Here is a 72089-nt window from a genome sequence, read left to right on the forward strand (position 1 = left end):
TTCGCAGCCTCCGAGCAGATCCCGGAGAAGGTTCCTAGGGTGAAGCCCTGCACCGAAAGGTAAGAGTCCGAAGACTCGTCTGGTTGTTGGTTTTACTAACCAGTTACTATAACCATATGCACCCTCAGATTTGCAGCAGATACGTCTCCAACATATCTATAAATTTTTATTGTTCCATGCTGTTATATTATCAATCTTGGATGTTTTATAATCATTTTAGATAATTTTTTGGTATTAACCTATTGACATAGTGCCAAGTGCCAGCAGCTGTTTTCTGCATGTCTTTTACATCGCAGGAAATCAATACCAAACATTGTCCAAATGCAGCAAAACTTTTTGGAGATTTTTTTGGACCAGAAGACAACCAATGGGCCAAAGAAGCACCTGGGGGGTGCTCCGAGGGGAGCACAACCCACTAGGGCGTGCTAGGAGGCCAAGGCGTGCCCTGGTGGGTTGTGCCCACCTCGGGTACCTCATGAACCGCCTCTTTTCTCTATAAATACCCCAATATTCCAGAAACCCTAGGAGAGTCGACGGAAATCAATTCCGACCGCCGCAGAGTCCAGAACCACCAGATCCAATCTAGACACCATCATGGAGGGGTTCACCACTTCCATTGGTGCTTCTCCGATGATGCGTGAGTAGTTCTTTGTAGACCTTCGGGTCCGTAGTTAGTAGCCAGATGGCTTCCTCTCTCTCATTTGATTCTCAATACAATGGCCTCTTGGAGATGCATATGATGTAACTCTTTTTTGCGATGTGTTTGATGGGATCAGATGAACTTTGAGCTTATGATAAGATCTATCTCTACATAGGTATATCTTGTCTACATCATGTCATTGTTATTATTGCATTACTCCGTTTCCCCATGACCTTAATACACTAGATGCATGCTAGATAGTGGTCGATGTGTGGAGTAATAGTAGTAGGTGCAGGTAGGAGTCGGTCTACTAATCTTGGACGTGATGCCTATATAATGATCATTGCCTGGATATCATCATGATAATTTGAAGTTCTATCCATTGCCCAACAGTAATCTATTTACCCACCGTTTACTATTTTTTCTCGAGAGAAGTGACTAGTGAAACCTACGGCCCCCAGGTCTCTTCTTTAATATATTTGCCTTTTATTTTCAGATCTATTAAACCAAAAATACAAAAATATCTTGCTGTAATTTATTCTTATTTATTTTATTTGGCGTTCGATCTATCAATCTACTACAATTTATTCACGTCCATTTTGCCAATTTCTGGCACCGTTACCCGAAAGGGATTGACAACCCCTTTAATACGTCGGGTTGCGAGTAGTTGTTATTTGTGTGCAGGCGCCGCTTACGTGTTGTTGCTTGTTTCTCCTACTGGTTCGATAACCATGGTCTCATCACTGAGGGAAATACCTACCGTCGTTGTCCTGCATCATCCCTTGCTCTTTGGGCATTCCACATCAAAAATTCTATTTTTATCATTTACCTACTCGAGGATGAGCATGAATTAAGCTTGGGGATGCTTGATACGTCTCCAACGTATCTATAATTTTTGATTGTTCCATGCTATTATATTATCTATTTTGGATGTTAATGGGCTTTATTTTACACTTTTATAATATTTTTGGGACTAACCTACTAACCCAAGGCCCAGTGCAAATTGTTTTTTTGCCTACAGTGTTTCACAGACAAGGAATATCAAATGGAATCCAAACGGAATGAAACCTTCGGGAGAGTTATTTTTGGAACAAACGTGATCCAGAGGACTTGGAGTGGACGTCAAGAAACAAATGAGGGGTCCACGAGGCAGGGGGCGCCCCCTCCCCCCTCGTGGCTCAACCGACCTACTTCTTCCTCATATATATATATATATATATATATATATATATATATATAAATATATATATATATATTCATATACCACATATACCCCAAAAACACCCAGGAGCACTACGAAACCCTATTTCCACCGCCGCAACCTTCTGTACCCAAGAGATCCCATCTTGGGGCCTTTTTTGGAGCTCCGCCGGAGGGGGCATCGATCATGGAGGGCCTCTACATCAACTCCATGGCCTCTCTGGTGATGTGTGAGTAGTTTACTTCAGACCTTCGGGTCCATAGTTATTAGCTAGATGGCTTCTTCTCTCTCTTTGGATCTCAATACAAAGTGCTCCTCAATCTTCTTGGAGATCTATTCGATGTAACTCTTTTTGCGATGTGTTTGTCGAGATCCAATGAATTGTGGATTTATGATCAAGTCTATCTATGAACAATATTTGATTCTTCTCTGAAATCTTTTATGTATGATTGGTTATCTTTGCAAGTCTCTTCAAATTATCAGTTTGGTTTGGCCTACTTGCTGGGGATATGACTACCAGGTATGACCCGCCCAGGAGGGGCCGGGTGAACCTTAATGGCGGGTTACTCAAAGAAGTCCGACGAGTATACAAGGCGATGGTTCATTATAAGATTTGTAGAGGGCTCAAGCCCAGAGGCGGATTAAATCCCATAATTGTAAACCACCATGTATCAGTAAGACTTGTAAAGTAAGGCATGTAAAAGAAGTCACCGAGTCAGACATGTTATATGAGCCGGCCGGGACTATGTAGGCCGCCAGGCGTCAACCCGTGTATATAAGGGGACGACCCGGCGGCGGCTTAGGGAAAGAAACAACAGATCGAGAGCCAAGCTAGCGTATTTTGCTCCTTGGTCAACAAAACCTAGCAATACCACAACAACTGGACTAGGCTTTACCTTCACCGCAAGGGGCCGAACCAGTATAAACCTCTCGTGTCCTTTGACCCGATTAACCCCTTTAAGCTTCCTAGTTGCGATGGCTCCACGACTAAGTCCTTTCACTAGGACATCTGCCGTGACAATTCCACGACAGTTGGCGCCCACCGTGGGGCCAGCGCATGGTGGATTTGAGTCCTTGAAGGGCAGCTTCGAAGGGCTCAAGGGATACGCTGTGGGCTGGATGACCGAGAGTCGTCGCGGCAAGCTCTACATCGACGACGCATGCTGGGGCCCTGATGCTGGCTTAATCGAGTACGGGTACCAGGTCCCCTTCGGCGGAATCCACATCTTCATCGGCCGGATCGGCGAGCCGGGCCCTGAGCTGTACGTCTGCATCGACCTCATCGAAATGGCTCAGCGTGCGAGACCCGCCCGGACTCAACCGGCCGTAAGGCGTGCCTTCATGGGTTGCATCCATGGAGGGGAGTTTTTTGAAGGATCTGTGGATGGTGGCGAGACGGCCGTCCACTCTGACGGCGAGTCGTCCACAGGTGAGACGGATTCATTGTATCAACTACAGGATGGCGGGCTTGGGGCTGTTCCGATGGCAGCAGTATTCCGGACCCCCTTGAGCCGCCGAATCGAGCCGGGGTCTACATGGCTGGCACTCAACCCAGTCGGAATTCTATGGCCGTGGCGGAGGTAACCACCGGATCGGCAGCAGCCGGGTCCGGAGACCCCGTGCGCCCGCTGGCTCAGGTGCTGATGGATCTCATGGATAGGATGACGACCTTGTTGACCATCGAGGTTGAGCCGGCAGACAAGGCTCAGCATGATGCAGAGGTGGCACGGTTACGTGGGGAGGTAGCGCAAGCTAAGGAGAATTTAGCAGCAGAGGACGTAAGGATGGCCGAAGAGCGGGCGGCTCTAGATGCTCGTGCTCAGCAGCTTCAAGCAGAGAATTTCCGGCTCTCGATGGATCTAAACGCATCAAACGAGGTCATGAGGAGAAGGAACCAAAAGGCTCAGTCACGTCTGCCTCTGACTTATGATCCTAGGAACCTCTTCCACACACCTGGGGCTTGTCCCAGTAACCCGCTGGAGGCAAACCGGATCACAACACCCGGTACTGGGGCGCCGGTTCAACCGCGGGCCATGGAACCCCCCGGTGTGAATACTGCTCTGCCTCTTTACACACTAATACCATCGGGTCACTTTTCTAACCCTTTGGAGAATCTTATCGCTGCGTCGGCTCGTTTGGCGGCTCTCCCGATGGAAGGCGACTCTCCAACAGCGATCGAAACACGAAGGGTCAGAGAGCTTCTTCAGACGGCTCTGGCACAATAGGATGCATACTCTTATAGTCGAGACAGAATCCATTCAACCCCTCGCCCAAGCCGGAGCCCGAGCTATAGCAGGCATATGGACTCAGTGGCCATGTCAAGCAACGCCCAACGCCGTAACCAACCACGCGGGCATGACTCGGCCCAAGGTGGAGCTCTTAGCTTGGCAGACCAAGAGAGGATCCGTCAAGAGGCTGAGCGGGCGGTTCAACAGGCAGCTGAGCTGGCGGCTCACCAAGCTTTTCTGGTTTATCCAGCGACCTCTGTTGAAGCAGGTGTGGCCTCAAGGACAGGAGGTGTCCCTTGACTGGTGCCGGCACCAAATAATGAGTGTTTTCCTAAGTTCTTTAAGGGGCCTCGTAAGGTACCTAATTACATAGCCGACCTACAGCCCAGGGCATGGATCGAAAGTTACAAAATGGTCATGGAGTTATTGGAGGTTAGTGACGCAGCACTGGCCAAGTACTTCCATATGATGTTAGATGGAATAGCTCACACTTGGTTGAAGGGGTTTCCACCCAACTCCATCAGCTCATGGGCGGAGTTAAAAGCCCGGTTAATTCAGAACTTCAAAGATACCTGTAAGAAACCCATGTCAATCATGGACTTGACTAACTATAAGCAAGAGGAAGGTGAATCCACGACCCATTGGGTGCGCCGGGTGTCGGTGTCAAAACCAGCGGATCTCGGGTAGGGGGTCCCGAACTGTGCCTCTAGGCCGGATGGTAACAGGAGACAAGGGACACAATGTTTTACCCAGGTTCGAGCCCTCTTGATGGAGGTAAAACCCTACGTCCTGCTTGATTATTATTGATGATATGGGTAGTACAAGAGTAGATCTACCACGAGATCAAGGAGGCTAAACCCTAGAAGCTAGCCTATGGTATGATTGTTGTATGATGAAGTTGTCCTACAGACTAAAACCCTCCGGTTTATATAGACACCGGAGAGGGTTAGGGTTACACAAAGTCGGTTACAATGGTAGGAGATCTTGAATATCCACATCGCCAAGTTTGCCTTCCACGCCAAGGAAAGTCCCATCCGGACACGGGACGAAGTCTTCAATCTTGTATCTTCATAGTCCTGGAGTTCGGCTGAAGGTATAGTCCGGCTACCCGAACACCCCCTAATCCAGGACTCCCTCAGTAGCCCCTGAACCAGGCTTCAATGACGATGAGTCCAGCGCGCAGATTGTCTTCGGCATTGCAAGGCGGGTTCCTCCTCCAAATTCTTCATAAAAGTTTGTAAACACCAAGAGTAGTGTCCGGCTCTGCAAAATAAGCTTCCACGTATTGCCATAGAGAGAATAATATTAACACAAATGTAATCTGCTGACGTATTCCGCAGTGTGACATCACACTACGGCCAAGCCTTTATTCGAATCGTTTTCACTTCTCCACCTCAGCGTGTTTTGCGAGGCGGTTTCCTTGGCACGTCTTGTCAAAGCAGAGATCGTGTCCCCTTTGTCAACGGGATTCTCGTTAATACGGACGTGGGTAACCCAACCGCGCCACTTATCACGGCTCTTGGGAGGCAAGCGAGTTTTACTAGGCTGGTGGGGACGCATAGTCGCATCCGCCCATATAAGGGGATAAGGATCCACCTTTTTACCTACGCCTTCTTCCTCCTTTGCCTATCCATCTTCTGTGCACCCGAGCTCCAGCGCCCAAGCCCGCACTTCCTACCTCAACCCTCTCCAACAATGTCCGGAGCGGGAGGCAAGTGGATGGTCTCCTCCGTCACGGAGGGCCATGTCAAAAGGTTTAGGAAGGTCGGATACTTGTCCGAAGACATCACGCACCGGCTTCCTGAGGAGGGGCAGCTTCTCCCCACCCCAAGGCCCCATGAGAGGGTAGTATTTCTTCCCCACTTCCTCCGCGGACTGGGTTTTCCTCTCCACCCATTTGTCCGCGGGCTCCTGTTCTACTATGGCCTAGATTTCCACGATCTGGCCCCGAACTTCATCCTCAATATCTCGGCGTTTATCGTCGTGTGCGAGGCTTTCCTCTGCATTTGCCCCCATTTCGGCCTCTGGATCAAGACCTTCAACGTCAAGCCAAAGGTGGTGCGCGGCAACCAGGCGGAGTGCGGAGGTGCCATGGCGGGAAAAATTGCCAACGTCCTATGGCTCCAGGGCTCCTTTGTGGAGACCTTGAAGGGGTGGCAGTCAGGGTGGTTTTACATCACCGAGCCACGCGATCCAAAGTTGATCGCAGCCCCTGAATTCTGATCCAGACCCCCTAAGTGGCTCACGTCCTGGAAGGAGACGAGCTTGTCGTGGGGCGACGAAGAAGAGTTGACCGGACTACAAAAAATGCATCCAGTCCCTAGTGAACAAGCATCTCAAGCTTGTCAACGTAATCCAAGTCATGCTCGTCCGCCGGATCCTTCCGTGTCAAGAACGGGACTTCAATTTGTGGGAGTTCAACCCGGCGCAGCACGGAACTCTGAGCAGGCTCTTCGACACGACGTACGAAGATGTCTGGAGGGGGCTAACCAAAGGCGCCGAGGCTCCCACATCCGCCTCCGAAGACCGCGGATTCAGCTCGCAGCGTTCTGCTGGCGAGGTAAGATATTTCCATCTTTTACAGAATGTTAAGTTTTTTCATAGTTTGACTCTATGCGGGATCTAAACTCCCTCACCTTTGACAGGATTGGCGGGAGAAGTCCGGACAGATTAACTGTCTGGCTCCCTTGCCCGAAGACCTAGCCCCTGCTCTCCTAGAGAAGCTGTTGGTTCCGGCACCTTATGTGGTGCCGGAGAAGAAGGCCAAGAAGAAGAAGGCCACGGGGACTCGAAAGAGTTCCCCGCATATGGTGGTGTCGGACTCGTCGGTCCGGACAGATTAACTGTCTGGCTCCCTTGCCCGAAGACCTAGCCCCTGCTCTCCTAGAGAAGCTGTTGGTTCCGGCACCTTATGTGGTGCCGGAGAAGAAGGCCAAGAAGAAGAAGGCCACGGGGACTCGAAAAAGTTCCCCGCATATGGTGGTGTCGGACTCGTCGTCCGACGAGTCCGAGACGCACTCCTCCCGTGAAGACAAGGAGGAGGAAGAAGAAACCTCTCCCCCTCCAGTGGGGGGAGGAAAGAAGAGGAAGGCCGCCCGAGTAGGGGAGGCCGAGGGGTCCAAGAAGAGGAAAACCCCTCCGTCGGACTACGTTCCCGACGCCGACGAGGACAAAGAGGAGTGACCGGACAGGGCCAAGAGTCCGGCGAGATCGTAATTGTTCGGATACCAGAGTAACTCGTGATATTCCTTTTGTTGCACAGCTTTCCCTAATGTCAGATATAATCATGCAGTCCGCCCAAGGACGGGCTCGACGAGTCGTCGAGCGGCTCCCTGGATTCATCGGACGTGAATTCAGTTCCGTCCACTGCTTCCCCCTGTGCTGCGGATGACGCCGAAGTGGCGTTGCGACAAGCTCCGGGGCGAGAGGAGGTGGTCCAGGAGGAGCCGCGAGGCGACCTTATGGACTCCAGGAGTGAAGGGGACAAGACCCCCCTGGGCTCCAAGTTCGGCTTTAAGCCGGACACTGGGCCGGAATCATCAACGGTTCCGGACCGCGGTAGGCGAACTCCTGCCAAGAGGAGCAAGCCTACTGAGCCGGCGTCCTCCGTCCAACCGGAGGCACCGGACAATCTGCTGGAGGAGCTTAAGGGCGCCTCCATTGACGAGGAGCACCGTGCCATCATGAGTACGGTGGTCCAGAAGGTTCGGTCCGCCAAAAGCGGACTGACTGAAGCTTGTGCTAGCCTTCTAACAGGCTTCGAGGTAAGTAAAAATATGTAAAAATATTACCGTATAGACAGTAGCCCCTGATGCTCTGTTTGGCATTCGGAAAGAAAAGCCGAATAGACGATCTATTAAATATCGCAGGAGTCTAACTAAAAAGGAGTCAATATACGTATGCAGGCTTCGCTGCTGGCCACCACCGCACTGACTGCGGAGGTGGGTGCCCTGAAGCAGGGCCTCGAGCGGACCGAGCAAGAGCTCGACCTTGCCAAACGGCAGCTCGAGGAGAAAGAAGGTACGAGATACCTTATAGAAAAAATGCCTATAGGAAGGTGCAATTGCAAAAAATGATAGGAGTAACTGCTTATTGTAGGGGCCACAACTGAGGTGGCGACCCTCAAGCAGGCGTTGTCCGAGGCCGAGAAGAAAGCGGCCACGGAGCGCGCCGAGCGGGAGAAATTTGAGGTGCATGTCGGCGAGGTGCGGCAAGAGCTTCAGGTTCTCATGCAAAAACATGAGAGTTTGGATCTCGACTCGAAGACGCGAGCATCCGACCTTGCTGCGGCCCTTAAAACTGCCAAATCTGCCAAGGCCGAAGCCCGGAAGGCCCTCCAGGAATTGGATGCGGTGAAAAAGATAGCGGCGGGTAAGGCATTCTATATGCAAAGCAGACATATAAAAGTAAACTACTTGTTACTTACCCGAATCCGGAGCTCTCCAGGGGCATTCGCAGATCTTCCCCGCAGCGTATCCGATGCCGCCGCATTCTACCGAGCCGAGGAAGGTAGCTCGACGGAGAAGGTGTTCTGGTCTCAGTACGCTGAGGCCGGACACCCTGTGCCCTTGAGCGACCAGCTGAAGCAGCTGGTCGAGCTCCACAAGGCGGCCGAACAGGCCCTGAAGGGCTTCATAGTTCGGCTGTGGCCTGGAGAGGCCCTGCCTGGGAGCTACTTCGGACTGGTGTGGCGGCTGGTGGAGGCTTGTCCAAGGCTCGAGGTCATCAAGCGCTCCGTCTGCATCAAAGGTGCCCGTAGGGCCCTTGCCCGTGCAAAGGTGCACTGGGGTAAGCTGGACGGTGAGAAGCTTGTGAAGGACGGGCCGCCGCCGGGGAAGGAGCATCGCAAGCCTGAGAACTATTACAAGGATGTTCTTGCTGGTGCCCGCCTTGTGGCGGATGAATGTACCAAGGATGTAATTTTTGAATGAACTCGCTCGTGTTATCCTGTGCGCTGAAAACTTGTTCATATGCACTAAGCAATGCTTGAATTTAAAATATTACTTTCTGTCCGGCCGTTTATCAAAAAATTGAGAGATGGCCAGTCGTCAGCTTCTGCCCCCATGCCACTAGTGCTGGGGTGTTCGGGATAAACCTGAGCGCTCTTTTTTACCATGATTGGGTCCTTCGAGGGAGGCGGTCAGCACAACGAACGAGGCAATCGGACTATAATGCTTGAACACTCTCACTTAGCCATAGAACTCTATAGTTTTAAATTTCGGCGAAGCCCCTAGTATTCGGAAGACCGAGTTCGGGGCGCTATCCACGCCTTGGCCGGACAAAGCCGGTTCCTCGCTCGAAGCGGCATAAGCCTTTAAGGACTCGAATAACCTCTCGAACAGTGACCGGTCTCTCGCCTCATCATGACAGTCAGTTTTAGCTTTCTCCACTGAGGTGCTCGGCCCAGCTCAACTGGGGCACAATCGTAGTGATTCTCCTAGTGCTACCTTAGCCGATATAGCAGAACGTAAGGCACCAAAACATAGGAGCCGGGCAAACCCAACTATTGACCCAAATCATGATTCGGAGCCGATGCATATAGTGCTATAAGTTCGGGGTGCCGCACTTGTGAAAGTGGACGGACTTCTCACGCCATATTGATGGGTACTGAAGCCCCTGGCGTATTTTGCTGTACCACAGTGTACGGATGCAGCATATTATTAATAAACATATATATAAAAAGAGGGTAATGCAAAAAATAGACAAAAAGCTATGCATTGTTTATAGAATGGCTGCTATGAAAGCGGAACGATACAAATAGTGCGATAAGCAAAATAAATTGGCATGTCCTGGCCAGGGGCAGGCCGCGGAATTGTATTAAAAAAACAGGTATACTGCTCACAATAGAGACCACCTGGGAGTTCCATAATGCGGCATGGCTTGTCTGCTTCCCTGGATCTTGCATCGTTTGTGCGGCAGTTGAATTGCCGAACGGGTCGTCCAAAGTATGGAGTCCTGAGAGTAAGAGAAAAAAAAGAAGGAATCCGGCAGCCCCTGGTGCGGTTTAAGCCGTATTTCGGGCGTGCCGTGATAGTGCCCCTTCCCCTGTGCCCATGGTATTTCAAGAGCGTAGTTATGTACGTGAAGTGCTGGTTTCCCTATATTGCGAGGGCTAGGGTTGGGGCCGCATTGCTATGCTAGCTCGGAACGTGCCAGGCGGTCTTGTTGTAGGGTACTCCGGGCGCGCTTGATAGTGTCCGGCTTTTGAAGGCCGAACTGGAGAACTGCCTAGAGAGGCTGCTTTGTACTTCTGCTGCGAATGCTGCCGTGTGCTCCTCCGTTCGGAGGGAGCGTTCAGTGTTCCCATTGACCGTGATTACTCATCTAGGGCCTGGCATCTTGAGCTTGAGGTATGCATAGTGCGGTACCGCGTTGAATTTTGCGAATGCGGTTTGCCCGAGCAGTGCGTGATAGCCACTATGGAACGGGACTATGTCGAATATTAACTCCTCGCTTCGGAAGTTATCCAGAGATCCGAAGACCACTTCCAGTGTAACTGAGCCTGTACAGTTGGCTTCTACACCTGGTATGACGCCTTTAAAGGTCGTTTTGGTGGGCTTGATCCTTGAGGGATCTATGCCCATCTTTCGCACTGTATCCTAGTAAAGAAGGTTCAGGCTGCTGCCGCCGTCCATGAGGACTCTTGTGAGATGAAATCCGTCAATGATTGGCTCTAGAACCAATGTGGCGAAGCCGCCGTGACGGATGCTAGTGGGGTGGTCCCTTCGATCAAAGGTGATCGGGCAGGAGGACCATGGGTTGAACTTTGGGGCGACCGGCTCCATCGCATATACGTCCCATAACGCACGCTTCCGCTCCCTCTTGGGGATGTGGGTTGCGTATATCATGTTCACCGTCCGCACTTCCGGGGGAAATCCCTTCTGTCCACTGTTGTTCGGCAGCCTGGGCTCCTCCTCGTCGTCACTATGCAGCCCCTTCTCTTTGTTTTCGGCTCTTAACTTGCCTGCCTGCTTGAACACCCAACAATCCCTGTTGGTGTGATTGGCTGGCTTTTCAGGGGTGCCATGTATCTGGCACAAGCGGTCGAGTATTCGGTCCAAACTGGACGGGCCCTGAGTTTTTCTTTTGAATGGCTGTTTCCGTTGACTGGATTTGTAGCCTCGGAATCCGGCATTAACTGCCATATCCTCGTTGATGTCGCTGTTAACATGGCGCTTTTGTTTGTTCCGACATGACCTGTCACTTTTGTCCTTGGTATTCGAATTACCAGTGTTCTTGGTTAAGTTTTTACTGCGAGCTAGCCAGCTGTCTTCTCCCGCGCAAAAGCGGGTCATGAGTGTCGTGAGGGCTGCCATAGATTTCGGCTTTTCCTGTCCCAGGTGCCGGGCCAGCCACTCGTCACGGATATTATGCTTGAAGACCGCTAAGGCCTCTGCGTCTGGACAGTCGACTATCTGGTTTTTCCTTGTTAGGAACCGTGTCCAGAATTGCCTGGCCGATTCTTCTAGCTGCTGAATTATGTGGCTTAGGTCATCGGCGTCTGGTGGTCGCACGTAAGTGCCCTGGAGGTTGTCAAGGAATGTGGCTTCCAGGTCCTCCCAAGAACCGATTGAGTTTGCTGGCAAGCTGTTAAGCCAATGCCAGGCCGGTCCCTTAAGTTTGAGTGGGAGGTATTTGATGGCGTGTAGATCATCGCCGCGGGCCATGTGGATATGAAGGAGATAATCCTTGATCCATACCGCAGGATCTGTTGTGCCATCGTACGATTCGATGTTTACGGGTTTGAAGCCCTCAGGGATTTTATGATCCATTACTTCATCTGTGAAGCATAGTGGGTGTGCGGCACCTCTGTATTGGGCTATATCACGACGCAGCTCGAAGGACTTTGTCTGTTGAGTTCGGCCCGGCCGGATTCATTGCGTCCGAAGTGACGATCACTGTCACGTGCCATGGGGCGCCTGCGCGATCCGTAGATCGATCTTGTTTGCCTTGCCTTGTCCTCCAGGATGTCGCGCAGGTCGGGTGCATTTTCCCGTGCCTTAGTATGCTTGACGCGGTGCCGGGGCATGGCTTGAGTGGAGGGCCAAGAGGCCTCTCTGTCGCGGCCACGAGGTGGCCGGTCGGCCATGTCATGCGCTGGTGATGTAGGTGCTTCCTCCTTTAGTCGGGGTAGCAGCCTGCGCTTTGGGTAACTCTTGGAGGGGCGTTCGAGTTCATACTCTTCGGCCGGAAGGACTTCAGTCCATCTGTCAGCTAGCAAATCCTGATCAGCTCTAAGCTGTTGCCACTTTTTCTTGAGGCTGCTTGCCGTGGCCATGAGCCTGCGTTGAAAACGCTCTTGTTCGGCAAGATCCTCTGGCACGACGAACTCGTCGTCGTCGAGGCTTGCCTCATCTTCGAAGGGAGGCGTATAACTATCGTCCTCAACCTCTTGGTCCGCCGCCCTCTCGTGAGGGCTGGGTTCTCTGTCCTCCTGTGCCGAATTTTGCTGGAGGGGGTGTTCTTTGGCGCTATCCGGAGTAGTATTATCTCCCGTGTCGGAATCACCGTTTTTGCTTTGGCGGGATTTAGAGTGGCGCCGCTGACGCCGGCGCTTGGAATGTTTCTTAGAGGTATCGTCCACCGCTGTTCCATCGCCATCTCCATCCTTTGGAGTGTCCGCCAAATATATGTCATATGACGAGGTGGCCTTCCAACGCCCTACAGTTGCTGGTTCTTGTTCGTCACCTGCATCGTCGTCCATGCCATTGATGTCTTCGGAGTCGAAGTCAAGCATGTCAGTTAAGTCGTCGACAGTGGCTACGAAGTGGGTGGTGGGTGGGTTTTTAATTTCTTCATCGTCCGTATCCCAACCTCGCTGACCGTAGTCTGGCCAGGGCTCTCCTGATAAAGAGAGAGACTTTAGAGAATTCAGGATGTCGCCGAAGGGCGAGTGCTGAAAGATGTCCGCGGCGGTGAACTCCATTATCGGCGCCCAATCGGATTCGATCGGCAGGGGCGCGGGGGGCTCGGAGTTCGGAGAGGAATCCGGCTCCTCGGAGTCACGGGCCATGCGGAGTGCGGGGCTGGAGTTTGGCTCGATCGCCTCTGAGATCGCAGCCCCTGAGGCAGCGTCCAACCGCTGATCCTCGATTGGCGCAGTGGGCTCCGAATTAATGGTCGGAACCGATGCGTGTGCGGCCTCCAAGGCGCTGTTGGGCGGTAGAGCTATATCATGCCCATCGAGACAGTGTGGCACGCTTGGCTGTGGCTCGAATCTGTCGAAGATCAATTCCCCGCGGATGTCAGCAGTGTAGTTTAGGCTTCCAAACCTGACCTGATGGCCAGGGGCGTAACTTTCGATCTGCTCAAGGTGACCAAGCGAGTTGGCCCGCAGTGCGAAGCCACCAAAGACGAAGATCTGTCCGGGGAGAAAAGTCTCACCCTGGACTGCATCATGGTTGATGATCCAAGAAGCCATCGGGCCTGAAAGCGATGACACAGAGGAACTCTCAATGAAAGCACCAATGTCGGTGTCAAAACTGGCGGATCTCGGGTAAGGGGTCCCGAACTGTGCGTCTAGGCCGGATGGTAACAGGAGACAAGGGACACAATGTTTTACCCAGGTTCGGGCCCTCTTGATGGAGGTAAAACCCTACGTCCTGCTTGATTAATATTGATGATATGGGTAGTACAAGAGTAGATCTACCACGAGATCAAGGAGGCTAAACCCTAGAAGCTAGCCTATGGTATGATTGTTGTATGATGAAGTTGTCCTACGGACTAAAACCCTCCGGTTTATATAGACACCGGAGAGGGTTAGGGTTACACAAAGTCGGTTACAATGGTAGGAGATCTTGAATATCCACATCGCCAAGCTTGCCTTCCACGCCAAGGAAAGTCCCATCCGGACACGGGACGAAGTCTTCAATCTTGTATCTTCATAGTCCTGGAGTTCGCCTGAACGTATAGTCTGGCTACCCGAACACCCCCTAATCTAGGACTCCCTCACCGGGTCAAGGAAATAATACATTCATTTGATAAGTTGGATGCCGGCTCCGCGGTCTTAATGTTGGAGAAAAATTGTCGTTTTGAACCTCTGAAACAGAAACTGGGGCGGCTCAAGCGTGATTGTAATGACATGGGCCAGCTGATGACGGCTCTGGTCAAGTTCGCCGATTCTGACAATACCAAGGATCCCGCGTCTGACGAAGAGAAGACAAGGAAGGGAATGAAGAATGGCAACGGCAAAGGTCACCAACACAACCCGGCGAATCAAGGAGTTAATAAACGTAAGGCTGACGGTAGTCTAGAGTTCGTGGCTAAGGCCAATACACATGGCAACAATCAACGGCGCAAGGAGAGGCCACCTCCTCGGTCTGGCGGGTCAGGTCCCACCCTCGAGCAGATGCTAAATGAACCTTGTCGAAGGCACGGCACCCGGGAGAAGCCAGCTACCCATCTATGGAAAGACTGTACGATCATGAAGGCTTTTAAGAATTCCAACATGTTTGATGGTAACCACGGACCTGGCAGTGGCTGAGGCGGTGGCTGCTTTCATGGCCCAGGCGCCGGCTTAGGCGGTGGCGGTTTTCACGGCCAGGTCCCTCAAGGTAGTCGGGGCGGCTATAATCAACAATCTAGCCAAGGTAATTAGCAGCAACAGCAGTCCGGGTATCAGAGTAACCCAAAGCAGTTGAACAGTGGGTAGTATCACATATTCACCACCAGTTTGTGCAAAAAGGGACCAGAAACTTCGTAAGAGGGCTGTAAATGCTGTTGAACTGGCAGTTCCACGTTATTTAGGATGGTCTGAGCAGCCTATTTTATGGAGTAGGGAAGACCACCCTCCCAGGGTTGATAATTCTGGTCATCTAGCTTTGGTGGTGGCACCTCAGGTTGGCGGATACAAATTCACTAAAGTGCTCATGGATGGGAGGAAGTAGCATCAACATCCTTACTATGAGACGTTCTGTCGCATGGGGTTGACTGACAAAAGTCTTAAAATGTCCGATACTGTTTCTCATGGAGTTGTGCCTGGTAAATCGACATACCCAGTTGGTAAATCGACATACCCAGTTGGTAAGAAGTAGACTTTTGAAGTGGTTAAGATCGAAATCCCGTATCACGCTCTGTTTGGATGACCGGCTTACGCTAAGTTCATGGCACGGCCATGCTATGTTTATCTGCAACTCAAAATGTCGGGTTATAAGGGCACCATCACAGTGCATGGAAGCCGTAAGATAGCCCCGGATTGTGAAGAAGGTGATGCTGCTTACGCCAAGTCTGTTTGTGCAACAGAGGAGTTGAAGTTTTATAAGGATAATGTTGACCCGACAAACATGACGTCTTTGAAGAAGCCAACTACGGAGCATGAGTCGGCGCTGAAATTTAAGTCAGTTGATGATACCAAGATGATTGATTTTGTGCCTGGCGACTCATCCAAACAGTTCATTATCAGTGCAAACTTGGATCCAAAATAGGAAGGTGCGCTCATCGAGTTCATCCGTGAGAACCGGGACATCTTTGCATTTAAGTCTTCTGACATGCTAGGTGTACCGAGAGAACTCGCTGAGCACACACTTAATATTGATCCAAAGTTTAAGCCGGTCAGGCAGTTCCTTCGGCGGTTTAATGAGGAAAGGCGCAAGGCTATTGGAGAAGAGGTGGCCCGGCTTTTTGCAGCTGGGTTTATTGTTGAAGTTTTTCACCCCTATTGGTTGGCTAACCCGGTGCTTGTGCTCAAAAAGAACGACACTTGGCATATGTGTGTGGATTACATGGATTTAAACAAAGCTTGTCCGGCTGATCCTTTTGCTCTCCCTCGTATTGATCAAATCATTGATGCTACGGCGGGTTGTGAGCGTCTGAGCTTTTTGAATGCTTATTCTGGTTATCGTTAGATCAAAATCATGGTTAAGGACCAGGAGAAGACAACTTTCATTACTCCGTTTGGAGCCTTCTGCTATGTGTCTATACCTTTTGGGCTTAAGTGTGCCCAGGCGACTTATCGTCGGTGTGTATAGAATTGCCTTCATAATCAAATTGGGAGTAATGTTCATGCTTACGTGGACGATATAGTGGTGAAATCTAGAGAGAAGGAAACCTTGGTTGCTGATCTGAAGGAAACCTTTGATAACCTCCGGGTCTACAAGATGATGCTTAACCCGGCCAAGTGCGTTTTTGGAGTCCCAGCTGGCAAGCTTTTGGGCTTTTTGGTGTCTAACAGAGGCATTGAGGCTAACCCGGAAAAAATTAAGGCGATTACATCTTTGGCTAAACCGGCGTGCATCAATGACGTTCAGCGCCTGGCGGGTCGAGTTGCAGCTTTGAGCCGGTTCATAAACCGGTTGGGTGAGAAGGCTATGCCGTTGTATCAAATGATGAAAAAGACGGATGACTTTGTCTGGAGTGGCGCTGCCAACTCTGCCTTTGAAGATCTGAAAAGACAGCTTGCTGAGCCACCAGTTCTTGCTGCCCCCATTGAGAAGGAGCCACTGTTGTTATATGTGGCTGCTAACTCACGGGCCGTCAGTGTGGCCATTATTGTGGAGCGCAAGGAGGCTGGCAAGGAACATCCGGTTTAATGGCCAGTTTACTACGTCAGTGAGGTGCTCATTGAATCCAAGCAAAGATATCCACATTGGCAGAAGCTTGTTTATGGGGTGTTCATGGCAAGCCGGAAGCTTAAGCATTACTTCTAGGGTCATCCTATCACTGTGGTTAGCTCTGCTCCTTTGGGAGATATTATTCAAAATAGAGAAGCCACCGGACGAGTTGCCAAGTGGGCCATTGAGCTCGAGTCTCATAATTTAAAGTATGTGCCACGTACGACCATTAAGTATCAAGCACTGGTGGACTTCATTAACGATTGGACGGAGTTGCAGATACCTGAAGAGAAGCCTGACAACACATATTGGATGATTCATTTCGATGGTTCCAGACAGTTGGAAGGCTCGGGGGCTGGAGTTCTTTGAACTTCTCCTCGAGGTGACAAGTTTTGTTATGTGTTGCGATTGATGTTTCCTTGTACTAACAACGCAACAGAATACGAGGCCTTACTCCATGGTCTTCAAATGGATAAAGAGAGGAGTTTAAGCTGGGTACGGTGCCTTGGCGACTCAGATTTGGTGCTCAGCAGGTATCAGGCAAGTGGGACTCCAAGGACCCTCTCATGGCGGCTTATCGCCGTGAGGTTGACGCTGTTACTGGACACTTCAAGGGTTATCAAGTGGAGCACATTGACCGGCAGAAAAAACAAAGCGACTGATGCTTTAAGCCGGTTGGGATCTCAGCGTAAGCCAGTGCCACCTAACACTTTTTTAGATGTTCTGCATAACCCTTCTGTCAAGTTGCCTACAGAGGAAGATTTGGCCGTTCCAGACCCGGAGGCATAGTTGGTGGTGGCTCTTCATGTCATTCTAGATTGGACAGTACCGTATTTGGCTTAAATGACTTGGGGTGAGTTGCCAGAGGATGAGACCTTGGCTAGACAGATAACCCGATGGTCTAAGTCAATGACAATTTCCAATGGTGAGTTGTATCATCGCAGCGTCACCAGAGCATTTCAACGTTGTGTCTCTCCTGAAGAAGGTCAAGAAATTCTTCGTGAGATCCATGAAGGAGATTGTGGCCACCATGCCGGCTCAAAGTCCCTTGTGGACAAAGCTTTCCGTCATGACTTTTAATGGCTAACGAATCACGCTGATGCAGAGGACCTGGTCAGTAGGTGCGATGGGTGTCAGAAATTTGCACGATGAGCGCACGTGCCGGCTCAGGAATTGCGGATGATTCCATTCACTTGGTCGTTTGCGGTCTGGGGGCTTGACATGGTTGGACCTTTCAGGAGATCCAAGGATAAAAAGACACATCTTTTAGTGGCAGTTGACAAATTCATAAAATGGGTTGAGACAGAGCCGGTTAGTAAGTGTGATGCATCCACGGTGGTTCAATTCATGAAAAAGGTGATCTTTCGTTTTGGCTTTCCACACAGCATTATAACTGACAAAGGTACTAATCTGTCCCAAGGCGCTATTGAGGAGTTCTGTCAACGTGAGCATATCCGGCTTGATGTTTCATCAGTAGCTCACCCCCAATCCAATGGTCAAGATGAGAGAGCAAATCAGGAAATCTTAAAAGGTCTCAAGCCCCGGCTTCTGGTTCCTTTACAACGGATGCCGGGTTGTTGGGTAGAGGACTTACCCTCAGTGCTATGGAGCATCAATACCACTCCTAACAGGTCTACGGGTTGTACGCCTTTCTTCATGGTTTATGGAGTAGAAGCAGTCCTACCTAGTGATATTCATCATGACTCGCCCCGCGTGGCGGCTTACGTTGAAGCTAATAACGAACAAGCCCGACAAGATGCACTTGACTTGTTAGATGAGGAGCGAGATTTGGCAGCAGAACGATCAACAATTTATCAACAGGACCTGCATCGCTATCACAGCCGCCGGGTTAGGTCCAGAACCTTTCAAGAAGGTGATCTGGTGCTACGTGAGTCTTATGCACAAAAGCTATCCCCACCTTGGGAAGGACCCTTTGTGGTCAGCAAGAACTTGAACAATGGGTCATATTACCTTATCGATGTTCGAGAGCACAAAGACTCACGTAAGTCGGAGGAGGAGACCCACCGGCCGTGGAATATTGCTCATCTTTGGCCTTACTATACTTGAGGCACCGGCTCTCATAATGTACATATTGTGACGTTGTATATATTATGATAAGTAATGAAGCAGGACCTCTGTCCTTTTCATTTTCAATGATTATATATCTTTATTATTCTAATTATTCAAATGACCATTAGGGGGCTGATCGTATTCGAATCTAGCTTAACCCTTTTGTTCCAGCTCATGATCGTATTCGAATCTAGCTGTCAAACCTCATGGTCACTAGGGGGCTTCCTGTTCAAACATAGGTCGTATTCTAACCAAAGAGTACATAGCTGCCATAACCCTCTTGATCAGCGCAAAGCCAAACTCACTAGGGGGCTTCTTGATCGTATCTGAATCATATCTTAACCCCTTTTGGGTCCGACTTGGGTCGTATTTGAATCAGGATCATTAAAAACCTCTCAAGGTCATGTGGGGGCTTCTTGTTCAAACATAGGTCGTATTCGAACCAAAGAGAACATAGCTGTCGGTACCCTCTTGATTGGCGCAACGCCAAAGCCACTAGGGGCTACATGATCACATTCGAATCCTAGCTTAACCCCTTTGGTCCGGTTTACTGAACGTATTCGAATCAGAAGCCTCCAAATTACTCTTAATGCTTGATTTACATCGTTTGAAACATACTATTTTTTTACTGGTTTTTTGTTGTCTCAAATCTAACTGCACGTATGGTTTCAATTTAAACCGGCTCGGTTGTTTGACAATGAGTTGCCAAGGTATAACAATCATCAGGCATATCAAGGTGTTGACTTCTACAAAGATTAGGGTCGTCAACCTTATTGTCCGGGTCATATAAGCCAGCAGTTCAGAATCAAAGAACATAGGTATGACATTGTCGTTCATAAACATATTTATCTGTGTCTTTTCGTTAATCAAAGGTTTTTTCAGCCTTGTTTATCTTACATCTGGTCCTATTTTTTCCACTATGATGATTTCATAGTTATGTATTGGGTGTTTTGACCCGTCTAGCGATAAACCGCCAGGACAGTATTTTCATCTTTTGCATACAGGAACAGATTTAAACACTGCAGATCTGATCACGGATATAATGCATATATTGACATCACGAGTAAAAAAGTCATATGCAACATCCTATGCACGACGGCATAGGCAAAACATGCAGTTTTCAAACTAACCTATTACAAGGCATTGAGAGCCCAAAAGGTTAGACTGTTTTCTCTCTTAAGCAGATCTTAAGCTAAAGGCTGGATTATTCAAACGGTTATGACTACTCCCTCGCCGGTTCACCTCCCTCCACTGGTTGGAAGCTGGGCTTGGACCAGTGCTACCTCTTGAGCACTGCGTTGGTTTTCCCCGAAGAGGAAGGGATGATGCAGCAAAGTAGCGTAAGTATTTCCCTCAGCTTTTGAGAACCAATGTATCAATCCAGTAGGAGGCTACGCGCGAGTCCCTCGTACCTGCACAAAACAAATAAATCCTCGCAACCAACGCAAATAGGGGTTGTCAATCCCTATAAGGCCACTTACGAGAGTGAGATCTGATAGATATGATAAAGATAATATTTTTGGTATTTTTGTGATAAAGATGCAAAGTAAAATAAAGGCAAAGTAAATAACAAAGGAAATAACTAAGTAGTAGGAGATTAATATGATAAAGATAGACACGGGGGCCATAGGTTTCACTAGTGGCTTCTCTCGAGAGCATAAGTATTCTACGGTGGGTGAACAAATTACTGTTGAGCAATTGACAGAATTGAGCATAGTTATCAGAATATCTAGGCATGATCATGTATATAGGCATCACGTTCGAGACAAGTAGACCGACTCCTGCCTGCATCTACTACTATTACTCCATGATACGTCTCCAACGTATCTATAATTTTTGATTGCTCCATGCTATATTATCTACTGTTTTGAACATTATTGGGCTTTATTTTCCACTTTTATATTATTTTTGAGACTAACCTATTAACCAGAGGCCCAACCCAGAATGGCTATTTTTTGCCTGTTTTAGGGTTTCGAAGAAAAGGAATATCAAACGGAGCCCAAACGGACTGAAACCTTCGGAAACATGATTTTCTCATCAGATAAGATCCAGGAGACTTGGACCCTCTGTCAAGAAAGCCATGAGGTGGTCACGAGGGTAGGGGGCACGCCCCCCTAGGGCGCGCCCCCTACCTCGTGGGCCCCTCGAAGCTCCACCGACGCACTTCATCCTCCTATATATATCCACGTACCCCCAAACAATCGGGGACGGAGCCAAAAACCTAATTCCACCGCCGCAACTTTCTGTATCCACGAGATCCCATCTTGGGGCCTGTTCCGAAGCTCCGCCGGAGGGGGCATCGATCACGGAGGGCTTCTACATCATCATCCAAGCCCCTCCGATGAAGTGTGAGTAGTTTACTTCATACCTATGGGTCCATAGCTAATAGCTAGATGGCTTCTTCTCTCTTTTTGGATCTCAATACAATGTTCTCCCCCTCTCTTGTGGAGATCTATTAGATGTAATCTTCTTTTTGCGGTGTGTTTGTTGAGACCGATGAATTGTGGGTTTATGATCAAGTCTATCTATGAATAATATTTGAATCTTCTCTGAATTCTTTTATGTATGATTGGTTATCTTTGCAAGTCTCTTCGAATTATCAGTTTGGTTTGGCCTACTAGATTGGTTGTTCTTGCTATGGGAGAAGTGCTTAGCTTTGGGTTCAATCTTGCGGTGTCCTTTCCAAGTGACAGAAGGGGCAGCAAGGCCCGTATAGTATTGTTGCCATCGAGGATAACAAGATGGGGTTTTTTATCATATTGCATGAAATTACCCCTCTACATCATGTCATCTTGCTTAAGGCGTTACTCTGTTTTTAAATTAATACTCTAGATGCATGCTGGATAGCGGTCGATGAGTGGAGTAATAGTAGTAGATGCAGAATCGCTTCGGTCTACTTGTCTCGGACGTGATGCCTATATACATGATCATACCTAGATATTCTCATAACTATGCTCAATTCTGTCAATTGCTCAACAGTAATTTGTTCACCCACCGTAGAATACTTATGCTCTTGAGAGAAGCCACTAGTGAAACCTATGGCCCCCGAGTCTCTTTTTCATCATATCAATCTCCATCACTTTATTATTACTTTGCTTTTACTTTATTTACTTTGTATCTTTATACCAAAAATACCAAAAATATTATTTATCATCTCTATCAGATCTCACTTTCGTTAGTGACCGTGAAGGGATTGACACTCCCTAAGCGCGTTGGTTTCGTTGAGCTATTGTTTTGTTGTAGGCATGAGGGACTCGAGCATAGCCTCCTACTGGATTGATACCTTGGTTCTCAAAAACTGAGGGAAATACTTACGCTACTTTGCTGCATCATCCCTTCCTCTTCGGGGAAATCCAACGCAGTGCTCAAGAGGTAGCAAGAAGAATTTCTGGCGCCATTGCCGGGGAGTCTGCGCAAAAGTCAACATACCAAGTACCCATCACAATCCCTCTCTCCCGCATTACATTATTTGCCATTTGCCTCTCGTTTTCCTCTCCCCCACTTCACCCTTGCCGTTTTATTCGCCCTCTCTCTCTCTCCTTCCTCCCTCTCTATTTGCCTCTTTTTCCCGTTTGCTCTTTGTTTGCTCGTGTGTTAGTTTGCTTGCTTGTTGTTATGGCTAGTTATGTACCTTTTGCCTCTATGTCTGAAATTGGGGATACTATTGTCGATAATAATTTTGATGCTCCTACTAAATAACCCACTATCTCATATATAAAAAGATTTCGTGTTGGTAGCGGTAATATTATTGGAAAGGGAGTTATTCAAGATTTATTTACTTGTGCCGGTGCTTTACCTTCTATGGGTAGTTCTATTCTTCATAGAACTAGTAGTCTTGCGGACGCTATTGCCATGCTTGTAGTTGAACTTGAGAGGCAATTCATGCACTTGCATCCTTCTATACAAAGGATTTTCCTAGAATTTTCTAATATTGAGCATTCTCCTGTTAAGCGTGCCATTACTATCTTTTTGGCTCATGAGTTTCGATTCATAATTAAAGAGGCCAAAAAAATATTTGCGCATTATAGGGTGGATGCTTGCCATCCTCCCATAGAGACTATCCTCTTTGATCAAGAAGAAATAATGCATTTTCAATCTCTAGACTATGTTGCTTTCAATGAAAATCTTAGAAAAAGGGTTCCTACCAATGTTTTAGTTGATAGAATTTCTGAACTTAATGATGATTTAGCTATCCGAGATAATGAATTGGGATATTCTCTTGAATATAGGCTCACAAAGTTCTGTCAAAAGAATGCTAATAATGATGAATTGGTTGTGCAATATGAAGGACCAAAGGAGGAACCTATACCTCCCAAGGTTGATCTTGGAGACTTTTGCCCCAACAAATTTAGCCCTTTTGATTACTTTTGCTTGCCTCAAAGAAAACTTGCTGTTGAACGTAGAGAATATGAAATGAGTTTTAACAATCTATCTTATTATTATGGCAATACCTAGATCTATTCTTGCTTGTTATGCCTAGGTAGGGGCGTTAAACGATAGCGCTTGTTGGGAGGCAACCCAATTTTATTTTTATTCCTTGCTTTTTGCTCCTGTTTAGTAATAAATAAATTATTTATCCTCTGTTTTGGTTGTGTTTTTTGCGTTTAATTAGTGTTTGTGCCAAGTAGAACCGTTGGGAAGACTTGGGGAAAGTCTTGTTGAACTTGCTGTAAAAAATACAAACTTTAGCGCTCACGAGAACTGCTGTCATTTTTATTTGGAAAGTGCTATTTAGTTAATTGTTTTTTCAGATGATTAATAGATAAATTCCTCACGTCCAGAAATTATTTTAGAATTTTTGGGGTTCCAGATCTTGCGCTAGCTACAGATTACTACAGACTGTTCTATTTTTGAAAGATTCTGTTTTTCGTGTGTTGTTTGCTTATTTTGATGAATCTATGGCTAGTAAAATTGTTTATAATCCATAGAGAAGTTGGAATACAGTAGGTATAATACCAATATAAATAAAGAATGAGTTCATTACAGTACCTTGAAGTGGTCTTTTGTTTTCTTTCGCTAACGGAGCTCACGAGATTTTCTACTTTAAGTTTTGTGTTGTGAAGTTTTCAAGTTTTGGGTAAATATTTGATGGATTATGGAACAAGAAGTGGCAAGAACCTAAGCTTGGGGATTACCATGGCACCCCAAGATAATCTAAGGACACCTAAAAGCCAAAGCTTGGGGATGCCCCGGAAGGCATCCCCTCTTTCGTCTACTTCTATCGGTAACTTTACTTGGAGCTATATTTTTATGCACCACATGGTATGTGTTTTGCTTGGAGCATCTTTTATGATTTGAGTCTTTGCTTGTTAGTTTACCACAATCATGCTTTCTGTACACACCTTTTGAGAGAGCCATACATGATTTGGAATTTGATAGAATACTCTATGTGCTTCACTTATATCTTTTGAGCTTTATAGTTTTGCTCTAGTGCTTTACTTATATCTTTTAGAGCATGGTGGTGGATTTGTTTTATAGAAACTATTGATCTCTCATGCTTCACTTAGATTATTTTGAGAGTCTTAATAGCATGGTAATTTGCTTAAAATCCTAATATGCTTGGTATGCAAGATTAATAATAAAACTTTCTTATGAGTGTGTTGAATACTAAGAAAAGTTTGATGATTGATGATTGTTTTGAGATATGGAGGTAATAATATCAAAGTCATGCTAGTTGAGTAGTTGTGAAATTGAGAAATACTTGTGTTGAGGTTTGCAAGTCCCGTAGCATGCACATATGGTAAACGTTATGCAACAAATTTGAAACATGAGGTGTTGTTTGATTGTCTTCCTTATGAGTGGCGGTCGGGGACGAGCGATGGTCTTTTCCTACCAATCTATCCCCCTAGGAGCATGCGCGTAGTGCCGAGGTTTTTAATGACTTGTAGATTTTTGCAATAAGTATGTGAGTTCTTTATGACTAATGTTGAGTCCATGGATTATACACACTCTCACCCTTCCATCCTTGCTAGCCTCTTCGGTACAGTGCATTGCCCTTTCTCACATTGAGAGTCGGTGCAAACTTCGCCGGTGCATCCAAACCCCGTGATATGATACGCTCTTTCACACATAAACCTCCTTATATCTTCCTCAAAACAGCCACCATACCTACCTATTATGGCATTTCCATAGCCATTCCGAGATATATTGCCATGCAACTTTCCATCATTCCGTTCATCATGACACATTCATCATTGTCATATTGCTTAGCATGATCATGTAGTTGACATAGTATTTGTGGCAAAGCCACCATTCATAATTCTTTCATACATGTCACTCTTAGTTCATTGCATATCCTGGTACACCGCCGGAGGCATTCACATAGAGTCATCTTTGTTCTAGTATCGAGTTGTAATCATTGAGTTGTAAATAAATAGAAGTGTGATGATCATCGTTATTAGAGCATTGTCCCAAGTGAGGAATAATAAAAAAAGAGAAAGGCCATAAAAATAGAGAAGGCCCAAAAAATAAATGAGAAAAAGAGAGAAGGGATAATGTTACTATCCTTTTACAACACTTGTGCTTCAAAGTAGCAACATGATCTTCATAGTAGAGAGTCTCTCATGTTATCACTTTCATATACTAGTGGGATTTTTTCATTATAGAACTTGGCTTGTATATTCCAACAATGGGCCTCCTCAAGTTTCCTAGTTCTTCGTGAGCAAGCAAGTTGGATGCACACCCACCAGTTTCTTTTGTTGAGCTTTCATACATTTAAAGCTCTAGTGCATCCGTTGCATGGCAATCCCTACTCCTTGCATTAACATCAATCGGTGGGCATCTCCATAGCCCATTGATTAGCCTCGTTGATGTGAGACTTTCTCCTTTTTTGTCTTCTCCACATAACCCCCCTCATTATATTCTATTCCACCCATAGTGCTATGTCCATGCCTCATGCTCATATATTGCGTGAAAGTTTATAGGTTTGAGATTACTAAAGTATGAAACAATTGCTTGGCTTGTCATCGGGGTTGTGCATGATGAGAGCATTCTTGTGTGATGAAAATGAAACATGACTAAACCATATGATTTTGTAGGGATGAACTTTCTTTGGCCATGTTATTTTGAGAAGACATAATTGCTTAGTTAGTATGCTTGAAGTATTATCATTTTTATGTCAATATGAACTTTTGTCTTGAATCTTTCGGATCTGAATATTCATACCACAATTAAGAAGAATTACATTACAATTATGCCAAGTAGCACTCCGCATCAAAAATTCTGTTTTTATCATTTACCTACTCGAGGACGAGCAGGAATTAAGCTTGGGGATGCTTGATAGCTCTCCAACGTATCTATAATTTTTGATTGCTCCATGCTATATTATCTACTGTTTTGGACATTATCGGGCTTTATTTTCCACTTTTATATTATTTTTGGGACTAACCTATTAACCGGAGGCCCGGCCGAGAATTGCTGTTTTTGCCTGTTTTAGGGTTTTGAAGAAAAGGAATATCAAACAGAATCCAAACGGAATGAAACCTTCGAAAATGTGATTTTCTCATCAGATAAGATCCAGGAGACTTGGACCCTCCGTCAAGGAAGCCACAAGGTGGTCACGAGGGTAGGGGGCGCCCCCCCTAGGGCGCGCCCCCTGCCTCGTGGGCCCCTCGAAGCTCCACCGACGCACTTCTTCCTCCTATATATATCCACATACCCCCAAACGATCGGGGATGGAGCCAAAAACCTAATTCCGCTGCCGCAACTTTATGTATGCACGAGATCCCATCTTGGGGCATGTTCCGGAGCTCCGCTGGAGGGGGCATCGATCACGGAGGGCTTCTACATCATCATCCAAGCCCCTCCGATGAAGTGTGAGTAGTTTACTTCAGACCTACGGGTCCATAGCTAGTAGCTGGATGGCTTCTTCTCTCTTTTTGGATCTCAATACAATGTTCTCCCCCTCTCTTGTGGAGATCTATTCGATGTAATCTACTTTTTGCGGTGCGTTTGTTGAGACCGATGAATTGTGGGTTTATGATCAAGTCTATCTATGAATAATATTTGAATCTTCTCTGGATTCTTTTATGTATGATTGGTTATCTTTGCAAGTCTCTTCGAATTATCAGTTTGGTTTGCCCTACTAGATTGGTTGTTCTTTCCATGGGAGAAGTGCTTAGCTTTGGGTTCAATCTTGCGGTGTCCTCTCCCAGTGACAGAAGGGGCAGCAAGGCACGTATTGTATTGTTGCCATCGAGGATAACAAGATGGAGGTTTTTATCATATTGCATGAAATTATCGCTCTACATCATGTCATCTTGCTTAAGGCATTACTTTGTTTTTAACTTAATACTCTAGATGCATGTTGGATAGCGGTTGATGAGTGGAGTAATAGTAGTAGATGCAGAATCGTTCCGGTCTACTTGTCTCGGACGTGATGCCTATATACATGATCATACCAAGATATTCTCATAACTATGCTCAGTTCACTCAATTGCTCAACAGTAATTTGTTCAGCCACCGTAGAATACTTACGCTCTTAAGAGAAGCCACTAGTGAAACCTATGGCCCCTGGGTCTCTTTTTCATCATATCAATCTCCAGCACTTTATTATTACTTTGCTTTTACTTTATTTACTTTCTATCTTTATACCAAAAATACCAAAAATATTATTTATCATCTCTACCAGATCTCACTTTCGTAAGTGACCGTGAAGGTATTGACAACCCCTAAGTGCGTTGGTTGCGTTGAGCTATTGTTTTTGTGTAGGTACGAGGGACTCGAGCGTAGCCTCCTACTGGATTGATACCTTGGTTCTCTAAAATTGAGGGAAATACTTACGCTACTTTGCTACATCATCCCTTCCTCTTCGGGGAAATCCAACACAGTGCTCAAGAGGTAGCACTCCACTCATCGACCGCTATCTAGCATGCGCCTAGAGTATTAAGTTAAAAACAGAGTAACGCCTTAAGCAAGATGACATCATGTAGAGGGATAAACTCATGCAATATGATGAAAACCCCATCTTGTTATCCTCGATGGAAACAATACAATAAGTGCCTTGCTGCCCCTACTGTCACTGGGAAAGGACACTGCAAGATTGAACCCAAAGCTAAGCACTTCTCCCATTGCAAGAAAGATCAATCTAGTAGGCCAAACCAAACTGATAATTCGAAGAGACTTGCAAAGATAACCAATCATACATAAAAGAATTCAGAGAAGATTCAAATATTGTTCATAGATAGACCTGATCGTAAACCCACAATTCATCGGTCTCAACAAACACACCGCAAAAAGAAGATTACATCGAATACAAAAAGAAGATTACATCGAATAGATCTCCACAAGAGAGGGAGAGAACATTGTATTGAGATCCAAAAAGATAGAAGAAGCCATATAGCTACTAACTATGGACCCGTAGGTCTGAGGTAAACTACTCACACTTCATAGGAGGGGCTATGGTGTGCATGTAGAAGCCCACCATGATCGACGCCCCCTCCGACGAAGCTCCGGAACAGGCCCCAAGATGCGATCTCGTGGATACAGAAAGTTACGGTGGTGGAATTAGGGTTTTGGCCCCGTCTCTGATCGTTTGGGGTATGTGGATATATATAGGAGGAAGGAGTATGTCGGTGGAGCAACAGGGGGCCGACGAGGGTGGAGGGCGCGCCTGGGGGGTGGGGGGTAGGCGCACCCCCTACCTCGTGGCCTCCTCTTTTCTTTCTTGACGTAGGGTCCAAGTCTCCCGGGTCTTGTTCGTTGAGAAAATCACGTTCCCGAAGGTTTTATTCCGTTTGGACTCCGTTTGATATTCCTTTTCTTCTAAACCCTTAAACAGGCAAAAAACAACAATTCTGGGCTAGGCCTCCGATTAATAGGTTAGTCCCAAAAATAATATAAAAGTGGATAATAAAGCCCAATAATGTCCAAAATAGTAGACAATATAGCATGGAGGAATCAAAAATTATAGATACGTTGGAGACGTATCAACCAGTCAAAGTCGTCCAGAGCAACGAACTCAGCTTCATCGTCAATTAGGCCAGTCGGGTCAATTTCCGGGGAAAAAGTGTGTTGGCGGATAATATCTGTCACTTTATAAGAGGGAGTCGCCATCTTCTTATTTTCAACATCAAAACCCGGCTGATATTTATCAATGTTGGTTTCCTCGCCAAGGATGGTAGCACGAGGACGAACTTCCCTCACACAAGCAACGAAATCGTCTTGATCAAACGAAGTCCCATCTTCTTTCAAAGGGGGATACCCCTTGGCTACATCCGTCGGGTCAAGTTCCGGCACCCAGGATTTGGAACGGCTCGGTGCAGTTAGGGCTCCGGCTCTTGCGCAAGACCGCTTGACCTCTTCGAATCTGGCGGGTAAGATTGACAATTTCTTGAAGACGTCACTTAAGAGGTTTGGTCCTTGGTTGGCTGTGGATATAATGGCAAGCGCCTGTTGAGCTCTAGTGTACAGCTGCTCCAGCAGGTTGTAAACCACCTTGAGTTTTATTAAACTGTTTTGGCTTAGATTGTTGCTCCAGGGACCTGCGGGTGTTTTAATAGGTTTAGAAGGCGGCTTATACTTCTGGCAAAAATAGAGTGTAAGTAACTAAAGGCAAATAACTCACCAAAGATTGCGGAGACCATCTGGACACACAATTTTTTAAGCCAGTGAGCTCCGTGGTAACCTCCTTGAGAGCCGCCTCCGTTGTCTCATCGCGCTGTGTTAGCAAGGTTTTCTCGTCGGCCCAGGATTTCTACTCCCCATCAAAACTGGTCTTCAGTTTTTCAGCTTCAGAAAGGCTCAACTGGAGTTTGGAGTCAACGTTCTTTATCTCCGCCTCATGATCCGCCAGCCGGGTCTTTGCATCAGTCAATTGAGACCCAATTCAGTCAAGGCGGTCTGCAAACATGCACAGGTGTGTTAAAATGTATTTCAATAAAGGTTATCATGATTAAAGTCCCAAGTACTTTGCAATGAAACACCACTCGGCACTTGGGGCTAATGTCTGCCAAAATGTGAAATGGCTCTTCTATGATTAAAGTCCCAAGTGTTTTACAAGTAACAACGCTCGACACTTGGGGGCTAATGCATGATATTAAGAAAGTGTTTTCATGTTGAGTCGGATCACACTATTTGTTTCGACTGATTCAAGACAGTTATGAAGTTAAGTACCGGCTCATTTGTGATAAATTGAGCCGGCCCTTGGGGACTACAGGTGAAATTTAGGCTGGACTTAAGGAAAATCTAAGACAGAGCATCAACCTATATCACAAGTCTACAGATCATTCAGGTTCAACATAATCCGGAGACTTGGGGGCTGGCAGAGCATATATAAAATGGTGAAAGCCGACGAACGTACCTCATATTTCAGCTGCAGTTGCTTGACCATCTCAATTTCCGAGTCACGGCTGGAATGCACATGACTGAGGTAGCCAGACAGCACGTCACTAACGTTCAGGTGAGCGTAATGAGAGACATCAAACCGCACCTTCTGCCTCTCTAAAGCCTCTTGCTTAGCAGAGTGCCGGGCCAGTATAGTTGGGTTGCCCGACTCAACAAATCGACTACCAGTAATTATGACATCATTGTCAGAAGTCGTCGGCGGGTTAGCTAAGCTAGATGGCTCAGTGGTAGACGGATTAAGAATGGTCTCATCAGCTGACGGCTCAGGAGGGTCCGATTGAACATGGACAGCCGGATCTTCTAGCACTTCAGATTGATCAGGAGGAGTTGGTTTGTCGGTTCAGGTGTAGGATCTTTCGGGTCTTCTGCCGGTTTAGTCACCTTGGCTTCTTGGACTTTGCTTGACCGCTAGGAAAGATTTTATGAGACAGTTAGTATAATGATGCAGTTTTAAATATGCAGAAGAAGGATCATTTTCCTTACCCAGGGGCAGTCTTGAAAGCTGGAAATTAAGTTTGTGACGAGTCACCAGAAGAGCGAGAAACCTCCTGCAAAGGTAAAATAAAGTTAAGAGAGTAAGGAAGTAGATTCATTGATAAAAGCAAAAGACAAAGGTGAAAGAAACCTCATTCTGGCGTTTTTGAGGAGTTTTTTGTAATTCGGAGGGCAGTTCATTGTCGTCATTAGTCCAGGCCTGACGGCGGCTCTCATGTCGCTGCTTTTTCAAAAGAAAATGAGGGTCCAAATAAGCCAAAGGGTGCGAAAACCTTACTTTCCAGGTTACCAGTCGAAGTTTCTGTCTTGGCAAAAGGGGCTAAGTCGGAGGAAATAGTTACCTCTTCTTCTACGGCCTGGCTGGCCCCCGTGTCGTCCTGGCAATAGTCAGTGTCAATAAGGTTGTTAAAAAACTGGCCAAGGGAGTCAAGGGCTACCTCTGACTCAGAAACATCATCCAGTTGGAACATGTCAGATGCAGTGTTCTTCTTCATGGGCTTCCGGGTCGTTCTCCTGGCGGCTATGGCAGCGGCTCTAGCCTTCTTGGCAACTTCATGATCATATTTGGCCTTCCAGAAATCAAATTTGGCCTGTAAGCAAATAATAGGTTAAAAAGTCATGCAAGTATTTAACTACTAAGGAAAACAAACAAGGAGGTTAAGGGGGTTCACCTCTAGTGCCGGGTTAAGTTTGCAGAAGGGGTTTAATCCAACCTTACTGCATTCCTCGTATTTGCCATTCACGAGGATGGTTGACATTGCAACAATGTCCTCTTCAGTTAGTTGTACAGAGCTAGGACGCAGAGAATCATTTGGGCCTCTGCCATATTTATACATCAACTTGGATTGGCGGCTTAGAGGGATGACCCGCCATGCGATCCAGCAACAGATCAGGTCAACTCCAGTTAAGCCATTTCCCAATAATGCTTGAATCCTTTTGATAGATGGGATAAGCTTCTTGCGTTCAGCAGCAGTAAGCTTGTCAGGGAGCACAAACTTAGAATCAAGACCCTCCGCACGATAACCCGGCAGTGGTTTTTCATCAGCTGGTGATATGTCTTGGCAATAGAACCAAGTTTGGTTCCAATCTTTGGGATGGCTTGGTAAGACTACTAAAGGAAAGACAGCACCATGTCGGCGCTGAATCGAGATTCTGCCAAGTTCCAAGCTAGGGCCGTTGGTGCACTCATTCTGGCGGTTCAAATAAAAGTACTCTCTGAAGAGCTCCACAATCGGTTCTTCTTGAAAATATACCTCACAGAGAACTTGAAAATTGCAAATATTGGATATGGAGTTGGGTCCAAGATCTTGTGGGTGAAGCTTGAAAAAATGCAGAACGTCTTTGAAGAACTTTGAGACGGGTAGTGAAAAACCCCGATTCATGTGGTCAGTAAAAATGATATATAACTTCACCGTCTTTGGGTTGAGGTTGTTCTACGGCCGGGTCAGGAGCACGATAGGACATAATTGTCTTCGCCGACAAATATCCGACCATGACAAAATATTGCAAGGTGTCCTCAGTGACTGTGGAAGGAACCCAGTTGTAGACCGTTGGCGCTTTTGACGGCATGATGAAAAAAGGGCAAACTGAAAAGAAAGTAATATGCCGGTTCAAATTATTGGTGGAATTACAAGTTAAATGGTGATAGTACATATGAGTAATGGTGGCTTAAGTAAGGGCTAGTGACATATAAAGGAAAAGTGAGCCGGCGTGATAAGACACCATGACTAAAGATATTCGAAGGTTGCCAGAAATAGAATTTGCTAAGTGTTGAGACAAACAAGTTTCACAAGCTATTGTTATTATTCTGGATCAAGATGGTTCAGAAAAGAAAAATAAATTTAGACCTAAAAAACCAGCACAGAGGAGTTCGTCAGCTCTAAATAGGCATTTGTACAAGAGAAAGGGATCTGCTAGCATCTAAAATGGATGTAAGACAACAGCTGCATAGGTTCTACACTTCTCTTAGATCAAAAGGGGGTGCGGTGGAGAAGTTGCAAGGAATCTACGACGAACAGTGAAGAACACAAGAAAGAAAACTCACGAACCCTAATGCAGATCTAAGGGGTGAAAAAGCAAGAGCTTACAGATGCAGAGCTACTGCGGGGGATCACCGCCGTTTTTTCTGGACGAGCTCAGGGTGATGCAGCGGCCAACGTTGAGGGCGACGGTGAGCGTTGCGGCGGCGGTGGAGCTCGAGAGGCAGAGAGGTGGCGAGATAAGGAAGAAGAAGAAAGAAGAAGGACCGGTCATGCCTATTTATAAGGAAATAGGTGAACGGATAGGTGCGAAAATCAAGGGAGACCAAAATGATGATTATCCAGCTAAATGGATGCCTCGATTCTCGGAAAGCATTTAAAGATAAGGATCCGTTAAAGATGACGTCAAGGTAGATTTCCAAATTTTCTGAAGATGACATCATGGCGGGTTACAGAGCTTTTACAAAAGGCGGAATATGAATTTCATCTAAGTGTGGATATGACTACCAGGTATGACCCGCCCAGGAGGGGCCGGGTCAACCTTAATGGCGGGTTACTCAAAGAATCCCGACGAGTATACAAGGCGACGGTTCATTATAAGATTTGTAGCGCGCTCAAGCCCAGAGGCAGATTAAAGCCCATAATTGTAAACCGCCATGTATCACTAAGACTTGTAAAGTAACGCATGTAAAAGAAGTCACCGAGCCGGACACTTTATATGAGCCGGCCGGGACTCTGTAGGCCGCCAGGCGTCAACCCGTGTATATAAGGGGACGACCCGACGGCGGCTAGGGCAAGAAACAATAGATCGAGAGCCAAGCTAGCGTATTCCGCTCCTTGGTCAACGAAATCTAGCAATACCACAACAACTGGACTACGCTTTACCTTCACCGCCAGGGCCCGAACCAATATAAACCTCTCGTGTACTTTGTCCCAATTAACCCCTTTAAGCTTCCTAGTTGTGATGGCTCCACGACTAAGTCCTTTCACTAGGACATCTACCGTGACAATTCCATGACACTACAAGATTGATCTTTCTTGCAATGGGAGAAGTGCTTAGCTTTGGGTTTAATATTGCGGTGCTCCATCCCAGTGACAGAAAGGGAAATGACACGTATTGTATTGTTTCCATCGAGGATAAATAGATGGGATTTATATCATATTGCTTGAGTTTATCCCTCTACATCATGTCATCTTACCTAATGCGTTACTCTGTTCTTATGAACTTAATACTATAGATGCATGCTGGATAGCAGTCAATGTGTGGAGTAATAGTAGTAGATGCATGCAGGAGTCGGTCTACTTGTCACGGACATGATGCCTATATACATGATCATGCCTAGATATTCTCATAATTATTCGCTTTTCTATCAATTGCTCGACAGTAATTCGTTCACCCACCATAATACTTATGCTATCTTGAGAGAAGCCACTAGTGAAACCTATGGCCCCCGGGTCTATTCTCCCTTATATTAGTCTTCCATCAACAAGCTATTTCTTTTACCTTTTATTTCGCAATCTTTAATTTTACTCTTTATCATAAAAATACCAAAAATGTTATCTTATCATCTCTATCAGATCTCACTCTCGTAAGTGACCGTGAAGGGATTGACAACCCCTTTATCACGTTGGTTGTGAGGTTCTTGTTTGTTTGTGTACGTACGAGGGACATGCGTGTGGCCTCCTACTGGATTGATACCTTGGTTCTCAAAAACTAAGGGAAATACTTACGCTACTTTGCTGCATCACCCTTTCCTCTTCAAGGGAAAACCAATGCAGTGCTTAGGAGGTAGCATGCCGCTGCTGCCCTGTGCAAGCAAGAAAGGGAGGATCGGGGTCAACTAATGTGATCCGTGCCGCTAAAAATTTGGGAAGCTAGGACCCGGATAAAAGTGATGCACAACACAAGGGCATGAAACACAATGGCCCGACCGTACGCAAACAAAGACAACTTTCCAAACACCCCCTTCCACCCTCCTCACCCACTCATGCTTGGCTCGAGAGGCCCGTGACATTCACCTCACTTTGATGACATGTGAGGTTGTGCGTCCCATCAGGGCACAACCTATCCATCAAATTGGTCATCTGGTTTAGCAGTAATGAAACTAAGGAAGAGAAAATTCCCTGCATGTCGATGGTGGAGCACGAAGATCATCATGTCTCCAATATCCATGATGTACACTGTTAGTGTAAAAACCGGCGGATCTCGGGTAGGGGGTCCCGAACTGTGCGTCTAGGCCGGATGGTAACAGGAGGCAGGGGACACGGTGTTTTACCCAGGTTCGGGCCCTCATGATGGAGGTAAAATCCTACGTCCTTCTTGACTGATATTGATGATATGGGTAGTACAAGAGTAGATCTACCACGAGATCAGAGAGGCTAAACCCTAGAAGCTACCCTGTGGTATGATTCTATGTTATGGTTTTTGCCCTACGGACTAAAACCCTTCGGTTTATATAGACACCGGAGAGGGTTAGGGTTACACAAGGTCGGTTACAAAGGAGGAGATATCCATATCCGTATTGCCTAGCTTGCCTTCCACGCCAAGTAGAGTCCCATCCGGACACGAGACGAAGTCTTCAATCTTGTATCTTCATAGTCTAACAGTCCGTCCAATGGAGATAGTCCAGCTGTCCGGAGACCCCCTAATCCAGGACTCCCTCAGTAGCCCCCGAACCAGGCTTCAATGACGATGAACCCAGCGCGCAGTATTGTCTTCGGCATTGCAAGGCGGGTTCCTCTCCAAATTCTGTGTACCTGACGAAATAGTGTCCGGTTTCTTGTGAATGTTGCACTCCTTGGCTTCCACGCCCAATAATGGCCACTTTCCACATGTCGAGCGAATGTGAAGAGTCCGGGTGTTTTCATATTTACCCCCCTAGCTGTGTAGATGAGCCGCCTATTAAAAAGACGAGGATTCAGATCGAAATCACACCATCCTTCCTTGGCGAGCCTTCATCAGAGCGCACCCGACAGAGATCCATTCCATCATGGCCGGTCGACGCAGCTCCTCCTCTCGCTCCCCTAGCTCCAAGCCTGGAGATTGGGAGAGATGTTCCGTCCCGCACAGCAAATTAGTGATGCTTCAGACCAAGGGATTTCTTCCCCCAGTGTACTTGGTCCCGGTTCGAGCCGGGCTTGCCACCTATAATGGAGGAGAGCAAGCGGAGAGCCTTCCCAATCCCTCCAAGGGAGAGCAGTATGCCTTGTCCCTTATTTGGTAAGAGGGCTTAGATTCCCAATTCATCCGTTTCTCCGGGGGCTCCTGGAGTTCTACGGCCTCCAGTTGCACAACCTTACACCTGCCTCCATGCTGCATATCGCGGGATTCGTAGCCCTTTGCGAGTTGTTTTTGGGCTGTGAGGCTCATTTTGCTCTGTGGAAGAACCTGTTCTGCCTTGTGCCCCGTTCTCAGAAGGGGTCAATATATCAAGTGGGTGGAGCCAAAGTGTGGCGCATTGCCGGGACCGGATACCTGTCCGGGACCCCATAGAAGACGTCCGAAGACTTGCCTTCAGAATGGTTTTATATAGAAGACGTCCCCCTCCCGGATCCTATTCGGATCGGCCTTCCTGAGTTCGACAACGCCCTTTGAAGAAGCGCCGGAGCTGGCATCCACGGAGCTCCATGGAGGAAGATGACAGGGACATTCTTTACCTGATGAGCCGGATAAGTTTTTTAGCTCGATCCGGATTGACCATGATCGAGGTCATGGCCATATGCATCATGCGAGGGGTGCAGCCGCTTCAGTATAGAGGTACCCCATGTGGGATTTCAACGGGGAGGATGACGCCACCCGCCACGGCCATAAAGGGCCGAGATCGGTTGCTGATCTAATAAAGATCTTATCCACTTTGTACAAGGGAGAAGAGGAGGAATTCCTTCATGTCAACCCGCGGGGCAGATTTTCTATGTACAATCCTCCGAGCTAGGTAAGCGGAGACTTTTTCTCGCCCATCCGTTTCATATTTCCCTAGTCAAGTACTCAGTCTAGCAATTTCCATGCAGGAACTGCGCCAGGCTGTAAGGGAGATAAACAACCCCCCTCCACAACCCGAGGACCCTGGATGATCCCTTCACCCAGCCTCCCAACAGGATCCGGACATATCCGTGGAGCTGATCGATGGGGTGTTTTACCAATCGAGCAATGATAATGCTTTGGTGGCCATTACGGACGATTACCCTGGGCTAGTTCCAGCCTCACAGGTGACTGAGACCGAAGTCCCAGCACTTGAAAAAGGGATCCGTCCTTGCATGTTTTTGATCATCGTATAACAGCCGTGTTTTGCAGGGGAGGTCCTCGAGGCAGAAGGCCGAGCCTGCGGCGACTGGCCAACAAGGGGCCGCGAGGCCAGGCAGGCTGAAAAGACCCGCAGTCCGGATTGAGACACCGGCGCAGCGGTACGGCGCGTCGTCTTTATTGCGAGACATTATTCTCAGAGGCATATTAACGCCCATGCCTTCTTTTCAGGAAAAAGAGCGCTCGTCGGACTATACCCAGAGAGGCTACCAATCGCGCCTCCACAAGCCAGGCACCAAGGCCGGATTCGGAGGCGGGAACGAATACGAGGCGTGCGCCGGGTGCTCCTCTGACAGAGGATGCGGATAAACTGTCCGCCACCCATTCCGAGGTGGAAAGTGACATGAACCACAGGCGTTGCCGGACTGTTCTTCATGACGCTTGTTTCTCCCAAGAGGCATTGGATGCCTTCAACTCGGGAGACGCGCACCTCCATGCCGCTCAAAATGGTCTAGCCAGAGCCACGGAGTAGTATGTAAAAGACATACGGGTGAGAAAATTTGGTGATTATATATATCAGTAGCCCCTGAGACTTGAAACAGTTAGGATAACTAATTTAAGGATCATTTGTTATGCAGGTTCTTACCGAAAAGAATACTCAACTGTCCCAGGAGCTGGAAGAGTGCAAAGCCCAACTTCAAGCCACACTGGCCGCAGCAGGGGAGCCCAAAGAGACCCCCTCTAGTAACATATCCTTCAAATGATAAGTATCATATAGAATGCGGCGTGTATGCAGATCTGACGATAAAATTGCAGATGATACTAGAGTAAATCCGGATAAGCAACAGCTCCAATGCCAGCTGAAGGCCGGTGAGAACGTGCTTACGAGGGTGAGACAGGAGAAAAATGATCTCCAAGATGCCAACACCAAGCTGGGCGTGGAACTACAAGATGTTCGTGCCCAACTGTCGGACTCTGTTAAGGAAAATCGGCGGCTTCGACGCGGTAAGTGCTTGAACGAACTTTGAAAAAGAGTTCGGCAAGGAAGCTGGCTGACAAAGTGATGTCTGTAGGTATGCTAACAGGTCATCCTGCCGAGGAAATGCCCGGTTCAACGGGTGAACTTCTTCCCAAGCTCTCACAGCTGCACGAACGAGTTCGGCAGGTGATGCAAGGCGTCGCCCAGCCCTTGTGGCCATCCGTCTCCATACCCGAAGGCCTTGGAGAGCTTGCAGAAAAGCTAAAGGGAGCGCGGCGGCGCTTCCGATTATGGAAGAGATCGGCCTGCCGTCAGGGCGCCAGGGAAGCCTGGGCAATGGTGAAGACACGGTACATGAAGGCTGACTCGAACCACATGGCCGAAGTCGGACCTATGGGGCCCGATGGGAAGGAGATCCCTGTGAGCTTAGTGTACGGCCAAGTAGAATTGGCCGCAAAGTATTCCCAATAGGACTATAGACTAGATAGCCTATTGGATGGTATTGAAGAGGAGTTCAACCAGTCAAATTGACTATGTAATTTTAAAGTGACATGTATAATTCCTTCTAGCCGGATTGTAGATCGTTTGTCGTGGTGGACATTTTCGCTTCAACCTTGGGACCTGAAAGTCCGGAGTGTATCTGAATACCCTCCCGGTTATGTAAGAACTGGGGCATGCATGGAGACCAGGCGTAGGGGTCATTAGTGCTTTATCAGACAAGTGCCCAACTAGTTATGTTATATTACATGGGTAGTAAGAAACATCTTCCAGGGAGAATAGTTCCGTTAAGGGTTCCTTTCCCTGGGTAAGCATGCTGTAAAGTGCATGTCTGGACTGTGACAAGAAGCATAGAGAAAGCATCTGGGGGCAGATATGGATAATAAATAAAAGTCATATTTTGTTCACCGACTGAATATTCCCTTAAGAACGCTAGCTTTCGGCTTCACCCAGTCTGAGGTACACGTCCGACTGACCCGGCGGTAATAATCGCAGAGGTTCTCCCCTTATGCCCTAGCCGAATTAACGGGAACATAGGGCATAAATACAAGAGCCAGGCAACCCAGCTTGGCCAAAACTTAAGTCATATCGATGCATATAATGGTGAAAAAAGGTACATGCGGAAGTATAACACATGTGTTGGGCGTGAGGCCCAGGTAAATAATATAAGCTTCTGTGAAAGAAGCCCCCAGGTATGAAGAGTGCGGCTCGAGTCGACTAGTCGATGCATCCCGTAGTCGATACGCTCCACCAGTCAGAACTTGGTCGATAATGAAGGGACCTTCCCATTTGGGCTCGAGCTTGTTCTTTTTCTTATCCGGCAGCTGTAGAACTAGTTCGCCAACGTTATAAGTTTTGGCCCGTACTTCTCTGCTTTGGTATCTGCGTGCCTGTTGCTCAGCTTCTCTTTCTTCGTACATGCGCACTCGAGGTGAGTCATGAATTATGTCACAGGGCAGGACTGCCTCTGCGCCATACACCATAAAAAACGGTGTGTATCCGGTACTACGATTCGGCGTGGTCCGCAGCCCCCAGAGTACAGAGTCGAGCTCCTCTACCCAGTGCATGTCAGACTCTGTTAAGGAGCGCACTAATCTGGGTTTAATGCCGCTCATTATAAGACCATTTGCTCGTTCGACTTGACCGTTGGTTTGTGGGTGATAGACTGAAGCATAATTGAGCTTGATGCCCATTTAGCTGCACCAGAGTTTTACCTCGTCGACCGTGAAGTTCGTGCTGTTATCAGTGATGATGCTGTGGGGGACGCCGTAACGGTGTACAACCCCAGATATGAAATCTATCACCGGTTCGGATTCGGCTGTTTTAACCGGTTTAGCCTCTATCCATTTGGTGAATTTATCCACCATGACCAATAAGTGTTTTTTCTTGTGGGTTCCCCCTTTAAGGGGTCCAACCATGTCAAGCCCCCAGACCACGAAGGGCCATGTAAAGGGGATTGTTTGGAGGGCGGTGGGTGGCATGTGGCTTTGATTTGCAAAGAGTTGGCAACCGGCGCAATGTTGGACCAAGTCATGTGCATCTTCCCGGGCCGTTTGCCAATAGAATCTTGTACGGAAGGCCTTGCTTACAAGAGCACGGGCTGCGGCGTAGTGACCGCCGAGTCCGGCGTGAATTTCTGCCAAAAGGTTCCACCCTTCCTCTTCGGAGATGCACCTTTGAAGGACTCCGGTAACGCTTTTTTTGTACAATTCTCTCTCATGGACCCTGTAGGCCTTGGATCGCCGCACTATGCAGCGTGCCTCATTTTGGTCCTCCGGAAGTTCCTGTCTAGTTAGGTAGGCCAGGAATGGTTCTGTCCTCGGGGCAATAATGGCCATTATTTCGTGGGCTGATTGTGTTATTTTGGTGGCGGAGCCTCCGATTGTGTCAGAGAGTTCGGTATCGGGTATTTTGGCTGGGTCCGGACTGTTGTTACCGGTGTCCCGTTCCCATGCTACGGATGGCTTCAAAAGCCTTTCCAGAAATATGTTGGGAGGGACCGCGTCGCGTTTTGCACCGATGCGGGTGAGGATATCCGCCGCCTGATTGTTTTCCCGAGCCACATGGTGAAATTCGAGCCCCTCGAACCGAGCTGACATTTTTAGGATGGCATTGCGATAAGCTGCCATTTTCGGATCCTTGGCATCAAAGTCTCCATTTATTTGGGATATCGCGAGGTTCGAATCCCCGCGCACCTCTAGGCGTTGAATGCCCATGGATACTGCCATCCGGAGACCATGTAGAAGGGCCTCATATTCGGCTGCGTTGTTGGAGTACGTATTGAACGGTGTCTCCTGTTGGGGACGTCAAAACGACGCCAGCCCCTAGACCAGCCAACATTTTGGAGTCGTCGAAGTGCATGATCCAGTTTGAATATGTGTCGTACTCTTTAGGGAGTTCGGCTTCCGTCCATTCAGCGATGAAGTCAGCCAAAACATGCGACTTAATAGCTCGCCGTGGCTTGTAAGTTATGTTGAATAGGAGGAGCTCAATGGCCCATTTGGCAATCCGTCCTGTCGCATCGCGGTTGTTTATAATATCGTTAAGTGGTACTTCCGAGGCTACCGTTATCGAACACTCTTGAAAGTAGTGTCGCAGCTTCCGAGATGCCATAAATACCACGTACGCTATCTTTTGATAATGCGGGTACCGTGATTTGCATGGAGTAAGGGTAGTGGACACATAGTAAACCGGCTTTTGAAGGGGGATTTGTGTCCGTCCACTTCCCGCTCGACGACGAGCACTGCGCTTACGACTTGATGAGTTGCCGCAATGTATAATAGCATTGGTTCGCCAATGTTTGGCACGGCCATGACTGGGTTTGTTGCCAATATGGCTTTGATTTCGTTGAGTCCGGCCGTGGCGGCATCCGTTCACTCGAAGTGTTCAGTGCGCCGAAGGAGGCGATAAAGGGGTAATGCCCTTTCGCCCAGGCGGGAGATAAAGCGGCTTAGAGCCGCCATGCCTCCAGTCAATTTTTGTATTTGTTTGAGGTCTGTTGGGGTAGCCAACTGTGACAACGCTCGGATTTTGGCCGGATTAGCTTCAATACCTCTACTAGAGACAATGAATCCCAGGAGCTTTCCAGCTGGTATGCCGAAAATGCATGTTTCCGGATTGAGCTTGATGTCATATGTTCGGAGGTTGTCGAATGTGAGCCTCAAGTCATCTACTAGAGTTTCGACATGCTTGGTTTTAAAGACCACGTCATCTACGTATGCCTCCACTGTTTTGCCGATCTGGTTTGCGAGACAAGTCTGAATCATGCGCTGATATGTTGCGCCGGCATTTTTGAGCCCGAAGGGCATTGTGTTGAAGCGGAATGGGCCGTATGGTGTGATGAATGCCGTTGTGGCTTGGTCTGGCTCTTCCATTTTAATTTTATGGTAGCCGGAGTATGCGTCGGGGAAACACAATGAATCATGTCCTGCGGTAGCATCGATGATTTGATCGATGCGGGGGAGGGGGGAGGGATCCTTTGGGCAGGCCTTGTTAAGGTCCTTAAAATCGACGCACAAGCGCCAGGATTTGTCCTTCTTTGGTACCATCACCAGGTTTGCTAGCCAGTCCGGATGTTTTATGTCTCTGATGAATCCGGCCTCCAATAGCGTGGCTAGTTCCTCTCCCATGGCTTGTCTCTTAGGTTCGGAGAAACATCGAAGAGCCTGCTTGACTGGCTTGTATCCTTTTAGGATATTTAGGCTGTGCTCAGTCAGCCTGCGTGGGATTCCTGGCATGTCAGAAGGGTGCCAGGCAAAAATGTCCCAGTTCTCGCGTAGGAACTCTCGCAGTGCAGCGTCGACATCAGGGTTTAATTGTGCCCCGATGGAAGCTATTTTTGTAGGGTCCATTGGATGGACTTGGAATTTGACTATTTCGTCCGCCGGTTTAAAGGAGGTGGACTTGGATCTTTTATCGAGTATCACGTCGTCCCTGTTCACCATGGAGCGTAGCGCAGTTAGTTCCTCGGCCGCTAAGGCTTCGGATAGTGCCTCAAGGGCCAGTGCAACTGTCTTATTTTTGGCGCGGAGTGCTATGTCCGGATCGCTAGCAAGAGTGATGATTCCGTTGGGCCTGGGCATTTTGAGCATCATGTACCCGTAATGGGGTATGGCTTGGAAGATTGTAAACTCCTCCCTCCCTAATGGAGCGTGGTATCCGCTGCTGAACGGGGCCACTTGGAATGTGATTTCTTCAGACCTGTAATTATCCGGCGTGCCGAATACCACGTCTAGTTTGATTTTTCCACACAGCGTGCTTCCGGCTGGGGATGATTCCTCTAAAGGTTGTGCTACTTTTCTCAATGCGGCTCCAGTCTATTTCCATCTTTTGAAGAGTTTCCTCATAGATGAGGTTTAATCCGCTGCCGCCGTCCATGAGTACCTTGGTGTGTCGAAAGCCGTCCACGATTGGACTGAGGACCAGTGCGGCTGGTGCTCGGGCTGTTCGGAATTTAGGTTCGTCACTGGCATTGAAGGTAATAGCTGTGTCACTCTAAGGATTTATTTCAGCTATGTGGCAGATTTCGGCCATGCCGCGGAGTGTTCGCTTGCGTCTATTATTTGACGCGAAGGTCTCAAAGACCGTTAACACTGTATTGTTGTCCACGGGATGGAGCTATGTGGTCTTTGGGAGGAGTAGATCCTCACCACTTTTGGCCACCTGCCGGAGTATCCAACATGCCCTAAGGCTGTGCGTTGGTATTATATCTGTTGTACTATGAATTTTGCAGGGTCCATCGAGCCATCCCTCCAGTACGGTTCCTTGCCCCGTAGAGGGCTTTTGCTTTTTGGTAGTTAACCTAGGTGTATTGTGATAATGCACCCTTTTATTTCGGACTGGGTTTGTATTCAGGGCCAGATTATCCCAAAATTTTATTTCGGTTTTCCAGGCGCTTTCCATCGCACAGTACTTTTGACTATGGATACCAAGTCGGCAAAGCGTTGAATTTCGCGACGACTTATGGCATTGATGATTCCCTTGTCCGTGCAATTATTGTAGAAGAATGAAATTGCGTCTTCCTCACGGCAGTCCTTTATCCTGTTCATGACCAGGAGGAATCTGGCCCAGTAATGGTGTACTGTTTCTTCGGGCTCTTGCCTAATTTGGGATAGATCGCGTATGTTTGGGTGGGTGGGTGGAATTGAATCCGAATCCTCACCCAATCTGAGACTCAGGGGCCAAGGAGTTTCTGAACTCGGAAGTTTGGATTCTTGGATGTTTGCCGATAAATCTAGCCCGCTGCCTGATTCTAGGTTCATGCCTTGAGTGACGTCCTCCCCTCCACGGGTATCCGGCTTGGAGGGATCGGGAATCCGGACATAGCTAGTCCTTAAGATAGATTAAGGGTTGCCGCATTGTTCCTCCACCACTGCAACATGATGGGTGACCTGGGGAGAGTTGATCTCTCTCAGATCGGGTTTAGGCCCAATCTGATCGTAGTCTGTAGCGACTCCCAGGGCGGCGATGCGATCCAAGAGCTCGTTCAGGGAAGAGAGCTCTATTGGATCTAACTGCTCGGTGAGTTACGAGTTGACGTGAAGATTGCTTTCGATGACCCGAGAAGTCATCGTCGGCGCAGTGGCCGAATAGGCGGTCATAACAAAACCACCTAGCCGGAGAGTTTGGCCGATAGCCAAAGCTCCCTCGGCAATAGTGCCGTCTTTAAAGACGGGATGAGACATCCTTCCTGGTGGCGACGGCACAGCGAACTCTCAATGAAAGCACCAATGTCGGTGTCAAAACCAGCGGATCTCGGGTAGGGGGTCTCGAACTGTGCGTCTAGGCCGGATGCTAACAGGAGGTAGGGGACACAATGTTTTACCCATGTTCGGGCCCTCTTGATGGAGGTAAAACCCTACGTCCTGCTTGATTGATATTGATGATATGGGTAGTACAAGAGTAGATCTACCACGAGATCAGAGAGGCTAAACCCTAGAAGCTACCCTATGGTATGATTGTATGTTATGGTTGTTGCCCTACGGACTAAAACCCTTCGGTTTATATAGACACCGGAGAGGGTTAGGGTTACACAAGGTCGGTTACAAAGGAGGAGATATCCATATCCGTATTGCCTAGCTTGCCTTCAACGCCAAGTAGAGTCCCATCCAGACAGGAGACGAAGTCTTCAATCTTGTATCTTCATAGTCTAACAGTCCGGCCAACGGAGATAGTCCGGCTGTCTGGAGACCCCCTAATCCAGGACTCCCTCAAACACCTTCAGTACTTTCCTCCACCCAAAAAGGATGATGCGTCCATCGTTTGCTCGTGAGGTCGACTATGAAGTTGATTTAATATTGACACTAGGATGGAGAACAAATTTCATATTAGCATTTGCATCGATAGGAATGATCTCTTGGCCAGCTTCGTAATGATCCAAAAGCATCCAAATTTGATCAAAAAAGCCGGTGACAAACTGTCGGTGTCAAAACCGGCGGATCTCGGGTAGGGGTTCCCGAACTGTGGATCTTGGATCGATGGGGAACAAGGGAAGCATAACACGATATTTACCTAGGTTCAAGCCCTCTCTAAGAGGCAATAACCTACGTCCTGCTTGATTATATTGCTTGTGTATATGGGGGTTCCAGAATTGATCTACCTCAAGATCAGAGGAACTAAACCCTAACTAGTAGGATGGTGATTGTTCTCTTGGCCTCTACGGACTAAGCCCCCTGGTTTATATAGACACCAGGGGTCCTAGGGTTTACATACAGTCAGTTACATATAAAGGAACACCGGATCTTCCATATTGACTTGGAGCACACACCAAGGCAAAAAAGTCTTCGGACCGGACACAATGCAGCCCAACAGTCCGGCCCATGAGAGCTGGGTTGGCCTCCCGAGGACCCCCTAGTCTAGGACTCCCTTAGTAGCCCCCGAACTAGCCTTCAACGCCGACTTCCTATAACTCCCATGATTGCAGACTCTGGCTTGCAGGCGAGTTGCCTTGTCTTTCGAGTATTCGGAATAATCATCCCCCAAAGAAGTCTTCAAACGATGCTTGATCCAATTCGGCTATATGTCGAGCCGTGTCCGGAGTCTGAACTATCTGTTTTACTTAGCCCCGAAGGCCAATCATTTAAGTGTAAACAATATCTTTGACTGACAACTTTTGGCCTAGTCATAAACAAGAAAACCGATATGTGGTTCGAGGCCGTCCCTTCACAGGCATGTCTCTTCGAGGTGGAGATCGTGCCCCATTTTATAAGGGATTCAATCAATGATTTCGTAGTATCCCACTTGCACATAACGCCATGAGTTTATTGGGAATAAGCGAGGTGACCGGCGCATTTATAGGACTCTTAGTATTATGACTGCTTATAAATGGGAGTAGCCATAATCGTCCCCGTACCCCTTCTTCTGCCTCTCGCCATAGCCTTTCCCAATCTACAGAGCTTGAGCGCTCCAACTCATCTTTCCGCAAAGTCAAGTTTGGCAATGGCCGGATCTAGAGCGAAGGGAAAGTGGGAGGCCTCGTGTGTCACCAACAACGACATCGAGGACTTGAAGCAAGAAGGCTTCCTCTCCCTTAACATCACTCATCGGTCCCCAAAGGAGGGCCAGATCATGCCGACGCCCCACGCCGGCGAACAGGTAGTGTTCGTCCCCCACTTTATCCAAGGACTGAGTTTCCCCCTCCATCCATTCGTGCGAGGTTTGATGTTCTACTACGGGATCGAGTTCCACAACCTGGCTCCGAACTCTTCCTTCACATCTCAGCCTTCATCATCATCTGCGAGGCCTTCCTTCGGCTCCAGTCGCACTTCGGCTTATGGTTGAAGGTATATAATGTTAAGCCGAAGATCATCAACAGCCATCATGTAGATTGCGGAGGTGCCATGGTGAGCAGGCATACCCGACTCGACTGGCCAGATGGCGTGTTTGTAGACACGGTCAAGATCTGGCAGGAAGAGTGGTTGTACATCACGGAGCCCCGCGAGGCAAATTGGGAAACTGCTTTAGATTTCAGATCCGGACCCCCGCAAGGTTAACCTTGTGGACCAGACAGAGCCTCGACTAGGAGCCTATCGCCGAGGTGAAGGCATTGCAAAAGCGTGTCACCAACACGATAGAGGCGGGGGTCACACTGACCAACATGGTCCAGATTATGCTCCATCGTAGTCTGCTACCCTGCCAATGTCGAGCCACCCCGATGTGGTCCTGGAAGCCCGAATACCCCTGCTCCGTGCAGTATTTCCACAACACCACTCGTGAGAAGTTGCGGAGAGCGATGTTCCAACCACATGAGACCTGGCCAGCCAAGGCGGAAGACATCAGCCTCGACGTCGAACACCCTCCCAAGGAAGTAATGTCATACCACTCCCCCTTATGCTTGGATACTTATATTTTCATTACGGCTCTAAATCCCCTGTTTCTTCCAAGGTTGGCTAAAGAAAGCTGTGAAGATGGGCAACCCGACCCCACTGCCCGAATACCCCATGTCTGCCCAGGCAAGGGAGATGGTGACGCTGGCGCCTTACACGACGCCGGAGAAGAAGGAGAAAAAGAAGAACCCCACGAGGGGGGCTCGGGAGGGCCTCCGTCCACGAGTCTCTCCGGACACCAAGTCCGGGGACACTCACTCCCCTTTCGAACAAGAGGGGGACCAGGAAGAAGAGGAGGAGGAGAGTGATGCCTGCTAGAATACGTCGGTATTTCCCCAAAGAGGAAGGGATGATGCAGCACAACGATGGTAGGTATTTCCCTCAGTGATGAGACCAAGGTTATCAAACCACTAGGAGAACCAAGCAACAATACATAAAAAACACCTGCACACAAATAACAAATACTCGCAACCCGACGTCATAAAGGGGTTGTCAATCCATTTCGGATAACAATGCCACAAATTGGTAAACAGACGTGATAAAAATATGATAGACGGGGTAAATAGATCTTAGATAAAATAAATTGCAGCAAGGTATTTTTGTATTTTTGGGTTTAATAGATCTGAAGATAAAAGCAAAGGAAAATAGATTGCAAAGGCAAATATATTAAGGAAGAGACCCGGGGGCCGTAGGTTTCACTATTGGGCAATCGATAGAACTTCAAATAATCATGACGATATCTAAGCAATGATCATTATATAGGCATCACGTCCAAGATTAGTAGACGGACTCCTGCCTGCATCTACTACTATTACTCCACACATCGACCGCTATCCAGCATGCATCTAGTGTATTAAGTTCATGGAGAAATAAAGTAATGCAATAAGAACGACGATGTCACGCCCAATATGCGACTCTATCCTAAAGGACCTCGAAGGTCCCGCCAAGGATAGAACCACATATTGACACGCTTTTGCAAGGTGGATATCATTACATTGTACCATTACATAATAATTGGGGATACATACAAAGGCATACAATGCCACATGAATACATCAAACATCATACATGAGAACAACATCTGACTGCGGATGAAACACAAACAAAAACTCAAACGACATCCACCCTGTTAGCCCAGGCTGCCGACCAGGAACCTATCCCAAGATCGACGAAGAAGAAGAATAACTCCAAAACAAGTAAACATCGCTCTCACGTCATGATCATCGCGTTACCTATACCTGCAACTGTTGTTGTAGTAATCTGTGAGCCACGAGGACTCAACAATCCCATTACCATGGGTATCAAGACTAGCAAAGCTTAATGGGTAGGAAATGATAAGTGGGGAGGTTGCAGCAAGCGACTAAGCATTGTATGGTGGCTAACATACGAGTATAAGAGTAAGATCAGAAACTATGTGAACGGTCGCAAACTAGTAATGATCAAGAAGTGATCCTGAACTACTTACGTTCAAACATAACCCCACCGTGTTCTCTTCTCCAACTTTCCCGAAAAGAGACAGTCATGGTTATGCACACGGTTGGTGTATTTTAATTGAGTTTACTTCAAGTTCACTACAACCGGATATTAACAAATTTCCATCTGCCACATAACCGCGGGAACGACTCTCAAAAGTTTAAACCCTGCAAGGTGTCCCAACTTAGCCCATGACAAGCTCACGATCTGCGGAGACAATCCTCCATCACGGGACCCTTCGATCCGACTCGGAATCCCGGTGCACAAGACATTTCGACAATGGTAAAACTAATCCAGCAAGACCTCCCGGCGTGCCGACACCCCGATAGTAGCCGCGCGTATCTCATCTAAGGCCACGACCAGATAAGCAAAGCATACAGGATGCAAATACCCCAAGTTGCCTAGGGGCGGTCCCGCACAATGCTCTAGTTTGGGACCAACACCATCGGCATTGGCCCCTATATGTAGAAAAGAATCCCCGGGTTCATGACGCCCTATGCCAATTAATTATTTAGTTCAATATTATTATGGCAAATGTTAAAACAAATGTTGGCCCTTGCTGGAAGAGTTTTATTCAAAGCGAACTGTCAAGAGGGGCCCATAAACCCTCACCATGTTAGGGACACATAATCAAGGAACATAACACCGGTATGATGGAAACTAGGGCGGCAAGAGTGGAACAAAACACCAGGAAAAAGGCCGAGCCTTCCACCCTTTACCAAGTATATATGTGCATTAATTAAAATAAGAGATCCCATGAAATCCATGTCCCAACATGGAACAACCTGCAACTGCACCTGCAACTAGCAATGCTATAAGAGGGGCTGAGCAAGCGGTAACATAGCCAAACAACAGTTTGCTAGGATTGTGAAAAAGGTTAGAGGCTGATTCATTGAAATTTGGGAGGCTTGATAAAGAAGTGGTAGGTAGCGCGACATAGCGATAGTGTCGGGACCCTGATTCTAAGTCACACCGATCTAGCATGTAACACCTCATATCACTTTGCGGCATCACGCATGGTATTCCCACGGGTGTCGCCTTACCATGGCCCGGGACTGTTTGCGCCTTTTGGCTCACGTATATGATAGTGTCGCTAGCATCCATATGATAGAGAACCCGGGACGACATGACTAGTCGTGAACCCAAAGTGGCACTAACTTACGGGGACAGGCATACATGAATCAACATCGAGCATGTCGGTCAGCAGCGTGCGAATCCAGGCTATAGCACTAGGCTAACAGGACTCTGGTGAACTGGGCTGTAGCAGGCTAGCCAGGACTCCGGATGTCATCGCGTGACATTTCCCCGAAGGGACAGAGACAGGAACAAAGTGAATCACATGCCGGCCAGTCTAAGTGTTCCGGAGCAGTAGTGTTGGGCTAGCAGGACTCCGGGTAAACCGGGCTGTAGCGGACTACCATGGCTCGGTGGAATCACTAGACTACATTTCCCCATAAGAGAGGCTACCAAGGATAAACAACCAGGTTGTTGGATCCCACACATAGCAATACACGTCACACGTACGCATAACATGCAAGTATGTGATGTACAACATGGCATCACGACATAACACAAACTCATATAGATAAAGGCCCAGAAGAGCCACATAGCATAAATACAAACAGAGGTCTCATGACCCATCATTCAGAGCATACAAGCAACGGAAGCATTACATGTCTGAGTACAGACAACTACAAAAGAAAAAGGCTGAGAAGCCTGACTATCTACAAGTCCCTCCCAAGGGTACAAGATCGTAGCTGAGGTAACAAGCTACTCGTCAAAGTCCAAGAGGTACTACTAGTGAGACAGATGTCTCACCTGCAAAAAAAAATCAAACGTGAGTACAAAGGTACTCAGCAAGACTTACATCAGATCGTATCATACATGCATTAATATCAAGAAGGCAATGTGGGGTTTAGTTGCAGCAAGCCAGCTTTGACTCAGTGGCTATCCTGTTCTACGACAACGAGAAACTTCTTTGAGGCGAGGCAGCGCACACGAGTCCACTAAACACCACATCAATACATTGCTATGGATTCATCCCCGTCTCTCCACGAGAAGGCCATCCATAGCACTCACACTTGTCTTGAGCATTTTAGAGTATCCACTTTAAGTTGTCTATGTACCACGTAAGCATCCAAGAAGTCCATAACCGAGGACACGGCTATTCGAATAGATCATGATAACCATGCAGGGGTGTACTTCTTCACACACGCTCTCACCACTTATCACCGTGTACACGTCATGTATCTCGACAACCTTCAAGCGGAAGCCTGGCGAGGGTGTCGGCCACGACCTGACTAACCACACAAGACTCTAGTCCAGGTTTATCACCTATTCGGGTTCCATCCGCACGGATATCCGGCCGGGGTTTCGCTCACGGCCCCAAACGATGTGTACAGGGTTCCCGAGCCCACCATCCGGGTGCCACTCGGTACACCGAGCCACGGTGCCTAGTCTATCCCAAGTCCACCCTGCCGGGTGCCACTCGGTAGAAAAATAGCACTACCTACGAACACCAGAAACTATTTGCAACTCCTGGACAGAGATCAAGGCGGTTAATAAGTCGAGAGAGCTTGGAGCGCCCGGAGCCCAATGTGTGGTAGTAGTTAGTCATTGGACAACTTACACAGAATTCAGTTCTTAAGGACAGTCCCAATGAGACAACCCACCATGTACTCCTACATGGCCTCTCACCGCTACCTTTACCAAATCGTGTTCACACGCTTAACTCTCAGCACCAGAACATATCATAACACTCCAATTCATTCCCGATGAATCAGACCTGACATAACTCTAAGCAATAGCAGGCATGGAATTCTAGGAACACAACATGGCTCAATCAACTCCTACACATGCTAGTGGGTTTTAACTATTAACTGTGGCAATGACAGGTTATGCAGAGGAATGGGTTCAACTACCGCAGCATAAAGTAGCAGTTGTATCGTTGTTGTCCTAATGCAATAAATGAGAGCAGGAGTGAGAGAGTAGGATTGTATTGGATGAACAAGGGGGTTTGCTTGCCTGGTAGATCAACAAGGGGGCACTGCTCCTCTGACAGGTACTCTGGATCGGTCTCCAGAGCAGGACCTATCGAGAAGGAACGGTGTCAGCAATCAATACACAAGCATATGCAACAATATGATGCATGAACATAGCATGAATATGAGATGTTGTTTGAGATAATGCATTTAGCATTCTATTTGGAAGAGGTCCATTTGAACCAAAGGTTCAAATGCAACTCTAATTACAATCCCTTTAAATGACATAAGTGTGTTTTCATATATACATCACGTATAGGTTGGTTTATCATGCATGAAAATGGTACAAATGGATAGATTGCATTTTTCTGATAATTTTTCATATATAAATTATTTCAATCTGAGCTACGGTTGAATTTCTATGAATTTTTGAAGTTTAGCTAATTTTCTAGAATCTCCAAAATAGAAATAATCCAGAAAATGATTACTGCGTCAGCATGATAGCAGCATTGCGTCAGCAAGTCAAAGGTGGCTGACCAGGTCAAACCTGACGTGTGGGGTCCACACATCAGTATCTGTGGCTCATCCTAAATTAAATTAAACCTAAACTAGTTTAGTTAATGGGGTTGGGCCCACGCGTCAGTGACCCAATTAGTTAACAGGGTTTAATTAGTTGTTAAACTAATCCTAAATTAGAAATTAGCAGGGCCGGGCCCCACATGTGAATGACCCATACGGGTTAAAACTGGTCAACTGGGGGGTCACACACGGTCAACCCGCCGGCGTTTAGCCGCCGGCGAAGTAGAACGCGGCGGAGGGCCTCAGATTTGGTCCTTCGATGACCAAAAGGGCCGCGGAGACCATCTCCGAGGAGCTGGTGCTCGCGTGCATCTAGTGGAGGCGATGGAAGGACGCGGGGTGGCCGGATGTCGCAGCGGCGGCCGGAGCACGGCTCCGAGCGGGAAGTGGCTGCAGGGCACAACAGGAGCTGCGAGTGGTGGTGTTGGCCTTCTGGGAGGCTGCTAAGCATGATGGCATGTGCGGGCGCGAGCTGCGGTGGCTCTGGTCACGACGGTGAGGATCCACGGCGGCGCGACCGCTCGGGTCCGGTGGTTAGCACGGCTACGGCGCGCGAGTGACAAAATGGAGAGGGGGAAACGACGGCGGGGCTCACAGCGGATCTGGCAGAGGCTTCAGCAAGCTCGGGGGAGGTCCACTGCGGGCGGAATGGCGACGGCGATCTCCGGCGGCCAGAGGTGAAGAAGACGGTGGTGACGGCTCCATGAGGCGTCCCCGGTTGCTTGGCTTGACGAAGACGGAGAAGGCGATGGGGCGGAGCTCTAGGACACAGCAGCGAGGCGAGGGGAGCACGGTGGGCACGGCTATGGCGAGCGGCGGCGACGAACCCATTCGGTGGGTGGGAGAGAGAGGTCCAAGGAAGGGGGAAACGCTTGAGAGCGAGAGAGGGAGAGCGAGAGGTGCGTGGCGACGCCAGAGGCGTCCAGGCCGTCGAGGGGGCAAGCAAGCAGGGTGGAGGTGGCACGCGTGTGCGCGCGTGCGTCGGGCACACGCCCTCGTCCTCCTGGCAGAGGAGGAAGACGACAGGGGGAGGCTGCTGGGCTGGCCAGCCAGCTGGGCTGGCTTCTCTCCTGGGCCAGGCAAGCCAGGTGAGGTTTTTCCCTTTTGTTTCTTTTTTCTATTTTCTGTCATTTCTTTTGACTTAGTAATAATACTAAATCATTTTATTTACTTCTGTCAAATTTTGCTGGGACCTAAGGGATTAATCCAAAGCGCCTCACCAAAATTCAGAAATTTTGGACATATATATATTATATATATAGCAAATATATATATCCAAAGCAATTAATTACTGGATTAATTCCAAATCCCCAAAATAAATACTTATGAGCTTTTAAAAATATTGGTTCGATTTTCATCTTTGTCCAATTTGGAGCAATTTTTCTTGGACCTTTTTGGAGCAATTTTTATCTGGGTCATTTCTAGAAATGAATTCTGAGGGTTTCACAAACCCCCGATTCAAATTTAAATGGAATTTAAACATGATGCATAAAGAAGGATAGCCTAGGTCATACCAGAACTAGGGATGTGACAACTCGCACCCACTCGAAAAAATCTCGTCCTGAGATTCAGGAGTTGGCGGAAAGAAAGCGGGGTACTCAAGTCGAAGACGATCTTCACGCTCCCAGGTAGCTTCTCTCTCGGAATGATGAGACCACTGAACCTTGAGAAACTTGATGTTATGACATCGAGTGACACGCTCTGCTTGATCAAGGATGCGAACAGGGTACTCTCGATATATGAGGTTATCTTGGAGATCAAGCATTTCGTGGTCCACTCCGCGGATGGGATCCGAGAAGCAACGCCTGAGTCGAGAGACGTGGAAGACATCATGTACTCGGAAAAGATGTGGGGGTAGTTCCAATTGGTAGGCAACCTCTCCTCGTTTAGCGAGAATGCGAAAAGGACCAATGTAACAAGGAGCCTTCAAAGGGGTAACCCGAAGGTAAGCTTTGTCGCCAACTTCATAAGCCACTTCCTTATGACTTCGGTCATACTGGCTCTTTGGCCGAGATTGAGCTGTTTTCAAATTCTCACGAATGATGCGAACTTGCTCTTCTGCCTCCTGGATCATATCCGGTCCAAAGAAATGTCTTTCACCGGTTTCTGACCAGTTCAAAGGTGTTCGACATCTTCGTCCATACAGAACCTCAAGAGGAGCTTTCTTGAGGCTGGATTGGTAGCTATTGTTATAAGCAAACTCGGCGAAGGGAAGACACTTCTCCCAATTCATACTGAATGAGATAACACAAGCTCTAACCATGTCTTTGAGAATTTGGTTGACCCTTTCCACCTGACCACTTGATTGAGGGTGGAAAGCGGTACTGAAGGAAAGATGGGTGCCCATGGCAGTTTGGAAACTCTCGCAAAAATGAGAAGTGAAAAGACTACCATGGTCTGAATTGATCTCTAGTGGAACACCATGAAGTGACACTATTCGAGAAATATATAAGTCAGCGAGCTGGCTAGTAGTGATACTCTCTCGAACAGGTAGGAAGTGAGCCACTTTGGAAAGACGATCAATGACTACGAAGATAGCATTATTCCCTCTCTTGGTCCTAGGAAAGCTGGTGATGAAGTCCATACCAACTTTATCCCATTTCCACTCAGGAATAGCTAAAGGTTGAAGGGTGCCAGCAGGCCTTTGGTGTTCTGCCTTAACGCGACGACAAACGTCACAGTTAGCAATGAACTCAGCGATTTCTCTTTTCATTATAGTCCACCAGAACCTCTAGCGTAGGTCCTAATACATCTTAGTACTACCGGGATGAATCGTGAGAGGAGATTCATGCGCCTCCTTAAGGATTAATTGTCAAAGATGTTGATTTTTGGGAACCACCAAGTGACACTTAAAGAAAACAACACCACGATCATCTATAGAGAAACTACCACCAACTCCCTTGTTAATGTTTCTCTTGATCCGGGAAATTCCCGTATCCTACTTCTGAGCAGAGATGATCTGGTCCACAAGAGTAGGTTTCACCACCAAGGTAGAAAGGAATCCGTGAGGAGCAATGTGAAGGTTGAGCTTACAAAACTCCTCGTGGAGAAGTGGTTGGCCCTGTTGCAACATGAGATTGTTGCAATAGGACTTACGACTTAGTGCATCAGCCATGACATTTCCCTTGCCTAGGGTGTAGGTAATCCCTAAGTCGTAATCTGAGATCAACTCCAACCAACGCCTTTTCCTAAGGTTCAAATCTGGTTGGCTGAAGATATACTTGAGACTCTGGTGATCGGTGTAAATCTCGCAACGCTTACCAAGAAGGTAATGTCGCCAGGTCTTAAGTGCATAGACTACGGCTGCAAGCTCTAGATCATGTGTACAATAATTCTCCTCATGTGGATGCAACTGTCGAGATGCATAGGCAATCACATGGCGATCTTGCATAAGAATGCAACCTAGTCCCTGTCGTGAGGCATCGTAGTAGATAACAAAGTCTTTAGTGAAATCCGGTGGCACAAGTATGGGAGCGGAAGTCAGGCGTCTTTTCAGTTCCTGAAAACTGTGCTCACACTGTGGGGACCACTCAAACTTTTTACCTTTCTTGAGAAGTTCCGTGAGAGGTTTGGCCACTTTGGAGAAGTTTTCAACAAAGCGTCGACAATAACTGGCTAGGGCAAGGAAACTCCTAACTTGCTTAACCGTTTCAGGCGGAGTCCAATCAAGAACAGCCTGAACTCTCTCGGGATTGACAGCAATGCCCTTACCAGAAATCACGTGGCCTAGGTAGGTCACTTCTGGCAACCAAAATTCGCACATGGAGAATTTGGCATAAAGGCGGTGTTCTCTGAGTTTTTCTAACACAAGTCTAAGATGTTCGGCATGCTCTTCCTCGTTCTTCGAGTAAATAAGAATATCGTCGAGGTAAACCACGACGAACTTATCTAAGTACTCCATGAAGATCGAGTTCATCAAGCGAGAGAATGTAGCTGGAGCATTGGTTAGACGAAAGGACATGACAGTGTACTCGTACTGACCACAACGAGTGACGAAAGCCGTCTTAGGAATGTCCCCATTTCTAATCTTGATTCGGTGGTAGCCTAACCTCAAATCCATCTTTGAAAAGACTGAGGATCCAACGAGCTGATCATACAGGTCGTTGATCCTGGGGAGCGGATACTTGTTCTTTATCATGACCAAATTAACGGGACGATAATCTACAACCATTCGGTCTGTACCATCCTTCTTCTTGACGAAGAGGACGGGGCAAGCCCAGTGAGAAGTACTAGGATGGATGAAACCCTTTTGCAAGGATTCATCGAGTTGTTTCTTAAGCTCGGCTAGCTCTAAGGGTGCCATCTTGTAAGGTCTCCTAGAGATTGGGGCGGTTCCTGGGATAAGATCTATGACAAACTCTACATCTCTGTCAAGTGGAATACCTGGCAGTTCCTCAGGAAAGACATCCGGAAAGTCACGGACTACCAGGATATCTTCAAGGTCAGGAAGAGGGTTGGCATTAAGAGAATAGAGTTGGCGCTTTGCAACTCTAGTGGAGACAGTGACTATCTTGCCAGATGGGTGTGTAAGCTGAACAGACGTGGTGAAACAATCAATCTTGGCATGATGAGCTGTCATCCAGTCCATACCCAAGATGATGTTAATATCTGAAGACTTGAGGGCTACAAGTGATGCAAGAAATACAGGTCTGTCAACAAGGATTTCATTACCATGGCTTATCCTGGTATTTTTCCATCTAGACCCTGGAGTTTGGATTTCAAGTGGAGTTGGCATATCACAAAATGACATGTCGTGCAAACGAGCATAGCCTTCAGAGATGAAGGAGTGAGATGCTCCGGTATCGAATAGAACCGAAGCTGGATGGCAGTTGACAAGGAGTGTACCCAGAATGACATCCAGATCATCATGAGCGTCTTTAGCTGAGACGTGATGCACACATCCATGGTCAGTGGGAGCTGACTTGACACTGATAATCTTGCGTGATGGCTTACCACGGCCAATAGACTTCTCAGACGGGGTGGAGCATACTTGGTTTGAGAGCAGTCACGTGCATAGTGTCCTGGCTCTCCGCATGTGAAACAAGTCCCTGAAGTAGGATGTGGACCCGCTTTGACAAGCGTTCTACCAATAGGCCTGGGTGGAGCATGCAACTGAATTGGGTGAGGTGTCACACAAGAAGGCCTCGGTGTATAACCGGGTGGAAGAGCGGAGTTTAGAACCCAAATCCGGCGCTTCTGAGAACTGGAAACGGAGGAAGAACCCAAATCACGGGTGTGCTTACGATACTCCTCGTAAGTGAGCTGAGCTGTCTCTGTGTTAATGGCCTTGTTCACAAGAGCCTAGAATGTATTGCAATAATGCAAGTGGAGATCACAACGCAACTTGGGGTTGAGACCCTTCCGGAACCTAGCCTGCTTCTTGGTGTCCGTGGACACCTCTTCTGTAGCATAGCGGGCGAGGTTCTCAAACTCTCTACTATAAGCATCAACAGCCATCTTATCTTGGGTGAAACTATAGAACTCTTCTCTCTTGCGGTCAATGAGAGCCAGAGGGATGTGCTGCTCGCAAAAAGCCTCAGTGAAATCTCTCCAGGTGGGTATCTGGCCAGCTGGAAGCATAGCCTCATAGTTCTGCCACCAAAGACTAGCAGGACCTTCCAGATGATAAGCAGCATAGGTGACCTTGTCACTTTCAGCTATGTTCGTAGAATGCAGCTTGTGTGCGATACTACGGAGCCAGTCATCTGCATTGAGTGGTTCAATGGAATGATGGAAGGTAGGTGGTTTCAGACCAATGAAATCATAGATGGTCACTGACTCTTTGCACCGGGGTGCGGTGTTCTCCTTAATACGTGCTAACAAGCGGTTAGACTCACGCTTGTTCTTCTCCATCTCTAACATGAACTCTGCCAACGAAGGCTGGTCGGGAGGATCCTCATCCCTACCATCTCCGTGGTTCCGGCTACGAGCAACAGAACTTCGGTTAACCGGCAACATCCTGAAGAACGAAACCAAAGAAAACAAGGATGGATTCAACACCAACTATAGGATGCAGAAGGTAACACAAGAAATTAGTATCTCTCGAACTCCTAGGACAATTTTGGCAGCATAACGGCAGTAAAATGCTCAAAATGAGACATTCTGCAAAAGATGGGGTAGCACCAAACTCAACATCATCACTCAAGGTTCTGAGATATTACTAAACAGGCTACGCCGGAGGTACTCGAACTGGGATATGACTCCGATCAACCAATCCTAAGAGACTACGGAGTAGTAACACATGATCCTGATAAACAGAAGAGGAAGCCTAGTTCCTTAACAACTTAGGATAGATAGGATGACTCGGATCAGAAGGCATGAGGTATGAGGAGTAAAAAGAGCCTTACGTTCCCTTCCACAATCAATTCCCCTATATAGCTAAAGAATTTCTAGACCCAACTTTGACCAGGTTGGCTTGGTAATCCTACAGGCAGTCAGGCTCTGATACCAAAGCTGTCGGGACCCTGATTCTAAGTCACACCGATCTAGCATGTAACACCTCATATCACTTTACGGCCTCACGCACAGTATTCCCACGGTGTCGCCTTACCATGGCCCGGGACCGTTTGCGCCTTTTGGCTCACGTATATGATAGCGTCGCTAGCATCCATATGACAGAGAACCCGGGACGACATGACTAGTCGTGAACCCAAAGTGGCACTAACTTACAGGGATAGGCATACATGAATAAACATCGAGCATGTCGGTCAGCAGCGTGTGAATCTGGGCTATAGCACTGGGCTAACAGGACTCAGGTGAACCGGGCTGTAGCAGGCTAGGCAGGACTCCGGATGTCACCGCATGACATTTCCCCAAAGGGACAGACACAGGAACAAAGTGAATCACATGCCAGCCAGTCTAAGTGTTCCGGAGCAGTTGTGATGGGCTAGCAGGACTCCGGGTAAACCGGGCTGTAGCGGACTACCATGGCTCGGTGGAATCACTAGACTACATTTCCCCATAAGAGAGGCTACCAAGGATAAACAACTAGGTTGTCGGATCCCACACATAGCAATACACGTCACACGTACGCATAACATGCAAGTATGTGCTGTACAACATGGCATCACAACATAACGCAAACTCATATAGATAAAGGCCCAGAAGAGCCACATAGCATAAATACAAACAGAGGTCTCATGACCCATCATTCAGAGCATACAAGCAACAGAAGCATTACATGTCTGAGTACAGACAACTACAAAAGAAAAAAGGCTAAGAAGCCTAACTATCTACAAGTCCCTCCCAAGGGTACAAGATCGTAGCTGAGATAACAAGCTACTCGTCGAAGTCCAAGTGGTACTACTAGTGAGACAGATGTCTCACCTGCAAAACATAAATAAAGCAAACGTGAGTACAAAGGTACTCAGCAAGACTTACATCAGATCCTATCATACATGCATTAGTATCAAGAAGGAAATGTGGGGTTTAGTTGCAGCAAGCCAGCTTTGACTCAGTGGCTATCATGTTCTACGACAACGAGAAACTTCTTTGAGGTGAGGCAGCGCACACGAGTCCACTAAACACCACATCAATACACTACTATGGATTCATCCCCGTCTCTCTACGAGAAGGCCATCCATAGCACTCACACTTGTCTTGAGCATTTTAGAGTATCCACTTTAAGTTGTCTATCTACCACATAAGCATCCAAGAAGTCCATAACCGAGGACACGACTATTCGAATAGATCATGATAACCCTGCAGGGGTGTACTTCTTCACACACGCTCTCACCACTTATCACCATGTACACGTCATGTATATCGGCAACCTTCAAGCAAAAGCCTGGCGAGGGTGTCGGCCACGACTTGACTAAGCACACAAGACTCTAGTCCAGGTTTATCACTTATTCGGGTTCCATCCGCAAGGAGATCCGGCGGGGGTTTCGCTCACGGCCCCAAACGATGTGTACAGGGTTCCTGAGCCGACCATCCGGGTGCCACTCGGTACACCGGGCCACAGTGCCTAGTCTGTCCCAAGTCCACCCTGCCGGGTGCCACTCGATAGAAAAATAGCACTACCTACGAACACCAGAAACTATTTACAACTCCTGGACAGAGATCAAGGCGGTTAATAAGTCGAGAGAGCTTGGAGCGCCCGGAGCCCAATGTGTGGTAGTAGCTAGTCATTGGACAACTTACACAGAACTTAGTTCTCAAGGATGGTCCCAATGAGACAACCCACCATTTACTCCTACATGGCCTCTCACCGCTACCTTTACCAAATCGTGTTCACACGCTTAAGTCTCAGCACCAGAACATATCGTAACACTCCAATTCATTCTCGATGAATCAGACCTAACATAACTCTAAGCAATAGCAGGCATGGCATGGTAGGAACACAACATGGCTCAATCAACTCCTACACATGCTAGTGGGTTTTAACTATTTACTGTGGAAATGACAGGTCATGCAGAGGAATGGGTTCAACTACCGCATCATAAAGTAGCAGTTGAATCGTTGTTGTCCTAATGCAATAAATGAGAGCAGGAGCGAGAGAGTAGGATTGTATCGGAATGAACAAGGGGGGTTGCTTGCCTGGTAGATCAACAGGGGGCGCTGCTCCTCTGACAGGTACTCTGGATCGGCCTCCGGAGCAGGACCTATCGAGAAGGAACGGGGTCGGCAATCAATACACAAGCATATGCAACAATATGATGCATGAACATGGCATGAAGATGTGATGTTGTTTGAGCTAATGCATTTAGCATTCTATTTGGAAGAGGTCCATTTGAACCAAAGGTTCAAATGCAACTCTAATTACAATCCCTTGAAATGCCATAAGTGTGTTTTCATATATACATCATGTATAGGTTGGTTTGTCATGCTTGCAAATGGTACAGATGGATAGATTGCATTTTTCTGATAATTTTTCATATATAAATTATTTCAATCTGAGCTACGGTTGAATTTCTACGAATTTTTGAAGTTTAGCTAATTTTCTGGAATTTCCAAAATAGAAATAATCCAGAAAATCATTACTGCGTCAGCATGACAGCAACATTGCATCAGCAAGTCAAAGGCGGCTGACCAGGTCAAACCTGACGTGTGGGGTCCACACGTCAATGTGTGTGGCTAATCCTAAATTAAATTAAAACTAAACTGGTTTAGTTAATGGGGTTGGGCCCACGCGTCAGTGAACCAATTAGTTAACATGGTTTAATTAGTTGTTAAACTAATCCTAAATTAGAAATTAGCAGGGCCGGTCCCCACATGTCAATGACCCATACGGGTTAAAACTGGTCAACTGGGGGGTCAAACACGGTCAACCCGCCAGCGAGGCAGAACGCTGCGGAGGGCCTCGGATTTGGTCCTCCGGTGACCAAAAGGGTCGCGGAGACCATCTCCGAGGAGCTGGTGCTCGCACGCATCTAGTGGAGACGACGGAAGGACGCGGGTTGGCCGGAGCTCGTCGGAGCGGAGCTCGCAGCAGCGGCCGGAGCACGGCTCCGAGCGGGAAGTGGATGCAGGGCACGACAGGAGCTGCAAGTGGCGGTGTTGGCCTTCTGGGAGTCTACTGAGCATGATGGCATGCGCGGGCGCGAGCTGCGGTGGCTCTGGCCACGACGGTGAGGATCCACGGCGGCGTGATCGCTCGGTTCCGGTGGTTAGCATGGCTACGGTGCGCGAGTGACAAAATGGAGAGGGGGAAACAACGGCGGGGCTCACAGCGGATCCGGCAGAGGCTTCAGCGAGCTCGGGGGAGGTCCAACGCGGGCGGAACGGCGATGGCGATCTCCGACGCCCGGAGGTGAAGAAGACGGCGGTGACGGCTCCACGGGGCGTCCCCGGTTGCTTGGCTTGATGAAGACGGAGAAGGCGATGGGGCAGACCTCTAGGACACAGCAGCGAGGCGAGGGGAGCATGGTGGGCACGGCTATGGCGAGTGGCGGCGACGAACCCGTTCGGTGGGTGGGAGAGAGAGGTCCAGGGAAGGGGGAAACGCTCGAGAGCGAGAGAGAGGGAGAGTCAGGGGTGCGTGGCGACGCCAGAGGCGTCCAGGCCGTCGAGGTGGCAAGCAAACAGGGTGGAGGTGGCGCGCGTGTGCGTGGGTGCGTCGGGCACACGCCCTCATCCTCCTAGCAGAGGAGGAAGACGACAGGGGGAGGCTGCTGGGCTGGCCAGCCAGCTGGGCCGGCTTCTCTCCTGGGCTAGGTAAGCTAGGTGAGGTTTTTCCCTTTTGTTTCTTTTTTCTATTTTCTGTCATTTGTTTTGACTTAGTAATAATACTAAATCATTTTATTTACTTCTGTCAAATTTTGCAGGGACCTAAGGGATTAATCCAACGCGCCTCACCAAAATTCAGAATTTTTGGACATACATTATATATATAGCAAATATATATCCAAAGCAATTAATTACTGGATTAATTCCAAATGCCCAAAATAAATACTTATGAGCTTTTAAAAATATTGGTTTGATTTTCATCTCTGTCCAATATTTTCAGAGAGCAACATGAGCATTTCCTTGGACCTTTTTGGAGCAATTTTTATTTGGGTCATTTCCAGAAATGAATTCTGAGGGTTTCACAAATCCCCAATCCAAATTTAAATGGAATTTAAACATGATGAACAAAGAAGGCTAGCCTAGGTCATACAAGAACTAGGGATGTGACAGATAGCATCGAGACAACTAGCATAGCAAAGATAGTAGTGAGATCCAAGGTGATGGTCATCTTGCCTGAAATCCCACTAGGAAGAAGAACGAGTCCATGAAGAAGACGATCCCACGTAGTTGAACGAATCCTCACAATCGCAACATAACAGGAACTACCGAGAAGGAGCACAACCGGAAAGAAGCAAACAACATGGTAAACACACAACACATAACAAGACATGATGCTCAACCAAGTATGATGCATGACAAGGCTATACGATGCTACTCATGGCAAGATATGATGCATACAAGAACAACACATTCAAGCAAGTATAAATGAGGCAAAAAACAACATATAACAATTCCGAAAACTCCCCATATGCAAAATTTCGAAATTGGTCCAGATTTGAACAAAACATTAAGTTAAAGTTGTTAAATAGAAAGTTAAAGTGCACCGAGATGATCTACACAATTTTCTAGTCAAGTTACATGTAAAGTTCGTTTAATTCGGAGCTACGGCCTAGAAGATATGAACAAAACAACTTAAACATGGCATTGATGCAAACGCAAGAAAAACACAATCACAAACAGTCCAGAACATGGATGCAACATGGCATGATGAAACTACATGCAATTCTAAGCAAGTTTCATATAAAACATGATGAAAACAGAGCAACGGTTCGACACATACACTCAATACAAGTTTCAAACACAATCTGCCCAAAACAACAACTAAGCACTTTGCAATCAAGGAAACAACATGCTACAGGAAACATATGAACACAAACTTGATATGCACTCAAAGTACAGGTTACATGCTTCAATTGTCATCAAGGTTCATGTTTATAGGCATCGGGATTAGTCCAATATGATCAAAGCAAGAAGCAACTTTATAACACAGATTATGACTTAGTGAAAAACATGGCATACATATGAGCAGAAATAACATGTTGAAATGTTGGGGGCATGAAACAAACATCTACAGTGCAAGATCATAGCAAACAAAATCATGGCATTAAAGTAGAGGTTAAACATGGAAAAACATGGTTACTAAGCATCTCTATATAACCTCTAGATCAATGGCATTCATCAAGACAAGTAAGCAAGTCATAACGGATTCTCGGACTTAGTGAAAAAAAGAGTAAGGATGAAAACAGATTCATGGTGCATACTTTGAGACATCAAAAGTATATGCTACATGAACATTTAATGGCATCAAAGGGCATGGCAAGAATGTACAAGTGGAGCACTACAAAACATGAAAACTGAGCTACTGTTAGAAAACAATAGAATATGCTCAAAAAATCATGGCAAGATTGAAAATGATAACAGATTCACAGACTTAGTGAAATAAACTGAACATGGCAGGAACAACGACGAGTAGGCATTTTGCGAGCTTGTGCAACTCACCACAAAGCATTTCATGGCATGTGAATGTAACCAACAGCAAGAAGGCATACTAGTGCAGCTACTCATGGCAAGACCATGGTCATATGATGCATATAACACTAGCCATTCAAATGGCAAAAATGAACTTACTATTAACAGACTGACAACAACATTATTTAGCAACTTTAGAGCATGGAAATGACAACCTACATTAGGCCATAATTGCAAAAAAGGGCAAGTATGGATAGAGCATACCAAGATCTACAAAACATCCTTACTGAGCATCTCAAAATTATGCATGGATTCACTTGTAGCATCAAGTTAACATGGCAACATAATGTAAGAGCTACAGACTAAACAATTTTTATTAAGTCTCAGAAAACAGCAAACATCAAGTAGCACACTTTGCAAGCTTGTGCTAGTCACCGTAGGGCACATAAAAATACATGCATTGCACCACTGTAATTATGGCTTGAATATGCTCCTAAAACATGTTGACATGATGATCAAAAGATAAAAACACAAAATGCTATGAAAAAGACAAATCAACAAGTTACAACAGTTTCCAACAGATTATAACATTGAGCACTCTTGCAACAAGGATTAAGGCATCAAGATGAATAGGAACAAGCATGAAAATGACACTAGCATGTAGAGAATTCAGATAGAAGAATTTGACATATTATGCACGCAAAACGGATCAGTACACACCAAGTTATAATGTGATGAAGATGCACACATGGGATGATTTTCTGGGCACTTAGCCAAAATTCACCGCGCAGAAATAGGACGGAGTGGTTCCAGGGACGAGCGGATCCAGGCGGGGGCACGTGTTTGGTTCGGGGGATGAGGAGATCCCAGGACGGCACGGTCCGGCGGCAGGGATGTAGGAGGCCGGCGGCGACTGCGGGCGCCGTCGCGGTGGATCCTGCAACGAGGGGCGGCGTCGGTCGCAGAGGAAGCCGGATCGGGGCAGCGGGGCCTTCTGCGGTCGGATCTCTCCGAATCCGGCCCGGGGCGAGGCAAGGCGGCGACGGGAGGCGTGCCCGCGGTCCAGCAGAGCTCGGAGCTCGGCTCCCATGGCGGCGGGGCGGAGTGCGGCGGCCGGCGATGAGCTGCTGGGTGTGGGCGGCAATGCGGAGGCACGGCAAGGAGGCGACATCGGCGAGGGGGCCAGGCGGCGGAGCGGCGCAAGGGCGCGGGAGAAGCGGGAGGCGGCCGGTCGGGCCTGTGCGGGCCCGTGATGGGCTCGGGTGGGTCGCGGTGGCCGCGGGCGGGAGGCGACGGCGGTGGACACGTGGCAGACGGCGACTGGTGCGGGGGCGGCGGCTGGACATGTCCGGCAGTCGGTGGACGTGTCCGGTGGGGCGAGGAGGAGGGGAGCTAGGGTTTCGCCCGTGATTTCAGAGGGGGGCTTATTTATAGGTAGAGGGGCTAGGAGAGGGCTATTGAGGTGCGGTTTTCGCCCACACGATCGTGATCCAACGATGGAGATCATGGAGGGTGTCTAGATGGGCTAGTGGGCTGTTGTGGAGGGGTGCTAGGCTACAAAGAGAGAGGGGTCCGGCGGTTAACACGGTTAACCGTTGGGGCATCAAACGACCTCCAAATGGAACGAAATTTGACACGCGGCCTACTAGTGATATACCAAGGACACTCGACAAATCTAGGCCCATTCCGAGAATGTTTTTCTCCCGCTCACGAAACGAGATCTGGAAGGAGCGTCGAGTGCATGTGAGAGTGTCGGATTCCGAGACGGACAACAGAGAGAACTGGGAGATCAGGATAGATGTAAGTTTTAAAAAACATGTAGATGAAATGCAGATGATGACATGGCAAAGTGCAACACGAAAGAAATGACATGGCAACGACGGCGAATAACTGGGAAACACCTGGCGCATCGATCTCGGGGTGTTACATATGACATGATGTAGACAAGATCTATTTATGTAGAAATAGACCCCATCTAGTTATCCTTAATGGCAACGATACATACGTGTCGGTTCCCCTTCTGTCACTGGGATCAAGCAACATAAGATCGAACCCATCATAAATCACCTCTTCCCATTGCAAGATAAATAGATCAAGTTGGCCAAACAAAACACAAATATCAGAGAAGAAATATGTGGCTATAATCAATCATGCATATAAGAGATCAAAGAAGACTCAAATAACTTTCATGGATAAAAAGTGATAGATCTGATCATAAACTCAAAGTTCATCGGATCCCAACAAACACACCGCAAAAGAATTACATCATATGGATCTCCAAGAGACCATTGTATTGAAAATCAAATAAGAGAGAGGAAGCCATGTAGATACTAACTACGGACCCCAAGGTCTATAAGGAACTACTCACGCATCATCGGAGAGGCACCAAGGGACATGATGAACCCCTCCGCGATGGTGTCTAGATTGCATCTTGTGTTTCTGGAACTTGTAGTGGCTGGAATTGACTTTCATCGACTCCCCTAGGGTTTCTGGAATATTGGTGTATTTATAGAGCAAAGAGGCGATCCAGGGGGCACCCAAGGTGGGCACAACCCACAAGGGCCCTGGTGGGTCGTGCTCCCCTTGGAGCACCCCCAGGCGCTTCTCCGGCCCATTGGATGCCTTCTGGTCCAAAAAAATCCACAAAAAGTTTCGTTGCATTTGGACTCCGTTTGATATTGATTTCCTGCGATGTAAAAAACATGCAAAAAACAGCAGCTGGCACTTGTTACTATGTCAATAGGTTAGTACCAAAAAATGATATAAAATGACTATAAAATGATTATAAAACATCCAAGAATGATAATATAACAGCATGGAACAATAAAAAATTATAGATACGTTGGAGACGTATGTGAGAGTGACTCCTCCCGCACTAGGAAAAGAGCGGCACTAACCGAAGGCGAAGGGGAGAACCCTTCTCCATCTCCGAAGAAGAGGGTCAAGGGAAGCTGGTCCTGCTTGATGGCAGTTCAGACTCTAATGAAGATTTCACAGCCTCCGAGCGGATCCCGGAGAAGGTTCCTAGGGTCAAGCCCCGCACCGAAAGGTAAGAGTCCGAAGACTCGTCTGGTTGTTGGTTTTACTAACCAGTTACTATAACCATATGCGCCCTCAGATTTGCAGCAGATACGTCTCCAACATATCTATAATTTTTTATTGTTCCATGCTGTTATATTATCAATCTTGGATGTTTTATAATCATTTTAGATCATTTTTTGGTATTAACCTATTGACATAGTGCCAAGTGCCAGTAGCTGTTTTCTGCATGTTTTTTACATCGCAGGAAATCAATACCAAACGGAGTACAAATGCAGCGAAACGTTTGGAGATTTTTTTGGACCAGAAGACAACCAATGGGCCGAAGAAGCACCTGGGGGGTGCTCCGAGGGGAGCACAACCCACTAGGGCGTGCTAGGAGGCCCAGGCGCGCCCTGGTGGGTTGTGCCCACCTCGGGTGCCTCATGAAGCGCCTCTTTTCTCTATAAATACCCCAATATTCCAGAAACGCTAGGAGAGTCGACGAAAATCAATTCCAGCCGCCGCAGAGTCCAGAACCACCAGATCCAATCTAGAGACCATCATGGAGGGGTTCACCACTTCCATTGGTGCTTCTCCGATGATGCGTGAGTAGTTCTTTGTAGACCTTCGGGTCCGTAGTTAGTAGCCAGATGGCTTCCTCTCTCTCATTTGATTCTCAATAGAATGGTCTCTTGGAGATGCATATGATGTAACTCTTTTTTGCGGTGTGTTTGATGGGATCAGATGAACTTTGAGTTTATGATCAGATCTATCTTTTTATCCATGAAAGTTATTTGAATCTTCTTTGATCTCTTATATGCATGATTGCTTATAGCCTCATATTTCTTCTCCGATATTTGGGTTTTGTTTGGCCAACTTGATCTATTTATCTTGCAATGGGAAGAGGTGCTTTGTAGTGGGTTCGATCTTACGATGCTTGATCCCAGTGACAGAAGGGGAACCGACACGTATGTATCGTTGCTACTAAGGATAAAACGATGGGGTCTATCTCTACATAGATATATCTTGTCTACATCATGTCATTGTTATTATTGCATTACTCTGTTTCCCCATGACCTTAATACACTAGATGCATGCTAGATAGTGGTCGATGTGTGGAGTAATAGTAGTAGATGCAGGCAGGAGTCGGTCTACTAATCTTGGACGTGATGCCTATATAATGATCATTGCCTGGATATCATCATGATAATTTGAAGTTCTATCAATTGCCCAACAGTAATCTGTTTACCCACCGTTTGCTATTTTTTCTCGAGAGAAGTGACTAGTGAAACCTACGGCCCCTAGGTCACTTCTTTAATATATTTTCCTTCGTGATCTATTTTATTTGCCTTTTATTTTCAGATCTATTAAACCAAAAATACAAAAATATCTTGCTGTAATTTATTCTTATTTATTTTATTTGGCGTTTGATCTATCAATCTACTACAATTTATTCACGTCCATTTTGCCAATTTCTGGCACCGTTACCCGAAAGGGATTGACAACCCCTTTAATACGTCGGGTTGCGAGTAGTTGTTATTTGTATGCAGGTGCCGCTTACGTGTTGTTGCTTGTTTCTCCTACTGGTTCGATAACCATGGTCTCATCACTGAGGGAAATACCTATCGTCGTTGTCCTGCATCATCCCTTGCTCTTTGGGGAAATACCAACGTAGCTTCAAGCCGCATCAAAAGAAATTTCCGACGCCATTGCCGGGGAGGATCTTCAACATATACCAGGTTCCTAATCACAAATCTCATCTCCTTGCAATTTACATTATTTGCCATTTGCCTCTCGTTTTTCTCTCCCCCACTTCACAAAAATTTGCCGTTTTATTCGCCCTCTTTTTCGTTTGCCGTTTTCTTGTCAGATCTATCCTTTGCTTGCAATCATGAGTGATTTCAGTATGGCACCAACAGATGATGGCCTAACTCCTAAGATTGGAAGTACGGGCAATCTGGATGCCAAAACTTTTATCTTGTGGCAAGGGAATGTTATGGGAAAATAACATATCCAAGAATTTTTCAACTGTGTTGGGAATTTAAGCCTTGATGATGCTCCTATACTTAAGACTACTAGATCCTATGAGGATGCTATTTCAGCGCTAGTTCTGAAACTTGAAAGCAAATTTATCCGTACTCATCCTACTTTGCAAATATTATTTTTTGAGCTTCTAGTCATAAAGAACCCTAAAGCTAAAAAGTTGTCCACTCTCATTCTTATGAACGAATTTGACTACATAATACGGGAAGCTAGGGAATTCTTTGAATTTTATGGTATGAATCGTGAAAAGCCTGTGATTGATGAAATTCTTTACACTAGCGATTATGCATTAATACATTTGCTTGGGGATAATAAAATATTTGATGAGAATCTTAAAAAGGAAGTCCCCATTCTAGATGTAATCCAACAATTTTTCAATAATGTTAATCAATATTACTCTTGGATTGTTGCCGGAAATCAACGCGATTATGATAATGGGAAACATAATAGTGCTAAGGTTTCTATGGACAATATGTTTTATGTTGTTTTTACAAAACCCCATGATGAAACCACTTTTAAAAAAATTGAGAAGAAGGATGACAAAACATAGATCCTTGCTTTATGCCTAGCTAAGGGCGTAAAATTATAGCGCTTGCTGGGAGGCAACCTAATGAATAAAATTTATCTTTGCTTTTTGCTTTATGTTCTTGAGAGTTTGCACAATTATGATACTATTATGATTGTGTTTTTGTGTTTTAATTAGTGTTTTTGCCAAGTAAAGCCTTTAGGATCTTCTTGGGTGATAGTTGTTTGATCTTGCCGAAAAACAGAAACTTTTGTGCTCACAAATACAATTCTCACTTTTAACCAGAGCGTGATAAAATAGTAATTCTTTTTGAAGAAGATTAATATACAAATTGCCCAGGTCTTCCTAATTTCTCAGAGTTTTTAGAGTTATAGAAGTATTAAAAATATCCAGATTTCTACAGACTGTTCGGTTTTTGATAGATTCTGTTTTCTTTGCGTTGTGTGCTTGTTTTGATGGCTTTATGGTTTTCTTTGATGAGTTTTTGCCATGTAGAAGTTGGAATACAGTAGATATAACGCAAGAACAAAATATGAATTTGTTTTCTATAGTACTTATAGTAGTGATCTGCTTTCTTATACTAACGGATCTCACGAAGGTTTTGTTGGAGTTTTGTGTGATTGAAGTTTTCAAGTTTTGGGTTATCTTACGATGGATGAAGGAATAAGGAGTAAGAAGAGCCTAAGCTTGGGGATGCCCCGACATCCAAAGATATTATCCAAAAGAGAGAAAGCAACTAATCTTGGGGATTCCCTGAGTGGCATCCCCTCTTTCTTCTAACGACCATCGGTATTTTACTGTAAACTATATTTTTATTCGTCACATACTATGTGTTTTGCTTGGAGCCTCTTGTATGATAAGAGTCTTTCCTTGTTTTATTTTTTGTTTTAAGTCTTGATTCCTTGCTGGACACACCTATTTGACTTGTTAGAATTGCTCTCTATGCTTCACTTAAATTTTTATGAGCTATGGATTTGCTCTAGTGTTTCACTTATATCTTTTTGAGCACGGTGTGCTTTAGTATGTTTGAAGAAATGCTCTCTTGCTTCACTTAGATCTATTTGAGAGTTAGTAAAATTTTGAAGAAATTCTCTCTTGCTTCACTTAAATTAAATTGAGATAAAGAAATTTTATGCTCATGATCTTCACTTATATTTGTTTGAGCTTATCAAAAGCAACATATGAAAATTAGTTCCAAAGTGATAATTATCCAAGAAGGATATAATAAAAACTTTCATGAAGATCATTGGACAAAATAAACTTGATTCGTAGTAATAGTTTTGAGATATGATGATGTGATATGTGAGTCATCTTGATGAGTAATTATGCTTTAGTAAGAATGCTGGTGTTAAGGTTTGTGATTCCCTATGCAAGCACGAAAGTCAATAATTATGAAATGAAGTTATATCCTACTTGTGGTGCATTATTCGGTGTTAATTATGCTTAATGCTCGCTTATGAGATTATTAGTTTCCTTGTTGGTTGCTTCTCAATCTTTTTCTAGCCCTCATTTTGCACTAAGTATGATCACTACTTGTGCATCCAAAAACCTTTAAACCGGTTTTGCCATATGAGTCCACTATACCTACCTATATGCGGTATTATTTTGCCGTTCTAAGCAAATTTGTATATGCCATCTCTAATATTAAATATAAATTTCTCTTTTGTGTGCTCGTACCGCTAACAAGGCGGTGAGGGGTGGCTAATATTTTCCGTGCTAGATGTGTTATTCTCACGATGAGTGTTTATTCACTTGTCATTGCACAAGAGTAAGGCAAAGGTATTAGGGATGCCCAGTCCCGAAATAAAAAATGAATTTACTTTATTTTGTCAAATAATAAATTTCTTGGAAAGTGTTGTTGGTATGGAAGGCACCCGTGGATACGATTAGCCATGGAAAGTGAAAGTATGGTGGAAAAGGAATAAACTTTAATTTTCGTTTGGGAACTGCCTATGTTATATCTAGCATGCACTACTAGGAAAAGGGCTATAGATAGGATTGACACTAATGGCGCACCAGGGAAGTAGTGCGCCACTACTATATACTAATGGCGCACCAGTTGGTGATGCGCCATTAGTGTGGAAGACACTAATGGCCCACCAGAAAATAGGTGCGCCACTAGTGATAATTTTTTTTATTTTTTTTTTACATACATACTAATGGCGCATCCTACCGAAGTGCGCCATTACTAGTTCTAACTAGTAATGGCGCACCAGACATAGAGTGCGCTAGTACTGAATTTTTTTTATTCTTTTTTTTGCAAAACTACTAATGGCGCACCGCCTCGCAGTGCGCCATTACTAGTTTAAACTACTAATGGCGCACCCTATAAAAGTGCGCCATTAGTATATATATATATATATATATATATATATATATATATATTACTTTTCTGCAAAACTACTAATGGCGCACCACCTGCAGGTGCGCCATTAGTAACCAGGGTTACTAATGGCACATTTGCAGGTGGTGCGCCATTAGTAACCTGGGACCCCAACAAGATATTTTGTACAGCCCCACACCTACCCACTCACTTTCCCCACTTCATTCCCTCCACCTCCTTCTCCAAGCTTTCGGCTGCCTCCTCCTCCTCACCTCATTTCCACCATAGATTCATCAAAATTAAGTGGTGAAATTACCTTTTTTGATAGGTAAGTAAGGGGAAATCTATCTTCATGATGTAGATCTACTTTTTTTCTCCCCAGCTCGCTCCAACAACGTGCACATGCACTTTTTGTGGCCTAGCTAGATCTATGTATGTTTGTGGTGTTGCATGTGTTTGTGATGTTGCATATATGTTTGTGTTTGCAGGTACCGGTAATTGAAATGCGATAGTTGCCAATATTTTGCCGGAATGTTGATTCATTTCCGTTTCGGCGAGAATTTTGGCACTATGCATTCTTTTTGGTCCTATTTTTAGGGAAGGTCATGCCAAATTTTTCTTG

This window comes from Triticum dicoccoides, chromosome 6A (assembly GCF_002162155.2).
Source record: "Triticum dicoccoides isolate Atlit2015 ecotype Zavitan chromosome 6A, WEW_v2.0, whole genome shotgun sequence".
Lineage (NCBI taxonomy): Eukaryota > Viridiplantae > Streptophyta > Magnoliopsida > Poales > Poaceae > Triticum > Triticum dicoccoides.